General features: G+C 37.5%; 2 protein-coding genes across 4 annotated transcripts; both read right to left on the reverse strand.

Moving 5' to 3' along the window:
• Nucleotides 1–19,877: 19,877 nt before the first annotated feature.
• LOC131153055 (putative F-box protein PP2-B12) lies at nt 19,878–22,592 on the reverse strand. Of its 2 annotated transcripts, none has more exons than XM_058105081.1 (3): nt 22,206–22,592; nt 20,637–20,755; nt 19,878–20,498 (listed from the first exon to the last, which is right to left on the reverse strand). In XM_058105081.1, the coding sequence occupies exons 1-3, from the start codon at nt 22,506–22,508 to the stop codon at nt 20,006–20,008; spliced, it is 915 nt and encodes a 304-aa protein (XP_057961064.1). In that variant the 5' UTR covers nt 22,509–22,592; the 3' UTR covers nt 19,878–20,005. The 2 variants fall into 2 exon arrangements, with proteins under 2 accessions (XP_057961064.1, XP_057961063.1); XM_058105080.1 differs by having other exon boundaries at nt 19,878–20,522; nt 22,206–22,541.
• Nucleotides 22,593–38,143: 15,551 nt separating this feature from the next.
• On the reverse strand, nt 38,144–49,129 carry LOC131153267 (putative F-box protein PP2-B12). Of its 2 annotated transcripts, none has more exons than XM_058105464.1 (3): nt 48,723–49,129; nt 38,897–39,015; nt 38,144–38,781 (listed from the first exon to the last, which is right to left on the reverse strand). In XM_058105464.1, exons 1-3 carry the CDS (start codon nt 49,023–49,025, stop codon nt 38,289–38,291), a joined length of 915 nt encoding a protein of 304 aa, XP_057961447.1. In that variant the 5' UTR covers nt 49,026–49,129; the 3' UTR covers nt 38,144–38,288. The 2 variants fall into 2 exon arrangements, with proteins under 2 accessions (XP_057961447.1, XP_057961446.1); XM_058105463.1 differs by having other exon boundaries at nt 38,144–38,805.
• Nucleotides 49,130–72,089: the final 22,960 nt, after the last annotated feature.

A 72,089-nucleotide genomic window follows, 5' to 3' on the forward strand; every position in this document is an offset into this window, starting at 1 on the left:
CCTAGAAGATACAAACCTGAACTGTTGAATTAGCATCGTCACGCTGTCACATACTACCACAACATGCTTACCCCCATGACGGGTTGTTCAACCCGTAGGCTAGACCTAGCATATAGCCGACCGACTATAGCTAAGTCAAATTAAGTAGTAAGTACGATTGTGTCTACCCTATATCCAGGATTTTGTATCAGGAGGGTTACCCAGAATTCTGCATCGAATGGGGCCCCAAAATTCTACATCGGGGAGTACTACTCAGGTCTCCAATCAGCTATCCAATACCAACACTCTCTTTAAGACGTATGGTTGCACTATCTCCCAACATATAGCTACGATACCGTGCTCATAACATAACATCATATTCATAGGGCTCTAAAATCATATATGACAATTTACATCATAAAACTGAAATCATAATTCATTTCATAAAACTGTATAAAACATAAATTGTTCATAATTCTGTGGAATATCTGTCATATACTATTTACTAACATCGGCCCCCGACTGTCAATCATAACCCAGCCCCCGCCATCATATCTAATCTCGGCTCATAGCCATTACAATTTAGTATTACACAAAACATGTTCATTCATGCCAATTAAAATTGTACTCATGCCACACAATTTTTCACCTGGTAAATCATAAATAAAATAACTGCTTGAGAAAATAGACACTATACTGAAAATAGGGGTATGAGTATCTCCAAGTTATTATTTTACTGAAATATAGATACGTAGTTAAGTACAAGAAAAATGGAGATAATAAACCCTACTGCCTTTGGCTTGTATTAAAACATGCCTAAGGTTTGAAATCACAAATTCCAACCGGTGAAAACGTTCAAAAAGCCTAGTACATTAATCCAAAAATATTATATTTGAATTTAATCAGTTGATTTTGAAACCGAACCCTAGGCTTGGAAACCCTAGAAAATTCGCAACTATATACATATAAACATATCCTATATATTCAATTGGTAGAACTTATAAGGTTAGCTAACATAATATAATCCGCTTACGTGATTCCCAAAACACGACTCGAAACTCCCGAAAAATGAAACCCTAACTTTTGTAGCCGGGTCTGAAAACGAGATCACATGAGCCAGGAGGAGGGAGAGAGAATCGAGGAGCACTCGTGAGTGATCCGGGGGAACTTAGAGAGAGAGTGAGATGTGAAAGAGTGAGAGAAGAAATGAGAGTTATAAAATAAAAATATAACTTAACCCTTAAGTAACTTAAAATATCTCCTCCAAGATATTTATATATAAATATCTAAAAATATCTCCTCTAAGATATTTATTATAATATATATATATATATATATATATATTTTCTATTCAGCTTACTACATTCTCCCCTCTTTTTAAAAATTTCGTCCTCGAAATTTGCTAATTGACTCCCATCACATCCACTGGATTACTACCAATCTGCTGATTTGAATTTAGGAAGAGTTGGTGGCCACCCACATAGTAGCCCTGTCTTAAGTTTATTACCTACCCTCACTTATGGCAAAAAAATATCGTGGTTACATACAATGTCTTAGGAGATTACAATATTCATACTAAACTCTCACAAAGGCCAAGCATACACTAAACTATAAACAAACCTAATCTAAATACTATATGTAGCGCCCTGACTCGCCACATGGGTCCGAAGTGCTAAAAAACATGACATAAAACAACAATACTCTCTAATACCATAAATAAGAGGGTTCGACCCCGAAGGGTCCACAGTTGCTCTATCCATAAACTACATACAATAAAGCAGTGGAACGACCTGCTATTTATTTTCCAATACTTACACAAGTACTTACAAAAGGACTCCCAAAAATACTATGTAACGACCTGCTATTTATTTTCCAGTTCTGATTTTTTTTATACTATAAAATTTATAATGCTTTGATACCTACTAGATTAAACCAAACCATCACCTTAAGCAACAAGAAGCGGAATTCATAAAAACACAAACAAGAAAATATACAATATCAGAGTGCTAAAATGTTCCCCAAAATATACATATATGACTATTTCCCAAAATACCCTCAACTGGGCTAGGGCTATACATAAATACTCCCAAAAATACTCACTCTACTGACAGGGTAGTACTAAAGCCCCTTTATCTACGAGTCTGATATGCTCGCCTACCTGGATCATCTGAAAAATGTTAAAGTAACGGGATGAGACGACGTTCAGTAAGACGAAATATGCTATTTCTAGTGTGTGGCAAATGAGTTACAATACTATGGAAATATGTTTCTATATAATCATGTATAAGTAAATATGTAAATACAGGACAAATAATATAAACCACCACCCCTTTCCATGTTACTTAACACAACTATATTTTAGGTTTCTATACATAATACTTTTAATATATATACATATATTCCCTATTTCTGTGAAACTGTTCATACATAATAGTAACTGAAAGCTTCCCTAGATGGATAACTGTATGTCATGATTTAACCCCTAATGATAGGGTTGTGTGGCCCGTAAGCGGGATCTACCCTGGCTGGCCGGCCAGGATAAACCACTATACTCCATTAGTCTGATCAGCCCTCCTCAACCCATATCTAATGGGGAACCTATCCACACGTGGGCATATGATCGACCTACTTACCACGTATTATCTAAATAGGTGGTTGCACTCTATTTTATATATAGTAACGATACCGTGCTCTGTAAACTATATCTGTAATAGTCCATTAGGATTTGATACTATATAATACATTTCTATATACAACTATTTGTTTTACCATGATTCTGTAATAACTTTATTAACCATGAAGCTGTGATAATCTATATCTGTATCAACTGTATTTCTGAAATGAACTGTAAAATTATATGCCATGGTACTGTAAACTGTATAATCATGGTATTCTGTCATTGCTATAAAATATATCCACTGTCTATATATTCTATAAAACGTAACTCTAAAAAATACTATAAAATATGTTTCTATGCTATATCTATATTCTCAAGCCACACAGTAATTTAAAACATATTATTCATAATTAATAAATTGTATAAAGTTTTTCTGTGAATAATAACTTGGTAAAAATATAATTTCATACTGAAAATCATTCTAAAGTTGCCTAGCATAACATATTTCTCTTACCTGATTCCTGCTAAATATCCCCCTACTATAACGGGTCCTACATTCGCAGGGTTCTCCACTCAACACCCTGAAAAGCATATATCCCAGAACGAAACATCACTATTTTTATGTCTACAACATTTCCTACAACTACTGGAAAGTCAAATTTCAATAAAAAGGTTTTACCCTGAATCTGGGATGGAATCCAACTTCGTCCCACTGATGATCCACATCGGCAGACTTGGAGAGAACTTCCCATGAGCGTCATGGTGGCCTCAGATCGTCGATCTAGTGACTAACGAGGCTAAAATTGAAGAGAGAAGGAGGAAGGACTATATAGGAGAGAGAAGAGAGGGTTTCAATGAATTTTCTGCGTAAAAATCTTCGTTTAACACTATTTATACTGCGAGATTCGTCGACAAGCCACATCATCTCGTTGACGAGTCCTGTAGAAAGTTCGCCGACGAACCTGCACCCTCGTCAACGAATTTCATATTTTCAAAAATCCTCTCTTGGTATCTTCTCGTTGACGAGACGGGTCTTCATCGACGAGGGCCTGATAAATTTTATTGGGTTATTATATCCTAAAGTGCAACGTTGTCGATGAACGCGAAGTCGGCTGCCTCCTTCTATTACTATTTCCATTTCTCTCTCTCTTTATTATTAAATACCATTATTCTTAGGGTCATTACATACTATGCTCCAGAACCCACCAGAATGCTAGGTCCGGTTTCCTACAAGACCTGAAACAAGATTTCTATATTAGGATGAGACACTTCTCAGTAAGGTGGATCATATTACATCAGTGTGTGATTACATGAGTTTAATCCAACAAATAACAATAGTAAGTTTAAATGAAATGAGTTATGTAGTTAAAAAATTCTTAACCCTGTAATATAGGAGATATATCTATATATATATATATATATATATTTCCTGTAAAAGATAGTGTGGCTCATTACAAGCTAGAGTTCCCAAGGTTGGGGTAGGATACAGACCCACACACTGTAAAATCACTCGGCTCGGTACTCAAATCTGTAACTCTACCCATTTTATTTTTAAATCATGTATACGCATATCGAACTCCTCCCTGCCTAGGAACACCACATAAACACCATTTACTTCCCCTATGGTACTGGTTGTGCTGTCCGTAGACCCGATCTAACTCTAGCGGCCCACGAATTTAATCACTTCAATGTTACAAGTCCGCTTTGGTCAATCCCACCCTAGATCAAACACTAGGGCCAGTGACCAATCGACTTTTCAGATACCCACCCTTATCGATAAGGTGTGGTTGCACTGTATAACCCACTAGCAACGGTATAGTGCTTCCGTAGTAACTAGTTCCTCATGCGGTTTATACATCATATATACAATTTATAATAAAATCATAGTAACCTCTTTCCATTGCATAAAGCATTTAAGCAATTCCAGTATTTTTCACAAACCCAATCATTCATCAGTATTAACAGGCATACAAAGCCCTCGGTCTTAAACCGGTATCTAATTTTCCACATCCCTGAAAACAATTTGGGACTCCAATTTCCATATTTCATACCAAATAATCCACAAGTTCAATTCATTCACATTAACCATCTCATGTCACACTCATTTGATTAAATATGCTATAGTATAATAAATAGTTTGTAAAACTACAATTTACATAAAATAGGGTTTCAAGCATCTCAAACTTTTAATATAATAAGAATATATATAAGTTTAACAAAAAATGGAGACCATACCCCAAAACACTAATTTTCCCGAAATCATAAAATACAGTTTAACCGGTTCAGATTTCAAAAAAATAACTACTGTAAAATGAATCCCCTTACCTGGCTTACAAGAAAACCCTCCAAAAATCCCAAATTCCATGCCTTACGGCATTTGCAGTTCAAAAATCCTAAAACCACATTTTCCCCAAATAAATCAAAACAAACCCAATATAAGCAGACGTTAATCAATTCCTAGGGTTCCTTATAGACTACAACAACCAGAAAACTAGAAAATAACCTACTTAACCTAATTTGGGAGAAACTCCCGAAATTCTCAGATTAAAAATTTGCTCCGCTAGACTTGTAAAGAATCTCCCCTAGATCCTCGTTATAACTTTCGATCGTCAAATCTTTCAACGAGCGGCGAGAAATCTTAGAGAGAGAGAGTGTGGGCATGGGTTAGAGAGAAAGAGAGAGTGAGTGAGAGAAATTGTGTTTCTTAATGAAGAAGCAAACAAAATTTCTATTTATAGACCCCATTACCCGGTCAAATTTGTCGACAAAATGATGTCTTCGTCGACGAGCCACACAAGGCCGTTCGTCGACGAAGGAAGGGCCTCGTCAACGAACCCTAAGTCAGATATTTTTCGAACGTTCTGGATCTCTTCATTAACTAAGTTCTGAACTTCGGCAACAAAGTCCAGTAGGGCCTTCATCGACGACAACGTGGAGTTCATCGACGAAGCCTGCTGAAAATCACCTTTTTCTTTTCTTACTTAATTTCTTTATTTTCTTTTTTCAGGTTTCTACAATCTCCTCTCCTTATAAAATTTTATCCTCAAAATTTGTCATTTTCTTTCTATTACATCATCTAAACCATCACTACTCTGACCCTAGGAAGAGCCGACAGCCACCCATATACCAGCGTTGTCCCAAGTTTATTACCTACCCTCATTTATGGTGGAAGTACACTGTGGTTACATACATTGGCTTGGGAGGTTACAATATCCACAAAAAATTCTCCCGAAGACTAAACATACCTAAGCTATAAACAAACCTACTCTAAACACTATTCATACAACTGACGCTTACTTATTGATCCGATTACCTATCTAGTTCTGAGCATCTTTGAATAATTGTGGATACTTATGACGTATCTATGACTCTAACTCCGATTAAACTACCTCCACTACGTGATTACGCCATAATACCTTTACTAATGAAATCTTTTTCCTACATAACTCCTACTCCTTACGGTCTAAGATCTGAACTGGTATCTCCTCATATGCTGACGCGTCCTTGAGATCCAACGACTCGTAATTGATCACATGCGAACGATCTAGAACATACCTCTTAAGCATGGATACGTGGAACATGTCATGAATCCTAGGCAATGCGAGAGGTAATGCTATTATGTACACCACTAAACCAACTCTTTCTAGGATTTCGAATGGTTCGATGCACCTAGGGCTCAGCTTGCCTTTCTTACCAAACTTCATCACTCCTTTCATCAGAGCAATCTTAAAAAATACAGCATCACCTATCTCGAACTCCTGCTCCCATCGGCGAGTATCTGCATAACTCTTTTACTGACTCTGAGATGTCTTAATTCTCTCTTTGATAACCTAGACCTTCTTAGCGGCCTTATGAACAAACTCCGGTCCTAAAATCTACCTCTCACCGACCTTGTCCCAATACAACGGAGATCGACATCTCTGACCATACAGTGCCTCATGCGGTGCTATCCCGATGCTGGCTTGATAACTGTTGTTGTAAGCGAACTCAACTAGCGGCAGATATTAGATCCAACTGCCCCAAAAATTCAGTATACACGCCTTCAACATATCTTCTAAAATCTAGATAGTACTCTCTGACTAACAATCTATCTGCGAATGAAATGTTGTACTGAATGTTAGTCGAGATCATAATGCTTCATGAAGACTCTTTCAAAACTGGGAAGTAAACCATGGATCCCTATCTAAAATAATTGACATTGGTACCCCATGCAACCTGACAATCTCCTGAACATATAGCTCTGCTAGCCTATCCATGGAATAACTAACTTTCACGGGTATGAAATGGGTTGTCTTCATCAGTCTATCAACCACAACCCAAATCGCATTCTGCCCATTAAGTGCTTATGGAAATCCTATGAAAAAACTCCACGGAAATGTGCTCCTACTTCCTTTTAGGAAAGAGAAGTGGCTGCAAAAGCCCCGCTGGCCCCTGATGCCCGACCTTCACCTGCTGACATATCAGATACTAATTTATGAAATCGGTGATCTCTTTTTTCATGTTAGACCACTAGAAAGATTCCCGCAGATTCCTACACATCTTCGTACTTCCTGGATGTACTGTATAGAGCAAACGATGTGCCTCCACTAGAATGACCCGCTTGATCTCGGCGCCATTCGGTATGTAGATCCTGGTATGGAATCTCAACACCCCGTCATCTGAGATGTTGAAATCCAATGTCAACCCATCTTGTATTCCCTCTATAACCTTTACCAGTTCTACATATTTCGTCTGAGCTGTTCTGATCCTCTCTCGTAAGGTCCGTTGTACCACCAAGCTAGTAATGAAAGCTTTCCTTCCACTAATTCCATGCCTAACCTTTCTAGGTCCATACCAATCTGGTGCTGAACCCCAACTGTAGAAACTGACTCATGCTCTAACTTACGACTCAAAGCATCAGTTACCACATTAGCTTTTCCAAGGTGGTAACTAATGGTACAATCGTAATCCTTTATCAGCTCCAACCATCTCCTTTACCTCATGTTCAGCTCCTTGTGGTGAAAAAGTACTTAAGATTTTTATGATCGATAAAAATCTCGCACCTTTCACCATACAGGTAGTGCCTCTAGATCTTCAATGCATACACTACCACTGCTAATTCTATATTGTGTGTCGGGGTAGTTTTTCTTGTACTCTTTGAGTTGACGAGAAGCATAAGCAATTACCTTTCCTTGTTGTATTAGAACACACCCGAGACCCTTTTTAGATGCATCACTGTAGATTATAAATCCACCATCCCTTGACAAAATGGTTAGAACTGGAGCAGTAAACAGTCGTTGCTTCATTTCCTAGAAAATCTGCTCGCACTTATCAGTCCAATCATACTTCACGTTCTTCCTCGTGAGTCACGTCTATGGACATGATAGTCTGAAAAACCCTACTACAAACTGTCAGTAGTCTCCTGCAAGACCTAGAATACTCCTAACCTCCTAAACATTCTTCGGTTTCATCCTTTTCACTACCGCTTCTATCTTCTTCTCCCTGAGCACTTGAAGTACCAATCTCAAATGAACTGCATGCTCCTTAGAATTCCTCGAATAAACTAAGATGTTGTCAATAAAAATGACCACGAATTGGTCCAAATACTCGTGGAACACCCTATTCATCAATATCATAAATGCTTTAGGAGCATTAGTCAATCTGAAAGGCATAAGTTGAAATTCATAGTTGTCATACCTAGTTCGGAATGCAATCTTCGATATGTCTTCCGATTTCACCTTCAACTAATGATCCCCGGATCGCAGATCGATCTTTGAGAAAACTTGTGTGCCCTGTAGCTGGTAAAATAGATCGTCAATTCTAAGTAACGTGTATTTATTCCTCACAGTCACTTTGTTAATCTCTCTGTAGTCGATGCACATCCTAATTGATCCATCCTTCTTCTTTACAAATAACACCGGTGCTCCCCAGGGTGAAATACTTGGTCGGATATAACCCTTATCTAGTAGCTCCTGTAGCTGCTCCTTCAATTCCCTCAGTCCTGCTGGATTCAACTCTATTACGAACTTCACTTCACGATCAGGAGGCAATTCTGGAAAGTCCTCTAGAAAAACATCTGATAACTCCCTCACTATGTGGATATCCTCCAATTTATGTTACTCCCTCAATGCCTCTTTTATGAATGCTAAATAACCCTGGCATCCTTATCGAAGTAACCTCCTCGTTTGCATGGCCAAAAGGATCAGTGGTGCAGAACGCACACATGACCCAACAAATCTAAACTCCAACTCCTCGGGAGGTCTGAACACTACCTCCTTCCTTCGGCAATCAGTACTCGCATAACTGGCCGCTAACCAATCCATACCCAGAATAAGATCAAAGCCATGTATATAAAATATAATCAAACTAGAAGGTATCATTCTCCCCTGAATCTCTACTAGACAGTTTCAGATTACTTTGTTACACAATATCCCTGCCCCTGTTGGTGTAATCATCCCTAACTCAATGTCTAACGACTATGCTTCTACCCTGTACAACTTAATAAATTCCCGAGAAATGAAGGAATGTGTTACACCTAAATCAAATAATACAGTGGCACTATTTAACCAAATGGAAATAGTACCTGTCACCACGTCACCAGCGTTCTCAGCATCTCCAGGAGTTAAGGAATATAACCTCGCCTGAGTCATACCCCTCTGGTAGTTTCCATGTGGTGCTTGGTTACCACCTTGATGTTGCTACTTTTGAGGAGGTGGAACATTCGACAGTGTGCGAAACTCTCGCATCTTAAGTTTTAAACTATTAAGAAAATTTCATAAAATTTAATTTCCATGTGGTGCTTGGTTTCGCGCAAGCCCCGATACATCTTCGTACTACCAGGATGTACCGTATACATAGAACGATGCGCCTCCTCTAGAATCGTCCTTCTGATCTCATCATCGTTCGGAACACACAGTCTATTCCCAAACCTCAACACACCTCCCTCAGAGATGTTAAAATCTGTAGCCAATCCCTATTGTACCTTTTCCATAGCCTGTGTCAACTCTGCATCACTAGCGGCTTTTATACACTTGAATAGGGTCGGTTGGACCACCAAAACAGCAAAATAAACCTGATGATCACCAACCACCAACTCTATACCTGAGCTCTCCAAATCCCGTATGATGTGACACTGAGTTACAACCGCAGATACAGCTGTAGGTCTTGACTTCCAACTCAACGCATCAGCTACCACATTAGCCTTCCCGGGTGATAACTGATCGTGCAATTGTAGTCCTTAATCAGCTCTAGCCAACGCCTCTACCTCATGTGCAACTCCTTCTACGTGAAGAAATACCTGAGGCTCTTATGGTCAGTGAAGATCTTACACTGCACCCCATACAGATAGTGTCGCCAGATCTTCAGTGCATACACAATAGCAGCCAATTCCAGATCATGCGTAGGGTAGTTCTTCTCATAGTCCTTCAATTACCGAGAAGCATACGCCACTACCTTACCTTGCTACATAAGCACACATCCCAAGCCTTTCAGAGACGCTTGCTATAAATCAAAAATCCATCATTCCCCGAAGGAATGGTCAACACTGGAGCAGTAACCGGCCAGTGCTTCAACTCCTGAAAGCACTGCTCGCAATCACTGGTCCACTCAAACTGGACTCCCTTCCTGGTTAATCATGTCAGAGGTCCAGACAGTTTAGGGAAATCCTCTACGAACCGACAATAGTATCCCGCCAGTCCTAAAAAACTCCAAACCTCCTGCACATTCTTCGGCCTTACCTAGTCAACCACAGCTTCAATCTTGATAGGATCAACTGATATTCCGTCCCCAGTAAGCATATAGCCTAAGAACGCAATCTGACTCAACCAGAATTCACATTTCTTCAGCTTAACATACAACTTCTTCTCCCGCAAAATCTGTAACACTAACCTCAAATGTTCCACATGCTCTTCTGCACTCCTCGAGTATACCAAAAAGTCATCAATGAATACCACCACGAATCGATCCAGGTACTCATGGAAAACCCTGTTCATCATATCCATAAATACCTCCGGAGCATTTGTCAACCCAAACGGCATAACTAGAAACTCATAGTGGCAATATCTGGTTTAGAAAGCCGTCTTTGCTACATCCTCTGCTCTAACCCTCACCTGATGATATCCTGACCGTAAGTCGATCTTCGAAAAGACCCGCGTCCCCTGCAACTAGTCAAAAAGATCATCTATACGAGGTAAAGGATAGCAATTTTTCACCGTCACCTTGTTAATCTCACGGTAATCAATGCACATCCGCATCGACCCGTCCTTCTTCTTTACAAACGATACTGGAGCTCCCCAGGGCGAAACATTAGGTCGAATGAATCCCCTATCCAGTAATTCCTGTAACTGCTCCTTCAACTCTCGAAGTTCTGCCGAAGCCATCCGGTACGGAGCTTTAGAGATCGGTGCCTCGCCAGGCAGCAACTTTATCGCAAACTCCACCTCACGATCTAGAGGTAAACCAAGTAAATCCTCTTGAAACACATCTGGGAACTCGCTGACCACCCGAATGTCCTTGAGTCTTAACTCTCCCGTGGTTGTTCCTTTATACAAGCTAGGTACCCCTGACATTCGTCCAAGAGTAACCTCCTCGCCTGTAGTGCCGATAGAATCTGTGGCGCTGAATACACACATGATCCTATAAACTCGTACTCCTGCTTCTCAGGAGGTCTGAAAACTACCACCTTCCTATGACAGTCGATCATGGCATAACTGGAGAACAACCAGTCCATCCCCAGAATGATATCAAACCCCGACATGTCGTATACCAAAAGATTCGCCGATAGCAGCTTTTCCTAAATTTCCACTAGGCAGTCTACCAGCGTCTTCCTACAGAAAGATACACTCCCAGATGGTGTAATAACAGATAACACCTCATTCATGTCTCGAGTCTCAAGCCCATACTGTCCCACAAAATTCACAGACACAAAGGAATGGTTTGCACCCAAATCAAACAAAACAGAAGCTTTATTCGAAAGCAGTAATAAGGTACCTATCACCACGTTACTAGCATGCTGAGCATCCGCTGGAGTAAGAGAGTATAATCTGGCTGGAGCTGTATTCATATGAATGGTTCCCCGAGGTATCTGGTTGCTCCCTCGGTCCCCACTAACTGCAAGCACATCTCGCCTCTGTGCTCGACAATCACGAGACTTGTGGCCTGGCTGGCCACAATTGTAGCAACTACCCCCAAATGACCGGCACTCACCCTCGTGCTGCCTGTGGCATCTGGTACAACGACCACCAGTCTGGCTCCCTTGAGAATCCTGGCGCTCAGTATACTGGAGGTAACCCGAGCCCTTGCTCCTCTTCTTCCACGATCCCTGACGAGATCCTGTCTGAGAACCAGAAGGTACTATCCTTTTCCTCGATTCTTGATCCACCTCATCCTCTTGAATACCAGTCTCATTTACCGTGGCTTTATCCACCAACACTGAGAACTCGCGGATCGGAAGCATGCACACCAGTCTACGGATATCCTTCCTCAAACCATTCTCGAACCTCCGAGTCTTCTCAAACTCGCTCGAGATCATACATGGTGCAAATCGGGATAGCTCTATGTATCGAGTCGCATACCCCTGCACCGTCAAACCCCCCCCGAGTCAGCATAGAAAACTCATCTGCCTTCACATCTCATATTGAAGCCGGAAGTATCTGTCAAAGAACACCTCCTTGAATTTGCTCCACGTCATCTCTTTAAAACTGGCTCTCTGCTTCTCCAGCAGACTCATCGCAGTCCACCATCGACCCGCCTCCCCAGACAGCTGGAAGGAGGCATAAAGGACTCGCTGCCTATCCATATAGTGTAAGACCTCCAAGATCCTCTCAGTCTTTTCCACCCAATCCTCTGCCGCCGTCGGGTCAGGTCCTCTAGAGAACGTCGGAGGATGCACGCGTGTGTGAACCTCTCAATGGTGCACCCCGCAGCAGTAGGAGAGCGCTCGCATCTCCTCACACTCTACCCGATCTCCCGCAATACCTGCCTCGTCAAACCTTGAGGCACAGAATGGGACTCATCACTCGCAGTCTTCTCGGAGCCACTTCTCAGGTTATTATCCTTGAGCTCCATTCTACAACACAGTAGGAATCTATCAGTATCCCTACGACATATACAGTTAACACAATGATCTACACTAATCGTGTTAACTACTCCCTTCCAGGTCTAAGTCTGTCCTATCACACTGACACGAAAGTCATCAATGATCCGCCCTGCTTTTACTGGAATCGTCATCCCAGGAAAAACACGGAATACCGTCGACAAATCCCGGTCTAGCAACCGAACAACCCTCAACCAACTCTACCCATATCGACATCCTATACTCTGGTATGTACTCATAACTAAGCCTAACCAAGTCTACAAGATCTAGTAACTTGGTTAGCTCTGATACCAAACTGTCACGCCCTGAACCCCAAAATGGGACCCAGAGGTGAGAATATAACCTAACCTGTCCCTGTATCATACAAATCATCACAGATACAGTAAACTGGATGAGGTTTCGACCCCGTAGGGTTCCCAAGTACCCTAAACACATCCAATAAAAAACATATACGCAGCAAAAAAAGTCATTCTATATCAACATATGCAGTACCATACCAGAGTCAATACAAGAGTAGAACATGGCTTTAACAAAACGTACAAACTGTGTGCCCAGATACAACTCATAATGGCAACCCAACAAACTACAGTCCTAGCACTTATCCAAGCACTAACGTAGTACACCGTCCACTACGCTCCCTACACCAGGACACTAGTTCCGGTTACTCGAAGGACCTGTAAAAATGTACATACAATAAGGGTGAGACACCTCTCAGTAAGGACGAACACAGGTTATATCGGTGTGTGGCATTTGAGTGTTATCATGATGCAACATACATGCAGTTAAATGCAATCCAGTACTAATTCACACAGTGCATACACTCACACGCACACACATGATCAGCAACCCAGTGTTGTCACACCCTTCGGCCCGAAGCCGGTCCACGAAAATCCAGCATTGACCCGTAGCCATCCGTGAAGCATGGAGCCACTGGCACATGGCTAGTCCTCGACTCCCATGGCATCGTATCGGCGCTAACTGGTGGATCCGCACCCTTATGCCTAATCTGCCGGGATAGGCTCACGCCCTCGGATATAGAGCCGGACACTCTTGCCTACGTGGCTGGCAATACACTTGCCCTCGAATATAGAGTCGGTCACTCTCAGTACCTGGATAATTTTGGAATCGCGATCCTATTAACAATTCCGGAACTGCGTTCCTATCAGCAGTTCCGCATATCACACACACATGCATGCTCATATAACCAAAAAAACCACACTCATTTGGTAATCTAAACCATGGTTTTCCAACAAATACAGTTTAAACAAAGTCAAGGCACGGCCATCCCAATATCACAGTATAAATCACATATATATTCAGTTTTCAACAAAACCCGGGATTCAACCCGTCGCCCCCTTTTTCCCAAAATTGCAATAATGAAAAACTCATAGTTTTTCCCGTTAGATCTCCCCAAATGAGTAGCCAAAATGCACATAGGACCGTGGACCATAGTTCCACCGAGTCCGATTTCAAAAATAACCAATATAACAAAGTTTCCCCCTACCTTAACCCCAATAGCAAATCCCGAATCCAAGGCTCCTAAACAGCGAACCGAGTTCCAAAACCTACAAATCACAGTACAGGAAATACTCACAAGACTGATACCTACAAAACTACTAGATCAGAATTGAAAACCAAGCCTTACCTCGATTTTTCGCCAAGACTCGAAAACCTCCGAAACGAGATTTCGATCCGTAGAAGTTGAAGAGAATCCTTCCACAATCCTTATGGTAACTTCCATTTCCCAATTCTATCAACGATCAGCGAGGAAATCAAGAGAGAAGGAAAGAGTAGAGAGAGTTTAGATAGAGAGAGAGAGAGAGAAAGAGAGAAAGAGAGAGAGATATTTTTAAGAAACTTAATGAAGAAGAAAGAGAAAATCCTTTTATAGCCCCTTGACCCAGCCAGATTTCGTCGACAAAATGGTGCCTTCGTTGACGAAAATTCAGGGATTTCGTCGAGGAAGTCGGTGGCCTCGTCGACGAATCCTGATATTTAAAATTTCCTAGACTTCTCGGCTTCTCCTCGTCGACGAAGTTCTGAATTTCATTGACAAAAATCCTTCTACCTTCATCGACGAATTATGGCTTCGTCGACGAAGTCCGCAGAATTTCATTTCTCACGGTTCGGGTTCTTACACTTATACCATACATAAACAACCCGCCCATATAAAGAAAATCGGGTGTTCCATACTGAACAGTATAAACATACACAACGGAAAACATATATCTTCTAATAAAACTTACCAGAGTTTCTAACTATTTACCATATACATCCATACATAACTGGAACATTATCTGTTATATAAATACAATCCCCAAAAGACAGACACTGCATAAAATCTCACTAGCTCTAACAAGGACTGTCCACTATCTACCTCTGCCTAGAAACACGCTAGGCTTGATCCCTCGGAGGACCTAAAATAACATTTGTATGATAGGGTGAGACACCACTTAGTAAGACAAATTATATTATCATCAGTGTGTGGCTAGCATGAGATTTTGTGTGTACATATACTGCTAACATTTAAATGCATTTAATTGAAAATTTTAAAATATGCAGTGCTCTGTAAATCTAAAAATACATATGGCTGGCTCAATATATCCCTTTCTATAGTAAATATGCTCATATATGCCTAGAAGATACAACCTGGTCTGTAGGACTAACGTAATTACGCCATCACATGCACGTGCGACTTGTTCCCCTCATGACAGATTGTGTGGCCCGAAGGCTATACTTAACAAATAGTCAACCGAATAATGCTAAGTCAAATATAAAGTAGTACGATGGTGCCTACTCTCTCTCTCTCTCTCTCTCTGTCCGAAGGCTGCCTGAAGGCTAAGTCATTCGGAATACTTCATCGCATGGGGCCTTGGAATCACTCCTTTGGGGAGTACTTTACCCAGGCCACTAGTCGTCTTTCCCATCCACACCCTAACTGAGTAGTGTGGTTGCACCCTTACATACATTTAGCTACGGTACCGTGCTCTAACCATAAGATCATCATAACAGGGCTCTACTTTCATATATGGCAATTTACATCATATAAAAATGTAATCATCATTCATTTCATAAAAATGTAATATAACATACCCTGTACATAACTATGTGAAAACATCTGCTCGATACAGACTCAGTAAAAACCGATGTATCATAAACTCAACATTTAGCGGTCACATCTCATCTCTTGGCATATAGCCATCATATCTCTCATCTCAGCTTATAGCCGTTACATTTCAATATTACACAAAACCTGCTCATTTAATGTCAACTAAAAATATACTCATTCCACAAAATTTTCTTCTGGTAACTCATACATAACTCAACTACTTGAGAACATACATACTGCTACTAAAACGGGAAAAATGGAGATAATCAACCCTACCGCCTTTGGTTGATTTTCAAACAAATCTATGGTTTGAAATAACAACTTTCCAACAAGTGAAAGGTTCATAAAGATCCATACTATATTTTAAAAATATCATATTTAGATTTAAATGGTTGGTTTTGAAAATAAAGTCAGTTAATCGAACCCTAGGCCCAAAAACCCTAAAAAAGCTGTAACTATTTATCTAAAATCCATTTTAACATTTCAATCCATTAAGACTCGTAAACATAGCTGACATAATATACTCCCCTTACCTATTTCCTAAAAACAACCCGAGACACTCGAAAATCGAACCCTAGCTTTTCTAGAGATCAAGAATCCACTCCGCTAAACTTGTAGATATTCACTCCCTAATCCTCGTGGTAACTTCTGATCATTGAAACGGGCAACGGACGACAAAAGATCAAAGAGAGAGAGAGTGTGTGTGTGTGGGTGCAAGTTCTAGAGAGAGAGAGGGAGAGATAATTTGATTTCTTAACTATGAAGTAATTGAAAATCTATTTATAGACCCCTTGACCCGATCAAATTCGTCGACGAAATGACACCTTCGTCGATGAGCCACACAAGGCCGTTTGTCAACTAAGGAAGGGTCTTGTTGATGAATCCTAAGCCTGATATTTTTCAGACGTTCTGGGTCTCTTCGTCGATGAAGCTCTGAATTTCAGTGACAAGCCTCAGAAAGACCTTCATCGACGAGAACGTGGAGTTCATCGATGAAGCCTGCTGAAAATCCCCTTTTTCCTTCCTTATTTTCCTTGTTCGAGCCTTTACAATCTCCCCTCCTTATAAAAATTTTGTCCTTGAAATTTGCTAACGGCTTTCTATCACATCATCTAAACCATCACTGCTCTAACTCTAAGAAGAGCTGGCGGCCACCCACATAACAGCCCCGTCCAAAATTTATTACCTGCCCTCACTTATGACAGAGGAATACCGTGGTTACACAGTGTCTCGGGAGATTACAATATCCAAGCATAACTCTCCCGAAGATCAACCATACTATGAACATGAACAAACCTACACTACCAAACATACACATAAACCACTTACTTACCATTCTGCTTACCTATCTAACTCTGAGCGTCTTTGAATAACTGAGGATACTTCTGACGTATCTCTGACTCTAGCTCTCATGAAGCCTTCTCTACTGCATGATCATGCCACAGTACCTTTACTAACGAAATTCTCTTCGTACGTAACTCCTGCTCTCTATAGTCTAGGATCTGAACTGCTATCTCCTTATATGCTAACGTGTCCCCGAGCTCCAACGACTCGTAATTGATCACATGCAAATGATCTAGAACATACCTCCTAAGCATGGACACATGGAACACATAGTAAATCCTAGACAATGCAGGTGGTAATGCTATCCTGTACGCCATCGAACCGACTCTCTCCAAAATTTCGAATGGTCTGTCGTACCTAGGGCTCAGCTTACCCTTCCTACCAAACCTTATCACTCCTTTCATCGGAGCAATCCTTAAAAAAACAGCATCACCCACCTCGAACTCTAACTCCTGTCAGCATGTATCTGCATAGCTCTTCTGCTAACTCTAAGCTGCTTTAATATATTCCCTGATGAGCTTGACCTTCTCTGAAGTCTACTGGACAAACTCTGGCCTCAATATTTATCGCTCACCATCCTCATCCCAATACCAAAGAGAACGACACCTCTGACCATATAGTGCCTCATACGGTGTTATCCCGATACTGGCCTACTAACTGTTATTGTAGGCGAACTCAATTAATGGCAGATATGTATTCAAGCCATTTTTTTTTACTGTAAAATCATGTTTCTCTTATACCCCTGATAAATCTACTATAACATACCTATGCAGCAGAAAACATAGAATCTTAAAACCATAATTACAATACCATAATTCAGTATTTTCCCAAACCATGTATACATATACATCATTCCAAAAATCCTCCACCAGACTTCCTAAACCACTCAAAAATACATCTACCTGAAACACTTACCTTGTAGACAGGGCAGTACAAAATTCCTTCTATCTCCAAGCCTAATTTGCTCGTCTAATTGGATCACCTGAAATATTTAAATTACTAGGATGAGACAACTCTTAGTAAGATGAAATATGCTATTACCAGTGTGTGGCAGCTGAGTTTACATGAATAATATACTGTTAAACAACTGAAACTGAGATAACATATAAAATAATATATAGAATAATTCACACCTATGTAGCTTAGAATACAACAGTTTCTGGATTTTCTATTTAATCATACTTCTAGTAATTATAAATACATCTGCTGTTTTTCCGAAAATCTATATATATATATACCTAATTGTGAAAACATCCCTAGATGACTGTATGTCATGATTTAACTCCTCATGATAGTGTTGTGCGGCCATAGGCGGGACTTAACACTGGTTGGCCTACTAGGATAAGTCAACTGAAATCTCCCTAGTCAGATCGGCCGCCTCAACCTGGACTACCGGGTAGTCTACAGTACCTCCCAAGGCACGATCAACTACTGATAAATCCACACACTATCTGAGATATGTGATTGCACTCTGATCTGAAATAACTATGGTACCGTGCTCTGAAATCTGAACTAATCCATTAGGGTCTAATACTGTTTAGTACTAATATATATATATATATATATATATATATATATATATATTTATATCTTACTGTTTTACCATGATTCTATTTCAACTGTAATAACCATAGCATTGCAAAAGCTGATATGAATAACTGAAATATGTGAGAAAACTGAAATATCTGAATGTTATGGTTTGTAATATGTATATCATGGTATACTGTAAATGTTATAAAAACATCTTTCTGTTGTATATGTTGTAAATCATAATTCTGTAAATTCTATAAATCATCTTTCCGTATATATATATATTGTAAATCATGATACTTTAGAAGTTGACTAAATTCTGTACTGAACTAATATTTACTCATGCCACAAAATTAAATAAATAAGAAAGCCATGAACTATAATATGCTTTTTCTAATAATAAAAATAACATATAATCTGTAGTGTTTTCCCTAATAACACATAATTTCATATCCCAAAAATACATATGTTTTACTGATAAAATTTCTAAAATTACTAGCATAACATATTTCCCTTAGCTAACTGGTTAGGAGATCTGACTCCAACTTTATTCCTATACCCGCAGCATACCAAACTCCAAAACCCTGAAATAATTTATATATATATATTCCTAATTCAATCAACCCAAACTCAGAATAATAACTATACTCGCCCTTTCCCTAGTCTCACATATCCCATTATATCCATAAAATTCCAAACTACTATTTATTTATCAATATTACCTGCTGGGATCTTCAACCCATGCCTGTGGTGTTTGGAAACCCAAAACCCTGAAATTACAACACCCTAGTTTAATCAACTCAAATACCAGTATATTTCTATCTTATAATTATTTTACTCCTAATCGAGCAAAGAAGGTGGTCTTTCTGGCCGAGTAAAGACAGGTGCTTTTTTAGTCAAGCAACTCCTGATCAAGCAAATATATTATCTTCTCTCGGTCGATCGGCCTTTTGGCCGAACAAAGATGCATTAATTGTCTCTTTGGCGGAGTAGCTCAACCATATTTTTGGTGGAGCAATTCTTGGCTAAGCATAAATATTCTCTCCTCTTGGTCAAACAACCTTTTAGCAAAACAAATATGGATTCTCTCTTTGGACAAGTTCTAAAGAGGTTTGGTATGCAAGAATAGAATGAAATGAGATTTATTCTTATTTTGTAAAAAAGTTAGAATGGAATTAATTCTTATATTTTTTTTGTATATTTAAAAAAAAATTAAAAATAAAAAATTGGTTAATGAGGTTCTCACATATGCAGAGTCCTTTTATTCCATTCCATTATTTGGTTACATCCGAACTTGACAATCGATTTATAAATGCCAAGAATCATTGACAAATAGAACTAATTCTCTGATTCATCAACCCTCTTTTGGCCTGATCTCAATCCCTTGGATAATAAGGCCAGACTTCCAGCGGCCACTCTCCACCTCCTTCACGCTCATCTCCAGCTCCTCACCTACGTCGTTGTTGAAGAACTCGCCCAATTCAACCTCACACCACCCATCTGCCCTCGCTTTCGGAAATGATTCATCATTCAATTCGCCAGGGGCAGGTGCTCCCAACCTTAGCATGTCAAAAGCACCGCTTAACAGCCCACCACGACCAGCACGCCTCCGTATGAGACGATATTTCCTCTCCTTTCTATCCAAATAAACAGACCGGACGATATTTTCGCCACCAGTTATCCCAGCAGCGACTTCCACAGGTTGGTATTCAAATCCATTCGTTGATTCCGTCTGCTTGAAAACCAAGTAAGCAGCATACTTCGTGTCTGGTGATAGCAAGCAAGTACTTATATTGCCACAAATTTCAAGCCAACACACATTGACAAGCTCAGCCACCTCTGGAAACCTGTGCGCAGGTACATAGAGCCAACTGCTTAGAGAAGAAATAGAGCCAACTGCTCAGAGAAGAAAGGGCACAAATTACGGGGGAAAAATTAAATAAAAAAAATGGCAGGGAAAAAAACTTGATGTGAGAATCGCAGACCTGGATTCTGGTAACGAAATCCACCTCCAATACATGGGAGTGTCAGCCCATACAATGGACAGGCTCCTTGGTGCTAACATGTAGCATTTCTTTCCATTCCATCTCTCTAATGAAAAGCTCTATTTAACGCAGGTGATAAAGGTATAAAATCAATAAGGGTGAGAAAATAGTACTAGCAAGCAGCAAGCAGAGAGAGAGAGAGAGAGAGAGAGAGCGAGAGAGAGAGAGAGAGAGAGAAGAACATTGGAAGTCAAGCATTGTTCTCAGCCAACCCCACAAGTACCAAGCACAAGAACATTGGCAGGCAGATATGGTTCTCAGCCAACTATATATTCAGAAAGGCCGCAAGCATGCCATAATGTATGCGCAGCACAAGGAACATCATGATGACCCATACTTATTTAAAACATACATGTCTTCCAGACCCCAACTGATGTCTTCTGAAATTCAAGTGACCGCAAGAAACTGCTTAAAAAAAGGATTTTTTTTTTTTCCAATATTTTTGAACTTTTTGCATATCTACCACTGGTTCATTTTGAGATAAAAGAGAGACTCACGGTTGAGTTTGGGAGCACAGGGTTTGGATCTTGGATTTGAATTTGTGCAGAGTCACAAAATTCAGTACTTATTTGTATTGCATCATGTCCAAATTGGCAAACCCACACAACAAGAAGTCTAAAGCTTAATATTCAAGCAAGCTCTCAAACATACGGTAATGGAGTAGAATTCCATACTAGAATAACTTGGACAAAATATTCAGCACTTTGTCAAATCCAGCGAAAAAAATTAAGAGAACTGACCACCAAGTCATTATAATAAGGAAACATAATAATTTATGCTTCTTTAAAATGATTTTCGACCAAAGAAAAAGAAGTAAAACACCCATTCACAAATTTTTTTTCCAGCCGTGTCGAACCTTGCTGGGCAGTTAACGACAAACCACCATAAAGCCCTTCATATCTATTTCTTTTTCGGAGCTAAAACCCTAAAAAATTTCAGACATTCTTTGTCTCTTTCAAAAACAATGTTTTCCTATTGTCCAAATGATAGGATACTCCTTCAGTTGTGACTCACATTCAGGGAGTCGTCCACTAATTCTGTAAGAAAGGAAAAGGTTTCATAATGTATATTTTGAAGTTTTCACATGCAGGTTAAGCGAATAAAAATTGGAATGCTGCCCCAGTTCGGACATTTAATTTTCTTTAAAACGAATTTTCAAATAAAAAAAAACTTACATATTCAACGAAAGCTTGACCGGTAAAAGTTAAAAAAAAAAAAATTAAAATTCGATCCTGCAAATGTCATTTCTTCCAATTAAATAACAACGATGACGATGACGATGACAGCGTTCTCAAACCACATTCTAACTAATACAAAATTCCATCCATCCTTTTCCAAAAACAATTTTTCAATAGAATAAATGCAATTTACCCCCCAAAAGTAGCGAAATTAAAACCGCAGAAACAAGAAAAATAAATCTCGAAACTACGCAGTGGATCTATATGTGATCGCAGCAAAGGAAGATAGAACAAAAACATGAAAACAGAAGCGGTAGAAATGGGGAATCACCTTGGTACCCTCGTCGATGAGGAAGGGGAAATCGCAGAGGCGGAAGAAAAGCTCTTTCTTGGAGGAGCAGTCGGCGAAAAGAGAGGAAGAGCAGGATCGGGAAATGAGGGTGTGGCAATAGGAGGGCAGAAATCGGTGCCAGACGGCGTCGGAATCAGCGGCAGAGAGGAAGGTGGGGGAGACCAGAGAGAGCCTGCAAGCGTCGGCTGGGCTCGTCAAAGACAGGATGTCGGCTATGCAGCCTTCCGGCAACATCAACAGATCCATCCCTCCACCGCCATTTCCATTTCCTTCCTCCATCATCCCTCTCTCTCTCTCTCTCTCTCTCTGAGCTTCTGTGCTTCTGTTCGATGGATAGTTTTTAAATACACTTCATAGTTCATACGTAATAAAAGTTGAACATAGAAATGTTTATTTATTCTAATTTATTCTAATGTTTATACGTAATAAAAGTTGACTTTAGAGGTTAATTTATTCTGTGCTTCTGTTCGATGGATAATTGACTTTAAATACACTTCATAGTTCATACGTAAAATAAGTACGGACCGCATGTTCTGTGGCTCTTAAATATGAGAGAGGTTAGTGTATTTTATTCTAATTTTTTAATAAAAATATAATATTAGTACATAGAAATGTTTATTTCACACTTAAGTTTTTTAATTAAAAAATTTTAATAACTTTTAAAAAAGGAGTGATTTGGTATTATCGTAAAATATTATAAAAAATTAAAATTAGAATTAAAAATTAAAAGTTGAACTAAAAGTTTAAAAAATTAGCAACCCAATTAAAAGAAGGCTTGAGAGCCATTAGTAGGAGATCATAAGTTTAAAAACAAAAACCAATCAAAAATGAGTTATATAATTAGGAAATTTTAAATCATATTATTCAAATTATTAGCGAGTCAATAATAGGAGTTTAGGAGTTTAAAAATCGTTCAATAAGAAAATAGTCATATAAATTTAAAATTTTAAAAATTTAAGAAAATTCAATTCTAATTTTAGAGGCTATGAGATGGAACGACCTATCTTCCATAATAAATTAGTTTCAGGCTAGTCGTAATTTTAAGGATTCTTTTATTTTATTAAATTTATACTCAACATTAAAAGATTTGAGCGCTATAAATAATCTCGTAAGACCATTGACCATCCAAGTAATCGTGGATTATAAAGCATAAGAAAAAAAAATTAAATATTCAATATTAATATCTTAAATACCCTCAAGACCGCATGTGATTAGTTTTAATAGAGTGGTCTTTCCTATGGAATTTTTTTGTAACGCCCCAACCCTCTAGTTAGGCCTGGAGTGCTACTAAAACATAACATACATGTCTCTTTGATACCATACATATACAACCCGTCCAAATAAAGGGAAACAGGTGTTCCATATTGATCATCATGCACATACACAGCGGAAAAAATATATACTAATACATCCAACACTTACGAGAGTTCTAACTATTTCCCACATACATACATAACTAATTCCATATCATGTTATTACAATCCCCAAAATAACAAAACTACTATCTATGTCTCACCAGCTTTAATAATATTTATTGACTGTCTAACACCAGTCCGGCAGTATGCTAAACTCGATCCCTTGAATGACTTAAAACATGATTTGTATAATAGGGTGAGACACATCTCAGTAAAACGGATTATATTATTATCAATGTGTGACTAGCATGAGTTGTCGTGTACACATAATACTGATAACATTTAAATACATTTAATTGAGTCGAAAGTCAAGGCCTACGGTCGTATCTACGGTTGTAACTTAGTGCCACATCAGAAGAAATTTGGAGAGCTCGGGTATAGAGTTGGTGGTTGGCGATTATCAAACTTTCATTGCTGGTTTGGTGGTCTAACCGACCTTGTTTGAGCGTATAAAAGCCGCGCAGGCTAGTGATGCAGAGTTGGCAGAGGTTAGGGAAAAGGTACAGTAGGGACTGGCTATAGAGTTTAACATCTCTGAGGGAGGTGTGCTGAAGTTTGGAACCAGGTTGTGTGTTCCAAATGATGATGAGATCAGAAGGACGATTCTGGAGGAAGCGCATCGTTCTATGTTTATAGTACATCCTGGTAGTACGAAGATGTATCGGGACTTGCGCGAGACCTTCTGGTGGTCTGGTATAAAGAGACAGATTGCTCAATTCTTGGAGCAGTGTCTAACGTGTCAGCAGGTGAAAGCTGAACATCAGATGTCGGCAGGGCTGTTGCAGCCTTTGCCTATTCCATTGTGAGAATGGGAGCACATATCCATGGATTTTGTGACCGGTTTGGCATCAGTGCTTCACGAGCAGAATGCTATTTTGGTGATCATGGATAGATTGACTAAATCTGCTCATTTCATACCAACGAAAGTTAGCTAACCTTTAAGTAGGCTGGTGAACTTGTACGTGCATGAGATTGTGAGAATACACGGAGTACCAATGTCCATTGTGTCAGATCGAGATCTGAGGTTTACTTCTCGATTCTGGACGAGCTTGTAGGAGGCATTGGAGACGAAACTTACTTTCAGTACAGCGTTCCACCCCCAAACTGATGGACAGTCGGAGAGGACGATACAGATATTGGAAGATATGTTGCGATATTATGTGTTAGACTTCGGTGGTAGCTGGATACAGTTTATGCCACTTGTAGAGTTCGCTTATAATAACAACTTCCAGTCTAGTATCAGGATGGCACCGTTCAAGGCTTTGTATGGTCAGAGGTGTCGATCTCCTTTGTGTTGGGATGAGGTCGGTGAACGTCAGGTGTTAGGACCTTAACTTGTGCAGCAGGCGTCTAAGAAGGTGGGTTTGATCCGGGAGAGGATTAGATCAGCTCAGAGTCGACAGAAGAGTTATACAGATGTTCACCGCCGTGACTTAGAGTTCGAAGTGGGAGGTAAGGTATTTCTGCATATCGCTCCGATGAAAGGGGTGATGATATTTGGGAGGAAGGGCAAGCTGAGCCTGAGGTATATCGGACCATTTGAGGTACTTGAGCGAGTGGGTCCGGTAGCCTATAGAGTTGCATTACCTTCAGCACTTTCGAGGGTCCATGATGTGTTTTCACGTATCCATGTTGAGGAGGTATCTGTTGGATCCTTTACATAATATTAGTTACGATGAGTTGGGAATTGGGGATACTTTAGCGTATGAGGAGATACCTGTTCAAGTTTTGGACCGTAAAGTTCAAAAACTTCGTACCAAAGAGATATCGTTAGTGAAGGTATTGTGGCGGAACCACGAGGTTAAGGAAGCTTCTTGGGAACTGGAAACGGAAATACGCTGGAAGTATCCACAGTTATTTTGAGCACTTGTACATAATCCTACTATGGGTTGGGATAGGTGGTTAGTCGTCGGGAGTGTGTCTATTGTGAACTCCTAAGACAGTTGTATATGTAACCACAGTATTCCTCCGCCATAAGTAAGGATATGTATGTGAATATGTATGATGGGACTGCGCTGTAATAGTCGCCAGTTTCTTGTTGGGAGTTCGTATATGTGTATTCCGAATATGACTTTATGAATGAGAGATGGCAAATTTCGAGGACGAAATTTTTGTAAGGAGGGGAGATTGTAAGAACCCGAATCGTGATAACTGGGTTTAAATAAATAAGAGAGGGGCAAATTGGGAATTTGGCATATTTCGTCGACGAAGCCAAATTTCGTCGATAGAGCCTTTGTTCTTCTCGTCGACGAAATTCAGAGACTCATCGACGAGGAGAAGCTGAGGAGTTTCAGAAATCGGGAATATCAGGATTCGTTGACAAAGCCATCGATTCATCGACGAAGTCAGTGAAAGATTTGTCGACGAGAACACCATTTCGTCGACGAAGTTGCCTGGGTCAAGGGGCTATAAATATCATTTTCCTTTACTTCCTCTCTCAGAAACTCAAAACATATATCTCTCTCTCTCTAGAACTCTCTCTACACTCCTTCTCTCTAGATTTCTTCGCAGATCGTTGATGGAATCGAAAATCTGAAGCTATCACGAGGATCGTGGAAGGATTCTCTACAATTTCTACGGATCGGAATCTCGTTTCGAAAATTTTTGGGTTTCGAAAAAAAATCGAGGTAAGGCTCGATTTTCAATTCTGATCCGGTAGTTTTATAGGTAACTGTCTTGTGAGCATATTATGTATTGTTATTTGTAGGTTTGGGAACTCGATTCGCTGTTTAGGGGCCTTGGAGTTTGGCATTTGTTATTCGGGGAAAAGGTAAGGGGAACTATGTTCATATTGGTTATTTTTCAAAACAGACTCGGTGGAACTGTGGTCCACGATCCTCTGTGTGTTTTCGCTACTCATTTGGGGGGATCTAAAGGGGGAAAACTATGGGTTTTTCATTATTACAGTTTTGGGAAAAGGGGGCGACAGGCTGCATCCCTAGTTTTGTTGAAAACCGTGGGTATATGTTGATTTATACTGTGATATTGGGATGGCCATGCCTTGACTTGTCTAAACTGTATTTGTTTGAAAAATCATGATTTAGATTACGAAATGGGTATGGTTTGTTTGGTTATATAAGCATGCATGTGTGTGTGATATGTTGAAATGCTAGTAGGAACGCGGTTCCGAACTTGTTCTAGGTACTGAGAGTGTCCGACTCTATATCCGAGGGCGTGTATTTTACCGCCTGCCATGTGGGCAAGGGTGTCCAGCTCTATATTTAAGGGTGTGAGTCTATTCCGGCAGATCAGGCCAAAGGGTATAGATCCACCAGTATGTGTCAGTACGATGCCATGGGAGTCGGAGACTAGCCATGTGCCGGTGGCGCCTTGTTCGCGGGTTGGCTACGGGCCAACGCCATATGTCTCCGGCCGACTTCGGGCTGAAGGGTGTGACGACACCAAGATTGCTAATCATGTGTATGTGTATGGGTGTGTGTATGCACTGTGGAAATTAGTACTGGAATGCATTTAACTGCGTGTATGTTGTATCATGATAACACTCAAATGTCACACACAGATATAACTTGTGTTCTTCCTTATTGAGAGGTGTCTCACCCCTATTGTACGTACATTTTTACAGGTCCTTCAAGTAATCGAAACTGTACATAATATTTGATTATTCGTTGTATTCCCGACGTGTGATCGGAAGAGGGAAACTAGCCCTATGAATAGTCTTGAACTGGTTCAGACCCAATTAAGAGAACGAGGTGCACCAGTCTATAAGGTGTTGTATTAGGTATTGCTCCACCCATTAAGCGAGTCATAGTTAAATCCTCTTACTTGTGATCCTGAGGTGGGGATGCAAGCAGTATTGGCCGAACCCCGATAACATATCGTGTGTCTACTATTAATTTTCAGCACTTTATATTTCTACACATGTATGCTATATTCAATATATTATGAATGTTGCGCATGATTTAATTTTCGCATATTACTTTTATCTGCGCAATTGGTATATGCTTAGAAAGACCTTAGGTTGTGTATTATTGATATTTGGTTTAACTTAGGCAAAAGTTTTAAAGTTCCAATTCACCACCCCCCCCTTCTCTTGGGAATATACCAATTTCAATAGATTCTCAAATATTAAGTTACCAAAACATGCACAACGACTATAATTCAAAAGATGATATAAATAGCTAACCCTAAATGTGTTTTGAATAAGAGATTACACCTATTATTGAATATCAAGGGTGATTTGCGTAGTTCTTGTTGAAAGTTTTTCTATGTTTATGTTTTCAAGCTTATAGCTTTTCAAAACCAAAAAACCTAGCCTAACTCTTTGAGGTTCGTAGCAATATCATTATGATAGTGTATTAGATTTAATTGTGTATGCATCTACTCTATTCAGAGACCTTCTTTTTGTACAACTCTACTGTTATTATTTCTTTGTATTATGATGGTTTTGGTATTAAATTGTTGTACAAGTGAAAGAGTTTTTTGCTTGAAAGGTTTCTCCACCTATTAAAGGAGAGAGGTGACTCTGCCTAGTGAAGGAGTGAGGCTACTCCTAAGAAAAAAAGAGAGGTAACTCTACCAAAGTAAAAGAGAGAGGCGACTCCGCCTATTGAAGGAGGTTTGTAAAAGGCTTCTCCGCCTACTAAAAAACATAGGCTTCTCCTCATACTAAATGAGGGATAGTGAATCCTCAAAGCGGGTTGCTTGAGGTAAGAAGGTAGGCATGGTCGCCCAACCTTGTGAAAATTCGGTGTCACTCTCTTCCCTAAATCTTTTATATTTTAAGCATATTAATATTATGTTGTTTGATTACTTGTTGAACTCATTGCAAATACCTTGTTATAGTTAAGTGTATTTATATTAGCAGAAATTTGCTAAGAATACTGTTATGAATATTGTTACTACTAGATAATTTGATCACGTATTGAATTTATAGCAACGATTCTTGTGTCGTTAAGAATATTTATATTGATATTGATTTGTTGTAAATATTGTTAATATTGAGTAGTTGATCACATGTTGAAATTAGTAAACAAAATCTTTCATAGTTAAAGATATATCTTTATATATATAGATAGATTTAATTGTTGGGAATACTATTGGAGTATTTGTGAAAATCAATCTAAAAATTGATTAAGCTTCCGCATAATTTTTAAAATACCCAATTCATCCACTCTTGGGATCACACATCGACTTTCAATTTGTACACACTTTTTAATTAAAATTAAAATTAAAATAAAATGATCATATGAATTAAATTTAATTAAAAGGAAAATACTCATAAATTTTAAAAAATTGAAAATTATAAAATCTGATTATATAATATTTTTTTTACTATTTTTCAAATCTTATGTGCAATAAGATTGTTATCATAAAGTAAATTTTAAAAATATAACAATTAAGTAAAACAATTTCAACAATTTTTTTATTATAATATTTTAAAAAAATATTATTTTGAAATTTCATTATTTTAATTGTAATATTATATTCAAAAATAAAAATAAGAATTTTCAATGAAGTTTTAAATTTGTTTTAACTTTGCAAATAGTAATCAAATAGGTTGAGAGCATATTTCTATGTTCTCTTACCTTGATATATATATAGGAAAATTTTAAGTGTTTTTTTATTTTATTAAATTTATACACAACCTCAAAAGATTTGAGTGTTATAAATAATCTCATAAGACAGTTGACCATCCAATTGATCGTCGATTAAAAAGCATAAGGAAAAAAAATTAAATATTCAAAATTAATATCTTAAAACATCCTGAAGACCGCATGTGATTAGTTTTAATAGAGTGGTTTTCCCTAGGAAATTTTTTAATTTAAACTAACGCATGGGTGAGTAGAATGGGTGATTAGGTGTTACCTGCACTCAATTCAGTATTGCAAATAATAAAAATATATACATCCATCATTGTATTTTTTTTTTTTTCTTAATTTTATATCTGAAGAAGTTTTAAATTTGGAATTGTATTAGATTTGGATAAGATATAGTAATATAAATTTGTTCAAATCTATCTAAATTCAATTCTAAAACCCAAAATTCACGTTCTCTAGGGTAACATTAGAATTAAGGAACATGAATTAGAAGCATGACCTAGCTTACTCTGATTTAATTTTGTGCAATTAAATTAAAAAAATAATATATTTAAATTTTCTTTGAAATAGATATATCTTATGTAAAAATAATATAAAACAAATCAAAGCCGTGTGTTCTTGACAATATAGGGTCAATCAACTGATTTGACAATTTTTAGGTATTTTGAATGACCAGCATTGACTCTTAAGTAGTTAATATTTTAAGTGTTATTTTATTAAACCTACACTTGAGGGTTGAGGGCTACAAGTAATGTCATGAGACTGTTGACCATCCAAACAATTGTGGACTAAAAAACTCCACGTTTTCTTCTATCCCTACACGTAAAAAGTATTATAATTCATATAAGATGAAATTAATTATTTAATATTATTATCTTAAACAACTTTAAACTCTTGAGGGGGATGTCAAGACGTCACCGAGTAGTCTATGATAGAATGACTTTCCATTGGAGTTATTTTATTTAAATTAGTTTATGATACGTTGTCGGCAGTACGCGTGTTACCCGAGCTCCATATAACCGGATAAATAAAAAAATATATATCCAGCATTGCATTTATTTTTTTTCTCTTTAAAATTAGGGTCCACTTGGATCAAGCATTTTGGTGGGGAAAGGAAAAGGAAGGAAAATGTGAAGAAAATTTATTTTCTATTGCATTTTTTTTCTTTGTATTAAATACTAGTAAAAATGAAAGTTTGTTCTAATATGATTAAAAATTAAAGAAAATTAAAGGTGAATGATGTATAAAACCAAATTTTTGTTCATTGATTTGATATATATATATATATATATATATATATATATATATTTGTTTTTTCAATTTCCTTGATAACCAAATATGAGAGATGAGATTCCTTTACATTTTTCTTTTATTTCCCTTATATTTTCTAAGTTCCAAACCGGGCCTTAGGGTCCATCTTAATCAAAGATTTTACGTGGGAAAAGAAAAGGAAAGGAAAATAAGGAAGAAACTCATTTTCCTTATATTTCCCTTCTTTATCAAACACTATAAAAAATAAAAGTTTATATTAATTTGCCTAAAAATTATAACAATAAAGTATTAATGATGTGTAAAATCAAATTTTTGTTTATAAATTTGCCATATTTTTTCAATTTATTTTTTTTTTTCTCATTTTCCTTGATAACCAAACATGAAAATGAGGATTCCTTTATATTTTCCTTTTCTTTTTCTAATATTTTATGAATTCCAAACGGACCTTAGAGTTCATTTGAATCAAGAATTTTATTTGAGAAAAAAAAAGGAAGAAGGAAATTCATTTTTAATTGTATTTTCGTTCTATGTTAAATTCTATTTAAAATAAAAATTTATTTTACTATGTGTCGCGACATCACAGAGACGGATCCCGAGACCGCGAGGGATTAAAATATGATGTTGAAAAACTTTGATTTGGAGTCGCCACTAACCTATTTTTTCTTGATGCAATTAGAACACTTAATTATTATTCATTTGATTGGTCACTAGGCTAAAACTAAGTCAAGGAACTAGTAGTCTCGGTCTGCTTATACCATAATCGAAATCAAGAATTCAATTATACGAAGAGAAGGAATTTGCACCCTTACACACCCATTCTATGAATAGTACTTAATTAATTATGAATTATCCACAAATAGAATTTAATAACTTTAACTTAACTCCTTTTAAAATCAACAAATAAATGAATAAATAAATAAACAAACAAAATTAACGGGAGATTAAAAATCTCAATGTGATTTAAGATTATCTAATAAGATCTCTAAACGAGTGGATCTTTTTAGATAAACCCCTTGTCGACACCCCAATTTTAACGAGGCCCTCCTAAGAAGGCCCGGCATCAATAAAGTTTGATTTTGAGTCCAACATGATCCCGGATTTTAAAATTAAGACCTGAAGTCCCCATAATGTCCAAATTTGAGTCCTTTTGATGTTAACCCGAGTATTATAGTTTTCATGAGTCTATTTGGTTTTCAAATCATAAGTCGTTAGATTTTTAATTAGGTCTTCTTAGTTTTGCCTTTTTAAACCTTAGTGTTGTTATCCTAGTGTGAGTCATTCTAATTGCAAAATTAATCTCCAAGAGCCAGTAATTTTAAAACTCATTTCCCTTAGGCTAGGCATTATGACCTGAGTCATAAAACCCCAAATTTGAGCCAAAAATTGGTCTCTGTTAAACTAGGATTCCTTAACTGTTAATTAATTTCAGAATTAGTTTTCTTTCATTTTTCATTTAAGTCCTATTCAAAATTAGAATCCCATTTTGAAGTTCCAGTTATTTCAAAAAGGAATTTTCCCATTTTAAGCTTGAGTCGTGCTAGCCTAGAAAAAATATTGAGTCCTTTTTACTTTCATTTTAAAATGAGTTTTCCTAACTTTAGTTGATGTGCAAGAATTAATGTAGCACCCCGACCCTCTTTGTGGGCCCAGAGTGCCACTAAACATATATACATACATACATCTCTCTTATACCATACATAAACAACCCGCCCAAATAAGGGAAATCGGGTGTTCCATACTGAACTGTATAAACATACACGACGGAAAACATACATCTTCTAATAAAACTTACCAGAGTTTCTAACTATTTCCCATATACATCCATACATAACTGGAACATAATCTATTATATAAAAACAATCCCCAAAAGACAGACCTTACATAAAATCTCACCAGCTCTGACAAGGACTGTCCACTATCTACCTCTGCCTAGAAACACGCTAGGCTCGATCCCTCGGAGGACCTAAAATAACATTTGTATGCTAGGGTGAGACACCTCTCAGTAAGACAGATTATATTATCATTAGTATGTTACTAGCATGAGATTTTGTGTGTACATAAACTGCTAACATTTAAATGCATTTAATTGACATTTTAAAATCTATACTACTCTGTAAATCTGAAAATACATACTGCTGGCTCAATATAGCCCTTTCAATAGTAAATATGCTCATATATGCCTAGAAAATACAACCCGGTATGTAGGACTAGCATCATTATGTCCTCACACACACGTGCGACATGCTTCCCCTCATGATAGATTGAGTGGCCCGAAGGTTAGACTTAACAAATAGTCGACCGACTAATGCTAAGTCAAACATAAAGTAGTACGATAGTGCCTACTCTCTCCCTCTCTCTCTTTGTGCCCGAAGGCTGCCTAAAGGCCGAGTCATCCAGAATACTTCGTCAGATGGGGCCTCGAAATCACTCCTTCTAGGAATACTTTACCCAGGCCACTAGTCGCCTATCCCATCCACACTCTAACTGAGCAGTGTGGTTGCACCCTTACATACATATAGCTATGGTACCGTGCTCTAACCATGAGATCATTATAACAGTGCTCTACTTTCATATATGGCAATTTACATCATATAAAAATGTAATCGTCATTCATTTCATAAAATTGTAATATAACATACTTTGTACATAACTCTGCGAAAACATCTGCTTGATACTGACTCAGTAAAAACCGACGCATCATAAATTCAACATTTAGCGGTCACATCTCATCTCATCTCATCTCATCTCTTGGCATATATCCATCAAATTTCTCATCTCGGCTTATAGCCGTTACATTTCAATATTACACAGAACCTGCTCATTTAATGTCAATTAAAAATATACTCATGCCACAAAATTTTCTTTTGGTAACTCATACATAACTCAACTGCTTGAGAACATGCATATTGCTACTAAAACGGGAAAAATGGAGATAATCAACCCTACCATATTTGGTTGATTTTCAAACAAGTCTATGGTTTGAAATAACAACTTTCCAACCAGTGAAAAGGTTCATAAAGATCCATATGATATTTTAAAAATATCATATTTAGATTTAAACGGTTGGTTTTGAAAATAAAGTCAGTTAATCAAACCCTAGGCCCGAAAACCCTAAAAAAGTTGTAACTATTTACCTAAAATCCGTTTTAACATTTCAATCCATTAAGACTCGTAAACATAGCTGAAATAATATAATCCCCTTACCTATTTCCTTAAAATAACCTAAGACACTCGAAAATCGAACCTTGGCTTTTCCTGAGATCAAGAATCCACTCCGCTAAACTTGTAGATATTCGCTTCCTGATCCTCGTGGTAACTTCTGATCATTGAAACGGGCAACGGACGACGAAAGTTCAAAGATAGATAGAGAGAGAGAGAGAGAGAGAGAGAGAGAGAGAGAGAGAGAGAGAGAGAGAGAGAGAGAGTGTGTGTGTGTGTGTGTGTGTGTGTGTGTGTGTGTGTGGTCGCAAGTTCTAGAGAGAGAGGGAGAGATAATTTGATTTCTTAACTATGAAGCAATTGAAAATCTATTTATAGACCCCCTTGACCCAATCAAATTCGTCGACGAAATGACACCTTTGTTGATGAGCCACATAAGGTCATTCGTCGACGAAGGAAGAACCTCGTTGTTGAATCCTAAGCCTGATATTTTTCAGAAGTTTTGGGTCTCTTCGTCGATGAAGCTTTGAATTTCAGTGACAAGCCTCGGAAAGACCTTCGTCGACGAGAACATGGAGTCTACTGAAAATCTCCTTTTTCCTTCCTTATTTAATTTCCTTATTTTCCTTGTTCGAGTCTTTACAATCTTTCCTCCTTATAAAATTTTTGTCCTTGAAATTTTTTAACTGCTTTCTATCACATCATCTAAACCATCACTGCTCTGACTCTAGGAAGAGTTGGTGGCCACCCACATAGCAATCCCGTCCCAAATTTATTACCTGCCCTCACTTATGGTGGAGGAATACCGTGGTTACACATAGTATCTCGGGAGATTAAAATATCCAAACATACCTCTCCCGAAGATCAATCATACTCTGAACATGAACAAACCTACACTACCAAACATACACATAAACCACTTACTTACCCTTCTGCTTACCTATCTAACTCTAAGCGTCTCTGAATAACTGAGGATACTTCTGAAGTATCTCTGACTCTAGCTCCCATGAAGCCTCCTCTACTGCATGATTATTCCACAATACCTTTACTAACGGAATTCTCTTCGTACGTAACTTCTGCTTTCTATAGTCTAAGATCTGAACTACTATCTCCTCATATGCTAACGTGTCCCCGAGCTCCAACGACTCGTAATTGATCACATGCAAATGATCTGGAACATACCTCCTAAGCATGGACACGTGGAACACATCATGAATCCTAGACAATGCGGGTGGTAATGCTATCCTGTACGCCACTGAACCGACTCTCTCCAAAATCTCGAATGGTCTGACGTACCTAGGGCTCAACTTGCCCTTCCTACCAAACCTTATCACTCCTTTCATTGGAGCAATCCTTAAAAACACAGCATCACCCACCTCGAACTCTAACTCCCGTCGGCATGTATCTGCGTAGCTCTTTTGCTAACTCTAAGCTATTTTAATCTATTTCCTTATGAGCTTGATCTTCTCTAAAGTCTACTGGCAAACTCTGGCCCCAATATTTATCGCTCACCATCCTCATCCCAATACAATAGAGATCGACACCTCCGACCATACAGTGCCTCATACGGTGTTATCTCGATACTGGCCTGATAACTGTTGTTGTAGGCGAACTCAATTAACGACAGATATGTAACGACCTGAAAATTCAAGCCATTTTTTTTTACTATAAAATTATGTTTCTCTTATACCCGTGATAAATCTACTATAACATACCTATGTAGCGGAAAACATAGAATCTTAAAACCATAATTACAATACCAAAATTCAGTATTTTCCCAAACCATGTATACATATACATCATTCCAAAAATCCTCCACCAGACTTCCTAAACCACTCTAAATACATCTCCTTGAAACACTTACCCTGTAGACAGGGCAGTACAAAATCCCTCATATCTTCGAGCTTGATTTGCTTGTCTAACTGGATCACCTGAAATATTTAAATTACTGGGATGAGACAACTTTTAATAAGATGAAATATGCTATTTCTAGTGTGTGACAGCAGAGTTTACATGAATAATATACTGTTAAACAATTGAAACTGAGATAGCATGTAAAATAACATACAAAATAATTCACACCTGTGTAGCTTAGAATATAACTGTTTCTAGACTTTCTATTTAATCATACTTCTAGTAATTATAAATACATCTGCTGTTTTTTTTTTTTTTAAATCTATATATATATATATATATATATATATATATATATATATATATATATATACCTAATTGTGAAAACATCCCTAGATGGTTGTATGTCATGATTTAACTCCTCATGACAGGGTTGTGCGGCCGTAGGCAGGACTTAACACTAGTTGGTCTACTAGGATAAGTCAACTGAAATCTCCCTAATCAGATCGGTCGCCTCAACTTGGACTACCATGTAGTCTGCAGTACCTCCCAAGGCACGATCAACTACTGATAAATCCACACACTATCTGAGATATGTGATTGCACTCTGATCTGAAATAGCTACGGTATTTTCCCTAATAACACATAATTTCATATCCCAAAAATACATATGTTTTACTGATAAAATTTCTAAAATTACTAGCATAACATATTTCCCTTAACTAACTGGCCAGGAGATCTGACTCGAACTCTATTCCTATGCCCGCAGCATACCAAACTCCAAAACTCTGAAATAATATATATATATATTCCTAATTCAATCAACCCAAACTCAGAATAATAACTATATTCACCCTTTCCCCAGGCTCACATATCCCATTATATCCATAAAATTCCAAACTACTATTTATTTATCAATATTACCTGAGTTTTTGGGGAAACACTTGTTGCGATCTTCAACCCATGCCTGTGGTGTTTGGAAACCCAAAACCTTGAAATTACAACACCCTAGTTTAATCAACTCAAACATTAGTATATTTCTATCTTATAATTATTTTACTTCTAATCGAGCAAAGAATAGGTGGTCTTTCTAGCCGAGCAATGACAGGTGCTTTTTTAGTCAAGCAACTCCTGATCAAGCAAATATATTTCCTTCTCTCGGTCGATCGACCTTTTGGCTGAACAAAGATAGATTAATTGTCTCTTTGGCAAAGTAGCTCAACCATATTTTTTGCCGAGCAATTCGTTGCTAAGCATAAATACTCTCTCCTCATGGTCAAACAACCTTTTAGCTAAACGAATATGGATTCTCTCTTTGGTCAAGTAGCTCTTTACCAAGAAATCCCTTTCTTATGAGCAGAGCTCATCAGATAAGTGTCAGGGCTCATGAGCAAAAATCATCATATGGGTGTCAGGCCTCATAAGTAGAGTTTTTTAGTTTGGTCATTTTATGGTGAGTAGAGTTAATCTCTTTGTACCTTATGAGTTGATCTCATCATATGGGCATTGGGCCTTATGAGCAAAGCTCATTAGTTGAGTCATTTCTTGGTGAGTAGAACTCATTTCTTTGTGCTTGATGAGCGGAGCTCTTCATATGGGCGGATTTACAAATAAGTTAAATTTTTTATAATTATTGTACTTCATTGGCCAATTTTCTTAACTTAATTTATTAAATTAAGGTCATCTCCTTTATTTATCTTTTCAAAATTGAATGAAAGGGTAAAATTGTTATGTTGTTTATGGTAAAATTTTATTTTCTTTTCACTAGTCTTAAAAATTAAGTAACAATCAACTGACACAAAGCTCATGTAGTCAATAAAACCTCAAGGAGATTTTTTGATAGCTCTTAAAAATTTATGGGTGAAGTATTATATTAAAAAGAACTCATGGGTATTATTAAATTTACCTTTTTCTATTTTATGAAATATTTTTTAAATTTATTCAATAATAAGACTATATGTTAAAGATCCAATTCGGCTGGACCAATCAATTAAAACTGCGAACAAAATTTAACATAATTCTATATTATATTTTATCCAAATTTACTTATTTAAATTTAAGATCTAATTTTAAAATTTAAGAATGCAAAATCCACAAATTGCATGATATGGTCAAAACAAACTCATAACCCTTTTGCCATCCAAAATTTATTAAGCCTTTAAAACTTGGAAAATATTAACATTACATTTAAAAACATCCTAAATTTATATTTTTGTTGAATTGTACCAATCTTGCTATAAAATTTCATTAAATAGTTCTCATAGCTACACAAATCCAAAATTCTAATCTCATATTTGTATGTGTAAATTTATATGAAACATAGTACATTGTTTCAATATTCCGAACTCCGAAATATGGAATAAAGAAGAAAAGAAAAATATGAAACAAATTCATTTTTCATATTTAATCCTCAATAAAAATGAGAAGGAAAGTAAATATATAACAAATCAATGAATAAGATTTTAATTATACATTTTAAAAAATATTTAAATTAGAAAAAATTCTCATTTTCAACAATATTTGATACAGAAAAATATACCATAAGAAATAAATTTCCTTATTTTTCTTTTCTTTTTTTTCCTCAAACAAAAATAAAGAGGTTTGGTATGCAAGAATAGAATGAAATGAGATTTATTCTTATTTTTTAAAAAAGTTAGAATGGAATTAATTCTTATATTTTTTTGTATATTAAAAAAAATAAAATATAAAAAATTTGGTTAATGAATTTCTCACATATGCAGAGTCCTTTTAGTCCATTCCATTACTATCGCATTTGGTTACATCCGAACTTGACAATCGATTCATCAACCCTCTTTTGGCCTGATCTCAATCCCTTGGATAACAAGGCCAGACTTCCAGCGGCCGCCCTTCACCTCCTTCACGCTCATCTCCAGCTTCTTACCTCCATCGTTGTTGAAGAACTCGCCCAATTCAACCTCACACCACCCATCCGCCCTCTCTTTCGGAAATGATTCATCGTTCAATTCGCCAGGGGCAGGTGCTCCCAACCTTTGCATGTCAAAAGCACCGCTTAACAGCCCACCACGAGCACCACGCCTCCGTATGAGACGAAACATCCTCTCCTTTCTATCCAAATAAACAGACCGGACGATATTTTCGCCACCAGTTATCCCAGCAGAGACTTCCACAGGTTGGTATTCAAATCCATTCGTTGATTCCGTCTGCTTGAAAACCAAGTAAGCAGCATACTTCGTGTCTGGTGATAGCAAGCAAGTACTTATCTTGCCACAAATTTCAAGCCAACACACATCGACAAGCTCAGCCACCTCTGGAAACCTGTGCGCAGGTACATAGAGCCAACTGCTTAGAGAAGAAAGGGCACAGATTACAGGGGAAAAAATTAAATTAAAAAAAATGACAGGGAAAAAAACTTGATGTGAGAATCGCAGACCTGGATTCTGGTAACGAAATCCACCTCCAATACATGGGAGTGTCGGCCCATACAATGGACAGACTCCTTGGTGCTAACATGTAGCATTTCTTTCCATTCCATCTCTCTAATGAAAAGCTCTATTTAATGCAGGTGATAAAGGTATAAAATCAATAAGGGTGCGAGAATAGTACTAGCAGTCTAGCAAAAAGCAAGCAGCAAGCAGCAAGCAGAGAGAGAGAGAAAGAGGACATTGGAAGTCGAGCATTGTTCTCAGCCAACCCCACAAGTACCCAAGCACAAGAACATTGGCAGGCAGACATGGTTCTCAGCCAACTATATTCAGAAAGGCCGCAAGCATGCCATATTGTATTTGCAGCACAAGGAACGTCATAATGACCCATACTTATTTAAAACATACGTATCTTTCAGACCCCAAATGATGCCTTCTGAAATTCAAGTGACTGCAAGAAACTGTTTAAAAAAAGGATTCATTTTTCTTTTTCCAATATTTTTGAACTTTTTGCATATCTACCAAGAGAGACTCACGGTTGTTCTTGGTCTTAAAATCATTAATATTAGAACATTAATGATCTAATCAGATCAATATACATGTGGTGGTCTCTATAAGTTAGAAATTAGTTGATCACATTAATTAAATTACATATATAGATGATACATATGGAGATATATGATCATTGAACTGACTCAATTGAAAATTCCTAATGGTTAGAATTACCATCAAAATATCAATAGGATATTTCCTTAAGGAATATGATGTTAGAATTTTTTCTAACTTGAGATTTTCGTAGTAATTAACATGTTGTTTATTATACTTTGATTCTGGACACATATTGTCCTACGGTGATAATTGAAAGAATATTGGGCATGATTTAATACTTGTAGAATTAACGATTTGATCAAAATGGAATCCGTCAACTCTTGGTAATGAGTTTGATGTCTATGTTGTCGTTAATTATAATTGTAGAGACCCAGAAAATTATAACTATTAAAATAATTAGGAAAAAATAATAGATAGAATAGATAAATAAATAATAAGAGGAAAAACGGAATATTTTAAAGGGAAAGACAGCAGACCTCGTCGACGAATTTCGTCTTCATCGATGAGTGATCTTCTAGGGATCGTCGACGAAATTTAGTCCCTCATCGACGAAGATATCCCAAGAGAGTGAATTTCAGATTTTAAGTTTCGTTGACGAAATCCCTTCTGTGATTCGTCGACGAATCATGTTTTCTTGTCGACAAAGTCATGTGGCAACATCGAGTATAAATTGATTTGAGAAAGCTTCTCCGCGAAGAAATCACTTTTTCTTCATTTTTCTCTCTTTGAAACGCCTCTCTCTGCCTTCTCTCTAAGATTCCTACTTAAATTCACTCTAAATCAACAAACAGAAACCACTACGGTATTCTAGGGGAGATTCTCTACACATCTAGCGGAGCAGATTTGTAAACTAGACTTTTCAGGTATCGCTCTAAAGTTTAGGGAAGGGTTAGGATACCTATTTTTTGGGGTTTTAAATGTTTATTTGAGATTCATGAGTTGAGAAAATGTTAAAATAGTAGGTTATTTGGGGTTTATTTGATTAAACTAGGGTTTTTGATTTAGGATTTGGGTAAGCGCCACATGCATCATTTTGGGGTTCCTACTGGCGTAGTTTAAGAAATCAGGTAAGGAGAGTATATTAAATTAGGATTTTTGAGGAAATAACCGGTGAAAAATGGAAACTTTATGTATATATGTATATGATTTTCACGTGGGTTCTGAAAAGCCGCCCATTGGAATTGTAAATTTATAAGCCTAGGGCTGTGCTACTAGATATTATTTGTGAAAATGGAAAGTTAAAATGACAGATTTTCTGGTTAATTGTGTAAGAAATTAAATGAATATTTTCAATATATGAACGATGATTATGGGTTGGCTTATTTTATAGTAAACGTAAGAAATATGTCGTTAAATTGTGTGGCATAATTAAAATGAAATTTTGTGTTAAACTATGACATATGTATGAGATATTGGAAATACTGGAAATATATTGAGAATTAAAATGTGATATGATTTATTTTGCATGTGTTTGGTAATGTTAAATTACAATGTATGGTTTGAGAACTCCGGTGGACCAAAAAAGGACACAATACTATTGCGGATATGTATGGTAGAGCTAGTGCACCCACACGTCTTAGATAGCATGTGAAGACGGGATGGTCAATTGTGCTGGGAAGGGTAGTGTCCCCCTGGAGTCTAGACCAGTGAGGGAACAGCCAATCGGACCTATAGATTGTAGAATGTGGTTGATTTAACTCTGGTGGGCCAGCAAGGGTTAAATCCAGCCTTTGAGCCGCACAACCCATCATAGAACGAAAGCATGACTTTGATTATCACTGGTATAGAGAGTTCTAAACGCATAATTGTAAAATTAACCATGGATAATATAAAAACAGTGGATATGGAAATAGCAGATATGGAAGCAACGGATATAAGAATAGTAGACAAAAATGACATGAAAATAGAATATGTGAAAGTAGACATGAATACAGAAATGAGAAATATAGAATATGAATGTGAATGTAATGAATGACACAGAGATAACAGCATAAAGGGTAATGTAGTAAAGTATTATTAGTATTAAATATAGTAGTATTACATGTATTTGGGGCAGAGTATGCTTTTTGCCTGAGGGCTTGCTGAGAAAGGTGAGTACCCTGATAGGTATCAGATGTTGCTTAGGGCTACATAACGTATTAGGGCAGGAGAAAGCTACTTGAATGGGTGGATAATCTTCCCTATTCTCAGGAACTTCTGCCAGTAAACCTTTGTGTGAATTCGCGAGTACGAGATAAACTAACCACTCGAGGGCTTACTGAGTAAGGTAAGTGCCCTGATATACTTCAGTTGTGATCGTAGATTACTTAAGGTATGAGAGCAAAGGAGTGCTACTTGTATGAGCCGATAATCACCGTTATCCTTGAGAACTCTCGTTGGTAAAATACATTGCATGTATTTGAGTAGGAATAGAAAATGATTTTATAACTGTGGTTTCATTTGAAAATAATGAATATATATGTTGTACATAAACCTCATGATAGTCATACACTAATTTAATGTATTTCACCCTTACTGAGATGTGTCTCACCCGATAGTTGAACTTTATCTTTTTCAGAACCTTCGCGTGATCGAGCTTATAGAGCTCGGGATTGGTATAACATCTTTGAAAGAAAGAGAGGGTATAAACTTTGGTTATAATTTTTAGGGTTGTAATATATTTATATTTTTAGAGTTGTGAATGGTTGTGAATATCGGTTGTTGGTATATACTTTTGAGGTTGTATAGATGTAGAAACTCTAATATATTATTGAGGTGTTGTTATTATTTTCGCTGCGTAGCTAATATAGAGCCAGGTTCAAGTAAATGGAACACGTGGCACCCGAGCTCCTCTTGGTGGGTTCAGGGCGTCATAAGGTGGTATCAGAGGTATATTCCAAATAACACTCCGTACCCTAGTTTTGGGTTTGAGGCTTTACATTTTGGTTTCAGAGCATTAGTTTTGGGATTCCGCAAACTTAAGGATGATTAATACCAGAGTATAGGAATAGGTGATAATGAGGATAGGAAATGGGTAGATTAAGTGTTGAGAAGTATAGGATTTTGTCTTATAGCCTGGAGGCGGAAATACATTGACAATTTCCTGTGATTTTTCTGAAGCATTCGACGGCCTCAAAAAAGCTACGGTAAACCTTAGATGATTTCGTTTATGAGCTGAGACTGGTCCTAAATTGAGAAGTTGGATGTATATTGGAATTTAGATTAATGATTGTGTTTATATGGTTATGATAATAGAATTCATATCTCTTTTCTATCATATTTTCAGGATGGATCCTAGGGATGAAGATGTTGAGGCTGAAGGAAGGGATGATTCGGAGACCTCTAGTGAAGAGGATATTGATACCTCCACGATGCTGAGGGGTATAACCCGACAGCTTAGGACAAAAATGAGGAAAGAGACATCAAGGAGTTTAAAAGATTGAACCCTCCTACTTTTGAGGGAGGACCTAATCCAGTGATTGCAGAAAACTGGGTTCAACAAATAGAGGAGATACTGGAAGTACTTGGCTGCACAGACAAGCAGAAGGTCTACTATGCTGCATTTAAGATCATAGGGGATGCGAAATGTTGGTGGTTTTCTGTGAAACTGCTAAAAGAACGAAGGTTAGTAAAGATAGCTCTAATGTGGGATCAATTCAAGGAACTATTCTTTGATAGGTATTTCCTCTTATCTATAAGAGAGGAAAAGATTAAGGAATTTACTAATCTGACACAAAGGAATATGACTGTGAGGGAATATGTGGCTAAGTTCATTGAACTGTCGTGTTTTGCTCTATTCCTGATCCCAAACGAGGCGAGGAAGGCCAGGAAGTTTGAAAAAGGTACGAGATGAAGGGTTTATGAGCTTGTAGTGGGGTTTCAGGTCCATAATTTTTCAGATTTTGAAAATAAGGCTTCGGTGCTGGAGAAGAGCACTCAGGGCAGTACAAAGCCGACAGAGCAGAAGAAGAGGCCTGCACTTTCCAATTTTCAAGCTGAGGGTAGTCAGGGATCGTGGAAGAGAGAGAAGGATACTATGAGCCTGAGGCACGAAACGACATATCGGGGTTATTCTGGTTATCAGAGGAATCTATCCTACTCCTTATGTTAGAAATGTAATAAGAGGCATAGAGGTGAATGCCGAGCTTAGGGTCCTAACTATTATAGGTACGGTAAATCGGGGCACATTAGAAGGAATTGTCATGAACTGCTGCCTATTGCATCTACACCAAACTAGATCCAAGAAAATCAGCAAGTACCCCGAGGTGGAGGTGATCTAGCACATGTGTATACAATGATCCTGGACGAGGCAGATAAAACCAAGGGGGCAAGTATGAGTTTATGTTATAAAATAATGAAGGTTTTATTTGATTGTAGTAAATATAGAATTTCAGATGATGGTATATATTGAACTGTATGGGATATAGTGAGTTAACAATTGTAAAAATGTGAATGAATAATTAGCAAAATTTCGAGGACAAAATTTTTTGAAGGAGAGGAGAATGTAGAGACCCAAAAATTATAACTATTAAAATAATTAGGCACAAACAATAAATAGAATAGAAAAATAAATAATAAGAGGAAAAATGGAAAATTTTAAAGGGAAAGACAGCATACCTCGTCGACGAGTGATCTTCTAGACATCGTTGACGAAGTTCAGTCTCTCGTCAACAAAGATATCCCGAGAGAGTGAATTTCATATTTTAAGTTTCATCAACGAATGCATCCTCTCGTCAATGAATTCCCTTCTGTGGTTCATCGACGAATCCTGTTTTCTCATCGACAAAGCCACGTGGCAATATCGTGTATAAATTGATTTGAGGAAGCTTTTCCGCGAAGAAATGACTCTTTCTTCATTTTTCTCTCTATAAAATGCCTCTCTCTGCCTTCTCTCTAAGATTCCAACCCGGATTTAGCCCAAATCAACAAACAGAAACCGCTACAGTGTTTTAGGGGAGATTTTCTACACATCTAGCGGAACAGATTTCTAAACTGGACTTTTCAAGCATCGCTCCAAAGTTGAAGTAAGGGTTAGGATACCTAGTTTTTGGGGTTTTAAATGTTTATTCGAGGTTCATGAGTTGATAAAATGTTGAAATAGCAGGTTTTTTGGAGTTTATTTGATTAAATTAGGATTTTTAATTCAGAGTTCGGGTGAGCACCACAAGCATCATTTTGGGGTTCCTGCTGGTGTAGCTCAAGAAATCAAGTAAGGGAAATATATTAAATTAGGATTTTTGAGGAAATAACCGGTGAAAAAATGGAAACTTTATGTATATATGTATATGATTTTCACATGGGTTTTGAAAAACTGACCATTGGAATTGTAAATTTCTGAGCTTAGGGCTGTGCTACTAGATATTATTTGTGAAAATGGAAAGTTAAAATAACAAATTTTTTGGTTAATTATGTAAGAAATTAAATGTATATTTTCAGTATATGAACGGTGATCATGGATTGGCTTATTTTACAGTAAACGTATGAAATAAGTTGTTAAATTGTATGGCATAAGTAAAATTAAGTTTTGTGTTAAACTATGATATATGCATGAGATGTTGGAAATATTGGAAATGTATTGAGAATTAAAATGTGATATGATTTATTTTGCATGTGTTTGGTAATGTTAAATTACAATGTATGATTTGAGAACTCTGGTGGACTAGAAAAAGGCACAATACTATTGCGGATATGTATGGTAGCGCTAGTGCACACACACGTCTTAGATAGAGTGTGGAGAAGGGATGGTCGATTGTGCTGGGAAGGGTAGTGTCCCCCTGAAGTTTAGACCAGTGAGGGAACAACCAATCAGACCTACAGACTGTAAAATGTGGTTGATTTAACTCTAGTGGGCCGACTAGCGTTAAATCTAGCCTTCAGGGCCGCACAACCCATCTTAGAACGGAAGCATGACTATGATTATCATCGATATAGAGAGTTCTAAACGCATAATTGTAAGTTTAACCATGGATACTATAAAAACAACAGATATGGAAATAGCAAATATGAAAGCAACAGATATAAGAACAGTAGAAGAAAATAACATGAAAATAGAATATGTAAAAGCAGACATGAATACAGAAATGAGAAATATAGAATATGAATGTGAATGTAATGAATGACATGGAGAAAACAACATAAAGAGAAATGTAGTAAAATATTATCAGTATTAACTATAGTAGTATTATATGTATTTGGAGCGGGGTATACTCTTTGCTCGAGGACTTGGTGAGAAAAACGAGTGCCCTGATATGTATCAGATGTAGCTTAGGGTTGCATAACGTATTAGGGCAGAGGGAAGCTACTTGTATAGGCGGGTAATCTTCCCTATTCTCGGAACCTTCTGCCTATAAACCGTTGTGTGAATGCGTGATTACGAGATAAACTAACCATCTGAGGGCTTACTGAGTAATGTAAGTGCTCTGATATGCTTCATTTGTGACCATAGGTTGCTTAAGGTATCAGAGCAGAGAGATGCTACTTGTATGGGCAGGTAATCACCTCTATCCTTGAGAACTTTTGTTGGTAAAATATCTTACATGTGTTTGAGTAGGAACAAAGAATGATTTCATAATTGTGGTTTCATTTGAAAATAATGAATATATATGTTGTACGTAAACCTCATGATAGCCACACACTAATTTAATGTATTCCATCCTTACTGAGATGTGTCTCACCCGATAGTTGTACTTTATCTTTTTCAAGACCTTCACGTGATTGAACTTAGAGAGTTCGAGGCTGGTATAGCATTTTTGAAGGAAAGAGAGGGTATAAACTTTGGTTATAATTTTTTGGGGTTGTTATGTTTTCAGAGTTGTGAATGGTTGTGAATACTGGATGTTGGTTTATACTTTTGAAGTTTGTATAGATGTAGAAACTCTGGTATATTATTGAGGTGTTGTTATTATTTCCACTGCGTAACTAATATAGACCTAGGTTCAGGTAAATGGAACACGTGGCACTCAGACCCCTCTTGGCGAGTCTGGGGCGTCACAAGATGGTATCAGAGGTGTATTCCAAATAACACTCTAGACCCTAGTTTCGAGTTTGGGGCGTTACAATAGTGACTAAAATAAGACGTTGGCGAGGGCAATTGAATAAAAGATAAAAAGAGTTTCTTATGTCATTTATTGGTCAGTTATAATAGACATGGAACATAGTAGGTTACCTATTTGACAGTTGGATCATATCCTAAGGTAAACCCGGAGCTATAATGATGGTAGAAAATACTACATTATTCTTCTACAGGTTCTTGAATATAATTATGTACTTCATGCTATCTGGTCATTAAGGAGTGTTGCTAGATGCTAACCTTGATTAGTCAATTGATTTGACAAATCTGACCATCTCATTCTTTGTAAGCTTCTCGCGTACTGTTAATAATGTTATCCTTACTATTCAAAAACAATGTTTTCCTATTGTCCAAATGATATGATATCTAGGACTGGCAATATGGGTTCGGACTCGACGAGTCACCTGTGACCTACCTGGTTAAAACGAGTCCAGATTTATGAAAATCAACTCGTTTAAATATAAGTCCACCCGTGACCCGCCCGTTTATAAAACGGTCAACTCGGGTTTGGGTCAAGTCACCCGTCGGGTGACCCGTTTACTTGGCTACTGTTGAAGTTAAAACCCTAAATGGCTAAATCCTATTCCTAATTCTCGTCGCAGCTGCCTCCTCCAACTCCAGACTTCCCTCCTCAATCTCTCCCTCCAAGAGTGACAACCATGACAAAAGCTTACTTCATGTGCGCCGATGAGTGCTTGGATAGGAGGCTTCAGCAGGAAGAGTTGCACCACTCATCGATCACCATTGCTGAAAGAGGCAGGAAGTAAGCCCTAGATTTGGCACAAAATCAAATTGCCAGGTAGAAAAAAGGTAGGGGTTACAAGTCGGATGGTTAAAGAGAACTAAGACGGCTTTAAACAACAAAAGGAGAACAAAGCATGGTGGATGGATCGGAGGTCTGGGGAGAGCTGGTTTGGTTTCGAACCGTAGAGCGGAGATCGAGTGTGTTCTTCTTCTTCTTCTTCTTCTTCTTCTTCTAAACGACTCCGGAAGGAAGAGCTCCTCACCATCGCCACTTGCTAGTTGCAGTTCTTCTTCTTCTTCTTCTTCTTCAGGTTTCCTTCTTCAAACTGATTTTGATTTAATGTTTTAAACCCTGAGATTTAAAAATCTGATTTTGTTCCTTCAACCGAGAGAGACCTAATGAGAGATAATTTTTTTATTTTTTTATTTTTTTGCTTTTAAGTTTTAAAATAATTAATTTTTTTTAAATGGATAACCCATGACCCAACCGTTCATTAAACGAGCATGTTAGGGTTTATAGGATTATGACCCATTTAACTTCATCCCATTTACAGCAACTTGTTTCCAACCTGCCTGGACCCGATTGGTGAGCCCGTTTTGCCACCCCTAATGACATCCGTTCAGTCATCACTCACATTCAGAGGGTTATCCACTAATTCTGTAAGAAAGGAAAAGGTTTCATAATGTCCATAGGAAGATATTTTGAAATTTTCACTGGGAGGTTAAACGTAAATTACCAAATTCCTCTCTCTTTTCTTTTTCATTTCCTTCATTCTAATGTGCCCGTGCAGAATTTTACAGATTGAGTTTCACAACAATGCTTCTACAACTGTGCATAACTGTAGAGATTGTATTCACTACAATGCCGTACAACATTCACAGAGAAGGCAAATAAAATTTCAGAAATCCTTACGCTAGCAATTTTGTGCGTGTCCATGTTTCTCCTGTTGCATCGGCATTTGGGATCCTCGTTGGATGATGTCTTTCTTGACTTATAAAAAAACAATCAGCACCTTTTTGAATTCAGAATTTTAAAATTTGAAAATTGGAATGCTACCCCGGTTCTGACATTTAACTTTCTTTAAAACGAATTTTTAACTCAAAAAAATCCTACATATTCAACGAAAGCTTGACCGGAAAAGTAAAAAAATAAATCAAAATTCGATCCTGCAAATATCAGTTCTTCCAATTAAATATCAACGATGACGATGACAGCGTCCTCGAACCACCAGAAACTAAAAAAAAAGTTCCATCCTTTTCCGACAACAAATTTTCATTAGAATAAATGCAATTTACCCCCAGAAGTAGTGCAATTAAAACCTCAGAAACAAGAAAAATAAATCTCGAAGCTACGCAGTGGATCTATATGTGATCGCAGCAAAGGAAGATAGAACAAAAACATGAAAACAGAAACGGTAGAAATGGGGAATCACCTTGGTACCCTCGTCGATGAGGAAGGGGAAATCGCAGAGGCGGAAGAAAAGCTCCTTCTTGGAGGAGCAGCCGGCGAAAAGAGAGGAAGAGCAAGATCGGGAAATGAGGGTGTGGCAATAGGAGGACAGAAATCGGTGCCAGACGGCGTCGGAATCAGCGGCAGAGAGGAAGGTGGGGGAGACCAGAGAGAGCCTGCAAGCGTCGGCTGGGCTCGTCAAAGACAGGATGTTGGCTATGCAGCCTTCCGGCAACATCAACAGATCCATCCCTCCACCGCCATTTCCATTTCCTTCCTCCATCATCCCTCTCTCTCTCTCTCTCTCTCTCTCTCTCTCTCTCTCTCTCAGCTTCTGTTCGATGGATAGTTGACTTTAAATACACTTCATAGTTCATACGTAAAATAAGTACTAACCACATGTTGCTATCAAATATTTAAAGATTTGAATGCTATAAATAATCTTGTAAGACCATTGACCATCCAAGTAATCGTGGATTATAAAGTATAAGAAGAAAAATTAAATATTTAATATTAATATCTTAAATACCTTCAAGACTGCATGTGATTAATTTTAATAGAGTGATCTTTCCTATAGAATTTTTTGGTAACACCTCAACCCTCTACTCGGGCCTGAAGTGCTATTAAAACATAACATACATGTCTCTTTGATACCATACATATACAACCCGTCCAAATAAGATGAAACAGATGTTCCATATTGATCATCATACACATACACAGTGGAAAAAATATATACTAATACATCCAACACTTACCAGAGTTCTAACTATTTCCCACATACATACATAACTAATTACATATCCTGTTATTACAATCCCCAAATAACAAAATTATTATCTATGTCTCACCAGCTCTAATAATATCTATCAACTGTCTAACACCAGCCCAGCAGTATGCTAAACTCGATCCCTCGAAGGACCTAAAATATGATTTGTATAATAAGGTGAGACACATCTCAGTAAAATAGATTATATTATTATTAGTGTGTGACTAGCATGAGTTGTCGTGTACACATAATACTGATACATTTAATTGACATTTTAAAACTGTACTGAACTGTAGCAACCTAGAAAAAAAAATAATAGAATAAATAAATAAATATTAATTAATTAATTAATTAATTATTATTAAGGAAATTAATTAAAGGAATAAACAAATAAAAGGAATAGTGTGTGAAAAAATTGAAATAAGGATATATATTAAGTTTTATATATATATATATATATATATATATATATATGAAAAGTTATTATATAATAAGGTATAAAGTAAAAAAAAAAAAGAAAAAAAGAAAAAAAGACAGAAAGCAAAAGAGGGAAAGAAAAAAAAAAAGTTCATAGCGGAACATAAAAGGAAAAAAAGGGAAAAAAAGAAGAAGAAGAAAACTCTCACGCTCTTAGCGGAACATAAGGGGAAAAAAAGGGGGAAAAAAAGAGAAGAAAACTCTCACGCTCTCTACTTCTCTCTCTTTATGATTTCACGGAGGATTCTCGCCCAATTGAAAATCCAAAAATACCACTGGACTCCATTCTCTGTCGTCGACATTTCTACCAAAGTGGATTTATCGCAAGAGTAACGTAGACATATTTCTTGGGTTAAGACAAATTCTCTACTTACCTCAATTTTTCTTTAATTTTAAATCAAATTGACGATCGGATATCACCACAAGAATCTAGGGATGATTCTCTACAAGTCTAGTGGAGTAGATTTCTCGTGGGGTCGTTGTAGACATAGCCCCAAAACTATGATAAATAAGTTATTTAGAAATTAATTGTTATTTAATTATTGTAAATTAGGAAATGTTAAAATAATATTTTATTGGAGTTGATTTAATTGAATCAAAGTTTGGATGAGCGTTGTGGGTATAATTTTGGGAACCTTATAAGCGTGATTCAGGAAATCATATAAGGGGGAATAAAATTATATCATTATTTTATTAAGGTGAACTGGTTATTTACAAGCATATGAAATTTATTATTTATCTATATGATTTTTTTTTTTAACTTAAGTACTGGAAAATGATGTTTTTTTTTTAAAGTTTATATTTGGGATAATTGCATATGATATTAAATTCGTGTGACATGAGAACAATTTTTCCTAATAAATTGAATGTGAATTACTGTGGTATTTGAGTTTGCATGTGGGGATGTTTGGAATGATTATGACATGATGAATAAATTGCTATGTTTGACTCATGTGTGGAAATGTATCGATCAGTTGGATTACTGTGTGGGAATGTGGATATGTTGGATACCTGTGTGATAATGCATTGATGCATCTATGTGAACTAACTGGTGTGGTTATTCGTATGCATCTCAATATAACGTTGGCATGAGGAGGTTGTATATTGCCTAGATATAAATCATGATATGACATTAACAGGTCAAGGAGTTTGTCATATTGTCATTTATATGAGGTAGGACATTGGCAAGTCGAGGAGCTTGTTCTACTGATATACGACGGGTAGGTCATGGGGATTAGATATTGGTGAATAGTGATTCTGTGTGGGTCGCGTGTCACGAAAGTTGGAGTAGTGCCTGTGTTGGCCACGTTATATCCTGTGTAGACAATAGCGCCTGTGTGGGCCATGTTATGTATCCCTTGTGGATAGTGGCACCTGTGTGGGCCATGTTATGTACCCTATGTGGGTAGTGGTGCTTGTGTGGGCCACGTATAGATAAGAAGTACGTAGGTGCTTGTGTGGGTCACGTACTGATATGTACGCAGTTGCTCTGTATGGGCTACGTATTGAGGACATTGGAAGACGAGGTATAAGTTGCATAATTCCTATGTGGATGTGTTGTACATATGAATTTAATTAAAACATAATAATAATGATATAGCATATTGTGAATGCATGTGTGTGCATGCAACGAGATAAACATACCACCGGGGGCTTGCTAAGAAAGGCGAGTGCTCTGCTAGGTAGTTTCTTAGTATCAGTGCAAAGAGATGTCACTTGTATAGGCGGGTCAACATCCCGATCCTCGAAAACTTTCGCCTTTAAAATAATAAAGATGTGCATATTGATGGCAAGGTAATTCTCCACCTGAGGGCTTATTAAGTAAAATGAATTGGTAGGTAGTTTTTAGTACCAAAGTAGAGGGAAGCTACTCGTATGGGCAGGTAATCTTCCCTATTCTCGGGAACTTTCGCTTGCATAAAAATTATGTGCTTGTGTATATTGGGTGTGTGTATGATATCAGACGTCCGTGATTTTATTAATGAAATGTTTTCTCAATTGTTATTGATGTTATATGAGAAGCATTTTATTTTGATATATAAATATTAAAACTTATTTGTCACACACTTTTGTAATTTATTCCACCCTTACTGAGAAGAGTATTACCCTAGTGGATTAACAACTTTTCAAGTTCTTCTAGAGATCGGGATTGAAGGCCTAGGCTGGGACTGTTTTTGGTGGTTTATTTTTGGGGTATTGTGAGATACTGGTATGTGACGACCTACTTAATTTCCATTTTTTTTATAATAATAAAATCAATCAGCATAAATCTCAACAGATCATAATCCACTTGGACCCGTGGGTACCAGGGATACATCGAAACATATAAAAGAAGCCTAAGCAGCAGGAAATACACAATCATATACATCTCATTATATCATACATTACAATATACCAGAGTTACTACAATCACTGTATCCTTATATACACAACACTCAACCCAAAAAGAATATGTCTTAGGGCCATTTCCACACAAAATACCTCTGATCCTATCAAAATACTCACCCTTTTGGAAGGGCAGATCTACAGTACCAGATCAACGGGGCTTTACCCGCTCTCCTATCAGAGGCTCCTGAAAAGTTTATAAAATTTTGGGGTGAGACACCTCTCAGTAAGGGAAATAAACTAATACCAGTGTGTGGCAACATGAGTATTTCGTGTTCTACATATACCATACATAATATATTCAGTAACTGTTTGTCAAATATGGGAAAACATACATATATCAAATCATGGTAGAACATACTGCATTTTCATAAACAAATCTCATCTCATATAATAATAATAACATAAAACATTCCTGGTAGGTTAGCTGGCTGTTGTCATGTATTACCCCCACATAACTGGGTTGTGTAGCCCAAAGGCGAGACCTGACAATGGTTGGCCGACCATTGTCAAGTCAAAAGTACAGTCTGTAAGTCCGATGGGTCTGCCAGACCTAGTCCGTATACTAGGGGCGCTCACATACTTCTTAAAAACCACATCGACCATCCAATTTCACACCACTCCATACAGCGGCGCTAACTTAGATATCATGATCATGAAGACCATGGACACATAACAATGGTACCGTGCAAGTGTTAGCCTAAACCAAGCCAACCAGGTTCTGATACCATATAACGTATATTGAAACTATGATACATGGATATTTCATATCATTAATTTTTATATCAATCATAACATTTTGCATATATACGTATATCATGAAAATCATGGGCCCGTACACCGGTATTACACATATTATCATAACTCGGCCCGTATGCCGGTAAATCATAGCACAGCCCGTACGCTGGCAAATCACATCATAGCATGACCCGTACGCTGGCAAACATATCATAGCACAGCCCGTACGCTGGCAATCACATCATAGCACGGCTCGTATGCTGGCAAACATATCATAGCACAGCCCGTATGCTGGCAAATCACATCATAGAACGACCCGTATGCCGGCAAACATTTATAAAAATCTCGGCCCGTATGCCGGTTTTCCCATTATAAAAATTCGTATCATAATCACATTCCAGAAAACAGTATTTCATAACATTTTATACTCATGGCACTCTGAACAGACTTTCCACATATTTAATATATCATCATTTAACCGTATTTTCCCAAATATAAATCACATAAAAATATATTCATTTCCCTGAAACCAAATTCTATAATAATATACATACAGTTTTCATAAATTACTAGCTTAGTTTATCCCCTTACCTAGCTACTGAGAAAACCCCCAAAATATTCTAGTCTAACACCTGTAGGATTTCCCGACCAATACCCTGAAAATGAAAACTCCCGGTATTAAACTTTAGTATTTCCACGTGCATATCCTTTCCTATAACTATCGCAAGACCGAATTTGACTTAAAAAGTCTTACCTCAACTCGGGGATGATTTCTAACTTGCTTTCACCAACGATCCACTTTGGCAAATTTGGAGAAAACTTCCCCAAGAGCGTGGTGGTGACTTCAAATTGTCGATCCGGCGTAAATTTAGCCCGAAATCGAAGAGAGAGAGAAAGAGAGAGAGAGAGAGAGAGAGAGAGAGAGAGAGAGAGAGAGAGAGAGAGAGAGAGAGAGTTAGCTTCATTATTAAGTTAAAAATATGAATTTTGATATTTATAGAGCAGGGAATTCGTTGACGAGCCACGTCATTCGTTGACGAATCCTTTAATAATTTCGTCGATGAAATTCAGTCCCCATCGACGAAATTCAGTTGGCTCAAACCTCTCTCGATATTTCCTCGTCAACGAATCCCCTGTATTCATTGACGAATTCTCTTATATCCTTGTCGATGAATCCCCTGTATTCATCGACAAATTCTCTTATACCCTCGTTGACGAATCCCCTATATTCATCAACAAATTCTCTGATGATTCCCTCGGTTATTCCTTTCAAAGTGCAATGTCGTCGACGAACGTGAGGCGTTCGTCGACGAAGTCGACCTCCTCCTTCTGTTACTGTTTTCCATTTCCCTTCCTCTTTATTATTTAAATCCCATTATTATTCAGGTCGTTACATTCTCTCCTCCTAATAAAATTTTGTCCTCGAAATTTACTATTCCTATAATTCATCATCCTTTATAAGGCAAAATAGTTTACTTATTTTATTACTTACCCTCACTAATGGTGGAGGAATACCGTGGTTACATTTCGAGTCCTGAGATATTACATATACAAAGGAAAGCATCTCCCAAAACTAAAATGCTACTATAATTAAACTATTATAGGTACCTGCAAAAGAAATACAACTTAACTACTTAAGTTTTTTGAAATAGTTGTGAGTACTTCTGCTTTATCTGTTCCTCAGACTCCCAAGAAGCCTCTTCCACTGAATTATTCCTCCACAAAACTTTTACCTAAGGAATTTTCTTATTACATAACTTTTGTACTTTCCTATCTAAAATCTATACTGGTACCTCCTCATATACCAGTGAATCACTAAGCTCCAATTCATCATAACGGAGGATATGAGAAGGATCTGGGACGTATTTCCTTAATATCGCAACATGGAATACATCGTGGATCTTGGAAAACACAGGTGGTAAAGCTAGCCTGTAGGCTACCGGCCCCACTTTATCTAAAATCTCAAATGGACCAATAAACCTAGGACTAAGTTTACCGTTCTTCCCAAATCGCACAACCCCTTTCAATGGAGCTATCTTCAAAAACACATTATTACCCACATCAAATTCCAGATTCCTGCGGCGATTATCAGCATAACTCTTCTATCAGCTTTGAGCTGCACTAATCCTGTCCCTGATAAGCCGAACCTTATCACGCGCTTGCTGCACAAGCTCTGGCCCCACTACTCGCCATTCACCCACTTCATCCCAAAATAAAGGAGAACGGCATATCCTACCATATAAGGCCTCAACCGGTGTCATACCAATACTGGACTGGTTACTGTTATTATAGAACTCTACCAGTGGCATAAATTGAGTCCAACTACCCCCAAAGTCTAATACGCACGCACGGAGCATATCCTCCAATGTTTGTATCGTCATCTCAATCTGCCCATTTGACTGAGGATGGAGTGTCGTGCTGACTGATAGCTAAGACCCTAAAGCTTCCTGTAAACTCTTCCAAAAACGTGACGTAAAACCCGAGTCTCAATCTGACAAAATCAATACAGGCACCCCATGAGAACGAACTATTTCCTGAATGTAGATCTCCGCTAAGCGGTTGAGGGAGTAGCTGATCTTGATAGGTATAAAGTGGATAGTCTTAGTCAAACGGTCAACAATCACCCAGATGGCATTCTAGGCAATGTAATGTCGTCGGCAGTCTTGACATGAAGTTCATAGATATATGATCCTACTTCCACTCTGGGATAAATAGTGGCTGCAACTGCCCTGCCGGCCTATGGTGCTCAGCTTTTACCTACTGGCATGTCAAACACTAGGCTACATACTCGGTGATCTCTCTCTTCATTCCACTCCACCAATATGACTCTCGCAGATCTCTGTACATCTTCGTACTACCGGGATGAACTGTATACAAAGATCTGTGAGCTCCCTTTAAAATAGTCTTCCCGATATCTATATCGGTAGGAATGCATAATCTGGAACGGAACCGCAAAGCTCCGTCATTCGCAACACTGAATTCCTCCCCCTGGCCATTCTGCACTCTATCCATCTCCTTTGCTAATTCTGGGTCTTTCTTTTGAGCGGCTTTAATTCTTTCTTGCATAGTAGGCTGTACTACTAGGCTGGAAATACACACTAGAAGATTACTCTCTATCATCTCTATGCCGAGTCTCTCTAGATCCATCATGATCGGATACTGGATCTCCATAGCTTCCAACACTGGTTCCCTCGATTTCCTGCTCAACGCATCAACTACCACGTTTGCTTTCCCCAGGTGATAACTGATGGTACAATCAAAATCCTTAATCAGCTCCAACCACCTTCTCTGCCTCATGTTCAGTTCCTTCTGCGTGAAGAAATACTTTAAGCTCTTGTGGTAGGAAAAAATCTCGTACTGCTCGCCGTACAGGTAATGCCTCCAAATTTTCAATGCGTGTACCACTACAGCCAATTCAAGATCATGTGTAGGGTAGTTCTTTTCATACTCTTTCAACTACCTGGACGCATATGCCACTATCTTGCCATGTTGCATTAATACACAAACAAGTCCCTTCAAGGATGCATCGCTGTAAATAAATACCCTTCGCCCCCTGATGGGATAACCAATACTAGTGTTGTGACTAATCTTTGATTCAGTTCTTGAAAACTCCGCTCACAACTATCGTCCCACTCAAATCTGACATTCTTCCTCGTTAGTCATGTCAAAGGTGTAATAACCCGAGAAAAAAATTAAAAAATAAAAATAAGAATAATTAATTAAAATTATTAATTAATTAAGTGGTTAAACACTATTAAATTAATGTATTAAATAAACAAATAAAAATAAATAGTATAAAAAAATAATTATTAATTAATTAATTAATTAATTAAATGTTATTAAATTAAATAAATAAATAAATAAATAATAAAAAAATTTGAATAAAGATATATATACATATATGTAATATATATGTAAGCTTAATATATATATATATATATGTTAAGTTAAGTAAGTAAGTAAGGTTAAAAAAAACAAAGAAGATGAAAGCATCTCAGAACGTCTCTCTCTCTCAATCTCTCTCTGCAACTCTCTCAGTCTCCGTCGCCTCTCCGTCTCTGCCTCTCTCTCTCTCTCTCCTCATTTCTTGATGAATATTCAATCGATTGGGAAACGAAAGGTGTCGTTGGGTTCTTAACTCTACCACCGACATTTCTACTGGAGCGGATTTGTCATGGGAACGGCTTAGATACTGCTCCTGGGGAAAGGTAAATTTTTCCCATTTTCTCAATTTTGCTTTAAATCTATTGTTAAATCAACGATCAAGCACCACCACCGGGTCCTAGTCGTCGATATCGTCATTTTGGCGTACGTAATTTTTTAATTGAAGTTTTCTAGGCCCTACTCTAAAGCGAGAGTGGGATTTGGGAAATTTAGAAATTTGACTAAATTTAAGGGTATTATTATTTATTTAGGAATTATGGCCCTAGGAAATGTTTAAATAATATTTTATTCAAGAATAATTTAATGGAATTAGGATTTTTGATTCAGGGTCTGGGTGAGCGCTGCAGGTATTTTTCGGAGTCCCTGTTGGCGTAGTTTAAGAAATCAGGTAAGGGGAAATTATATATTAAATCATATTTTATGAAATTAAAGGTAATAATTTATGTTATATTATATGTATATTTTGGTGTGATTTATTAAAATGTCAACCATGTAAAACTATGATTTATGAGTTTAGGACCACTTATTTAGTTATGTATTTGTCGAAATGAACTGAACAAAGTAGAAGGAATTTTCTAAATAATTATGCAAGAAATAGAAATTATATTTTTAGTAATTAAATGTTAAATGTGGGTTGACCTATTTTACAGGAATATGTATGAATTTTACTGTTAAATTGTGTGGCATGAGATTCTGTGCAAATATATATTAAATGTATGAGATGCAGGCTAAGTAAGTAAAGCAATGAGAATAAAATATGATATGGATAATGTTGCCTGTGTATGTTAAATGCAACCATGTAAAGGTACAATAGCTGAAAACCAGGTTAGCGGATTCTAGTGCATTTCTATGTGGACTAACAAATGACGGCTAAAGAACAGCTGTAGTACAAAGGAATGAAATGACAATGTTATGAAATGAAATGACAAGAAATGACAATGCAATGAAATGAAATGTGAAATGTGAATGATACAAATGGGAAAGAGTCACTTAAAGTGAAACGTAAGGAAATGTTAAGTTATGAACATGAAAGAATGTGAATGATTGAATAATGATGGAAAGAATGATGTATTATGATATTAGAAGTATGTATGTACGTAGAACATTGGGCGAGGCGTACCCTTCGCCTGAGGACTTGCTGAGTAAGGTGAGTGCACTAGTAGCTAAAGATGTGGCAGTAGCCGCATAACGTACTAGGGCAGAGGGAACCTACTTGTATGGGCGGGTAGATTTTCCTATCCTTAGGGCCTTTTCTGATAAACTTTTGTATGAACTGTGTGAGTACAAGATCAATTTATCACTTGATGGCTTACTGAGTAAGGTGAGTGCCCTAGTATGCTTTAGCTGCGACCTTTGGGTTGCCTAAATATCAGAGCGGAGGGGTGCTACTTGTATGGGCGAGTAATCACCCCTATCCTCAAGAAATCTCATGGATTAAACATTTGCATGTGTTTGATTAGGTTCAGGGAATGATTTCAGAAATTATGTTAATGATTTTCAAATGTTAAATAATATGTCATATATAAACTCATGTTGGCCACACGCTGTTTTAATATATTGTTTCTTCCCTTACTGAGATGTGTCTCACCTGAATATGAAATTATCTTTTTCAGGAGTTCCTCGAGATCGAGCTTAGGGAACTCGAGATTTTATAGCATTTTTGGTAAATAGAAAGAGAAAATGGTATATTTTAATGTTAATTTTGATATATATATTTTATGTTTTATGACTTATGTTTTAAAGTTTATAAGATATGGATGGTTGTGAAACATACTGGTATTTGTGGATAATGTTTTGGAGACATGTATATATATATATTTGAATACAGGTGGATGATTAATTTATTATTGTTGGTAATTAGAATTAGTAAACTCTGGTATTATGTTATATTGAGATTATGGTTATGTTTTCCACTGCGTATATTATAAATTATGGATTATGAGGGATTTTATCAGGTATAATGCGCTGGACCCAAGTTTAAAAAGAGTCGAGGCATTACATTGTGGTATCAGAGCACTGTCCAGCCGGAAATGTGATTAATTTTACATCGCGTGGATATGGAAATGTTAGAGTATTAGGTTAGGAATGATTTATACTAGAGTATTGTATTTAGTTGCGATAAGGATAGAGATTGGTAGATTAAGATACCGATAGGAATTTTGAGTCGTGTTTCCTAAGTTTGGGGGCAGAAATCCCTTGATGGTCTTCTGTGTTTTTCTGAAGAAGTTGCTAGCTTCACAAAATCATGGTAAATCCATCGATGGTGATGTTTCCGAGCAGAGAAATTCAAACTTGGGATTTGAACTTGATGGTGAGGTTAGTTGATTTTAGAGGTTATGGTATCGAGGGAAATCAATAGATACCACTAGGTAGAAGTGGGCGAGCACGTGGTTTTGGATGAGGCAGATAAAGCAAAGAGGGCAGGTATGAATTTATGTTGAAGATGATGATGATTTTATTTAATTATTGATGATGCAAAAATTTATTTGGGAGACATATTTATTGAATGGTATGAGGTATAGTAAATCGTAGAATTATGGAAATAAAAGATTAGGTAACGAATTTTGAAGACGAAATTTCTTAAAGGAGGGAAGAATGTGATACCCGAGAAAAAAAATTAAAAAATAAAAATAAAAATAATTAATTAATTAATTGGTTAAACACTATTAAATTAATGTATTAAATAAACAAATAAAAATAAATAGTATAAAAAAATAATTATTAATTAATTAATGAATTAATTAAATGTTATTAAATTAAATAAATAAATAAATAGTAAAAAAATGGAATAAAGATATATATATATATATATATGTAATATATATGTAAGTTTAATATATATATATATATATGTGTGTGTGTGTGTGTGTGTGTGTGTGTGTGTGTGTTAAGTTAAGTAAGTAAGTAAGGTTAAAAAAAAAAAAAGAAGATGAAAGCATCTGAGAACGTCTCTCTCTCTCAATCCCTCTCTGCAACTCTCTCAGTTTCCGTTGCCTCTCCGTCTCCGCCTCTCTCTCTCCCCTCATTTCTCGATGAATATTCGACCAATCAGGAAACGGAAGATGCCGTTGGGTTCCTAACTCCGCCACCGACATTTCTACTGGAGCGGATTTGTCGTGAGAACGACTTAGGTACTGCTCCTGGGGAAAGGTAAATTTTTCCTATTTTCTCAATTTTGCTTTAAATCTGCTGTTAAATCGACGATCAGGCACCACCACTGGGTCCTAGTCGTCAATATCGTCATTTTGGCGTAGGTAATTTTTTAATTGGGGTTTTCTAGGCCCTACTCCAAAGCGAGAGTGGGATTTGGGAAATTTGACAATTTGGCTAAATTTAAGGGTATTATTATTTATTTAGGAATTATGGCCTTAGGAAATATTTAAATAATATTTTATTCAAGAATAATTTAATGAAATTAGGATTTTTGATTCAGGGTCTGGGTGAGTGCCACAGGTATCTTTCGGAGTCCCTATTGGCGTAGTTCAAGAAATCAAGTAAGGGGAAATTATATATTAAATCACATTTTATTAAATTAAAGGTAATAATTTATGTTATATTATATGTATGTTTTGGTGTGAATTATTAAAATGCCAACCATGTAGAAATTATATTTTCAGTAATTAAATGTTAAATGTGGGTTGACCTATTTTACAGGAATATGTATGAATTTTACTGTTAAATTGTGTGGCATGAGATTCTGTGTAAATATATGTTAAATGTATGAGATGCAGACTAAGTAAGTAAAGAAATGAGAATAAAATATGATATGGACAATGTTACCTGTGTATGTTAAATGCAGCCATGTAAAGGTACAACAGCTGAAAACTGGGTTAGCAGATTCTAGCGCATTTCTATGTGGACTAACTGTACTAGATTCTAGCGCATTTCTATGTGGACTAACAAATGACAGCTGAAGAGCGGCTGTAGTACAAAGGAATGAAATGACAATGTTATGAAATGAAATGACAAAGAATGACAATGCAATGAAATGAAATGTGAAATGTGAAATGTGAATGATACAAATGGGAAAGAATCACTTAAAGTGAAATACAAGGAAATGTTAAGTTATGAACATGAAAGAATGTGAATGATTGAATAATGATGGAAATAATGATGTATTATAATATTAGAAGTATGTATGTACGTAAAACATTGGGCGAGGCGTACCTTCACCTGAGGGCTTGCTGAGTAAGTCGAGTGCACTAGTAGCTAAAGATGTGGCAGTAGCCGCATAACGTACTAGAGCAGAGGGAACCTACTTGTATGGGTGGGTAAATTTCCCTATCCTTAGGGCCTTTTCTGATAAACTTTTGTATGAACTGTGTGAGTACGAGATCAATTTATCACTTGAGGGCTTACTGAGTAAGGTGAATGCTCTGGTATGCTTTAACTGCGACCTTTGGGTTGCCTAAATATCAGAGCAGAGGGGTGCTACTTGTATGGGCGGGTAATCACCCCTATCCTCAGGTAATCTTGTGGGTTAAACATTTGCATGTGTTTGATTAGGTTCAAGGAATGATTTCAAAAATTATGTTAACAATTTTCAAATATTAAATAATATGTCATATATAAACTCATGTTGGCCATACGCTGTTTTAATATATTGTTTCTTCCCTTACTGAGATGTGTCTCACCCGAATATAAAATTATCTTTTTCAGGAGTTCCTCGAGATCAAGCTTAGAGAGCTCAAGATTTTATAGCATTTTTGGTAAATAAAAAGAGAAAATGGTATATTTTAATGCTAATTTTGATATGTATATTTTATATTTTATGATTTATGTTTTAAGTTTTATAAGATATGGATGGTTATGAAACATATTGGTATTAGTGGATTATGTTTTGGAGACATGCATATATATATATATATATATATATATATATATATATATTTGAATACAGGTGGATGATTAATTTATTATGGTTGGTAGTTAGAATTAGTAAACTCTGGTATTATGTTATATGGAGATTATGGTTATATTTTTTGCTGCGTATATTCTGGATTATGGATTATCAGGGATTTTATCAGGTATAATATGATGGACCCGAGTTTGAAAAGGGTCAGGACGTTACACAAGGTCTTGACGAAGCTAAGAATCCCTCAATGAAATGATGATAATAGCCAGCTAGCCCCAAGAAACTCCTGATCTTTTGGATATTTCTCGGTCTTGCCCAATTCACTACCACCTCAATCTTGCTAGGATCCATAGAAATACCGTTTCCAGATACAAAATGCCCTAAGAACATGACTTTCTCAAACCAGAATTCACATTTACTGAACTTGGCGTACAACTTCTTTTCCCGAAGTGTCTGTAAAACCTGCCTCAAGTGCGTCTCATGCTCCTCATTGCTCCTCAAATAGACTAGTACATCATCAATAAAAACGACAACAAATTGGTCTAGGTATTGGTGGAAGACTCTGTTCATCAAGTCCATAATTACTGCAAAAGCATTTGTCAAACCAAACGGCATTACAAGAAACTCGTAATGCCCATACCTGGTCCTGAAGGCTGTCTTCGAGACGTCTTCTGCTTTCACTTTTACTTGATGGTAGTCAGATCTGAGGTCAATCTTCGAATACACATGTGTACCCTAGAGCTAGTCAAACAAATCATCAATATGGGGTAGAGGATACTTTTTCTTGATTGTCACTTTATTAATCTCCCTATAGTCTATACACATCCTCATAGTCCCGTTTTTCTTCTTCACAAATAAAACTGGAGCTCCCCACGGAGATACACTGGGTTGTATGAAGCCTTTATCAAGTAGATCTTGCAATTGATTTTTCAATTCTGCCAACTCTGCGGGCACCATCCGGTATGGTACTTTAGAAATCGGCGTTGTACCTGGAAATAGATAGAAAGGGAAATCTACCTCACGATTGGGTGGCAAGCCTGATAACTCATCTGGGAAAACATTTGTAAACTCCTTTATTACAAGCGTGCTAGCAAGTTTCAATTCATTTTCTGATATCTCCTTTACAACAGCCACAAACCCCTAACAACCACTCAGCAATAGTCTTCTGGTATGAATAGCTGAAACTAGCTAAGGCAGGGATTGCACTCACGACCCTACGAACTTGAATTCTATTTCCCCCGAAGATCTAAATATCACTTCTCATGCTCAGCAATCTATGCTAGAAAAATTGGTCGCTAGCCAATCTATGCCAAATATAACATCAAACTCGTACATGTCTAGCACTATCAAATCAGTGGACAAAGTCTTTCCTTAAATATGAATTGGACAACCTCGGAGCACCCTATTACACCTCACTGCTAACCCAGTTGGTGTAGATACCAGCAATTCAACATCTAATAATTGTGTTTCAGCCCCACATAATTTAACACACCCCGAAGACACGAACGAGTGTGTAGCTCTTGAATCAAACAATGCAATAACTTTAAAAGAAAGCATAGTAACTATACCTGTCACCACGTCACTCGTCGTATCAGCCTCACTCCGCGTCAGAGTAAACACCCTGGCTGGAGCCGTATTCCTCTGCTGGCCCCCACGTGGCGCCTGGTAACCTCCCCGATATGGTCTGGGATCTAGAACTACATCCGGTGGGGTAGGGCAGTCTCGCACCATGTGCCTCGATCTATCGCAGTGATAGCATACCACACCACCTACTGCATCTAATGGGGTAGAGCAGTCTCGCACCATGTGCCTCGATCTACTGTAACGATAGCATACCACACCACCAGCTTGACACTCTCCCCAATGCCTCCTACCACAAATCTGACAGACTGGAGGACCCTGCCTTGTCTGCATCTCGCATCCTCCTGTCTCATACCTCCGTCCTCTGCCATGATTTCCTCTTCTCCATTGACCTGGTTTATAGCGTTGCTGGTAGCCTGTAGATGGAGATCTCTTCCTCTATCCCTGTTCCTCTGCATCGAGATGCTCACCAATCTCCGCCAAAGCCACCCTGTTAACCAACTCAGCAAAGTCTTGGATCTGCAACACCACCACCTGCTTAAATATATTTCGCCTCAAGCCTCTCTCAAACTGTCTCGCCTTTTTCACTTCATCAGGAACAATGTATGGGGCAAAACGAGAGAGGTTGATGAAACGTGCTGCATGCTGTTGGATGGATAGCTATCCTTGCTTCAGACTCAAGAAATCTTCTACTTTAGCCTCCCTAATAGTAGCTAGAAAATATCTATCGAAAAACAATTCTTTAAACCGATCTCATGTTATAGCTATCGAATTCACCCCCTACTGCTCCAATAGTCTCACCGCAGTCCACCACCTCTCGGCCTCTCCCATCAATCTATAGGTGGTGAAAAGGACTCTCTATTCATCAGTACACTGTAACATGGCCAAGACCTTCTCAGTCTCCTGCATCCAGTTCTCGGCGGCTACCGGATCAACTCCACCTGAGAATGTCGGAGGATTCATCTTCGTAAACTTCTCGATAGTGCACCCATGATCTGCAGATGGACCACTTTGCTCCCTCGAGCTCCTAGCGATCTCAACCATAACTTGTTGAGCCACACTACGTAATACCGCGTCAGATTCGGTCCCAGTTGCACCTGATGGTCCTGCTCCATCACTGCCACTCGCATGGGCACTATTCCCTTCTAGATCCATCTTGAAAAATAGCAGTTGCAACTCTGTAATCCTATCCTCATAATTTACCCATCTATCCTCACCACTCATCTTAACATTTTTAACTCATTTCTAATTCTCAGTCCTACATTCTAGGAACATAACCCGACAATAGCTTATTATGGTTTTTCTGAAATCGCCACCCCAGGAAAAATATAGAAATTACCACGAAAGTTCTGCCTATAGACTGCAGATCAACCTTAAATTATTTCCTAAACTCTGGTATTGTTTCCACTACATTCTAAAGTCTACAGAACCTAGCAACCTAGGCTCTGATACCAAACTGTGACGACCTGCTTAATTTCCATTTTTTTATAATAATAAAATCAATCAGCACAAATCTCGGCAGATCATAATCCACTTGGACCCGTGGGTACCAGGGATACATCGAAACATATAGCAGAAACCTAAGCAGTAGGAAATACACAATCATATACATCTCATTATATCATACATCACAATATACCAGAGTTACTACAATCACTGTATCCTTATATACACAACACTTAACCCAGAAAGAATATGTCTTAGGGCCATTTCCACACAAAATACCTCTGACCCTATCAAAATACTCACCCATTTGGAAGGGTAGATCTACCGTACTAGATCAGCGGGGCTTTACCCGCTCTCCTATCAGAGGTTCCTCAAACGGTGCCATGCCAATACTGGACTGGTAACTGTTATTATACACGAACTCTACCAGTGGCATGAATTGAGTCCAACTACCCCCAAAGTCTAATACACACGCATGGAGCATATCCTCCAATGTCTGTATCGTCCTCTCAGTCTGCCCATCTGACTGAGGATAAAATGTCGTGCTGAATGATAGCTGAGACCCTAAAGCTTCCTGTAGACTCTCCCAAAAACGTGACGTAAAACGCGAGTCTCGATCTGACACAATCGATACAGGCACCCCATGAGAACGAACTATTTCCTGAATGTAGATCTCCGCTAAGCGATTGAGGGAGTAGCTGATCTTGATAGGAATAAAGTGGGCGGTCTTAGTCAAATTGTCAACAGTCACCCATATGGCATTCTGGAAATGTAATGTCGTCGGCAGTATTGACACGAAGTTCATAGATATATGATCCCACTTCCACTCTGGGATAAATAGCGACTGCAAATGCCTTGCCTGCCTCTAGTGCTCAGCCTTTACCTACTAACATGTCAAACACTGGGCTACATACTTGGCGATCTCTCTTTTCATTCCACTCCACTAGTACGACTCTCGCAAATCTCTGTACATCTTCGTACTACCGGGATGAATTGTATACAAAGATCTGTGAGCTCCCTCTAAAATAGTCTTCCTGATCTCTATATCGGTAGGAACACATAATCTGGGACAGAACCGCAAAGCTCCATTAGTCGCTATACTGAATTCCTCCCCCTGGCCATTATGCACTCTATCCATCACCTCTCCTCCTTCTGTTACTGTTTTCCACTTCCTTTCCTCTTTATTATTTAAATCCCATTGTTATTCGGGTCGTTACACTGGTATATATACAAATATATTTGTACTGAGTTATATTTTAAATACTGGTTGTGGATATGGATATCTGGATGTTGTAGTATTCGTTTTTGAGTTGTTATATAGAACTTTGGTATTTATTTGAGGTTATTTATTTATATTCTGTTGCCTGTATATTAATTATGGTATCAGATACAAGTGATTGGAACACGTGGCACCTAGGCCCCACTTGGCAGGTTCGGGGCATCACATGAACTGTATATTTGAAAATATATAATTTCTGAGTAATATACTGCTGGCTCAATATAGCCCATTCTATAGTAAATATGTCCATATATGCCTAAAAGATACAACCTAAACTGCTGAATTAACATTGTCATGCTGTCACATACTACCACGACATGCTTCCCCCCATGATGGGTTGTTTAGCCCGTGGGCTAGACCTAGCATACAGCCGACCAAATATAGTTAAGTCAAATTAAGTAGTAAGTACGATTGTGCCTACCCTATACCCAAGATTCTACATCAGGAGGGTCACTCGGAATTCTGCGTCGAATGGGGCCCCGAAATTCTGCATCGAGGAGTACTACTCAGGTCTCCAATCAACTATCCAATACCAACACTCTCTTTAAGACGTGTGGTTGCACTATCTCCCAACATATAGCTACGGTACCGTGCTCATAACATAACATCATATTCACAGGGCTCTAAAATCATATATGACAATTTACATCATAAAACTGAAATCATAATTCATTTTCATAAAACTGTATAAAACATAAGCATGGGTTTCCATAATTCTGTGGATATCGTGTCACGTGTACTGTTTACTAACATCAGCCCCCAACCGTCAAGCAAAACCCAGCCCCCGCCTCATATCTATCTCGCTCATAGCTCGTTACAGTACAATTTATAGACACAACTTTTCATTCATGCAATTAAAATGGTACTACATGCCACAACAATTTTTTCGACCTGGTAAATCATAATAGAATAACTGCTTTTAAGAAATAACACTACCTAATATAGGGTTGAGTATTTCCAAGTTGTATGCTTTGGACTGAATATAGATATGTGTTAGTACCGGGCAAATAGAGATAATCTAACCCTACTGCCTTTGCTCATATTAAAACACTCCTAAGGTTTGAAATCACAATTTCCAATCGTGAAACGTTCACAAGCCTAGTACAATGTAATATCCAAAAGTATTATATTCGAATTTCATCGGTTTGATTTTGAAACCGAACCCTGAGCTTGGAAAGCCTTAGAAAAATTCATAACTATTAACATCTAAACTCTGCCTATCTACTCAATTGGAGAACGCATAAGGTTAGCTGATATAATATAATCTGCTTACCTATTTTCCAAAAAACGACTCGACTCCCAAAACAACATGAACCCTAACTTTTGGACGGTCCTGGAAAACGAGATCACGATAGCCAGGAAGAGCGAGAGATAATCGATGAGTCACTCGTTGTGATTCTAGGTCACTTAGAGAATAGATTTATCACTAATGAGAGATTGAGAGAAGAAATGAGAATTATAAAATAAAACATAACTTAGCCTTAGTACTTAAAATTTCTCCTCCAAGATCATTTTATATATAACTATCTATAAATATCTAAAAAAATTCTCCTCTAAGATATTTATATTATCTTATTTCACAGGAGTGGGGTGGGGGAGGATTATATATATATTAGAATATTTCTATCAGCTCTACATTCTCCCCTCTGGTTTACAATTTCGTCCTTGAAATTTGCTAATTGACTCCCATCACATCCATGGGATTACTACTAATCCACTGATTTGACTTTAGGAAGAGTTGGTGGCCACCCACATAGTAGCCCCGTCTTAAGTTTATTACCTACCCTCACTTATGGCGAAAAAATATCGTGGTTACATACAATGTCTTAGGAGATTACAATATCCATACTAAACTCTCATGAAGGCCAAACATACACTAAACTATAAACAGACCTACTCTAAACACTATATGTAGCGCCCTGACCCGCCACGTGGGCCCGGAGTGCTAAAAAACATGACATAAAACAACAATACTCTCTAATACCATAAATAAGAGGGTCTGACCCCGAAGGGTCCATAGTTGCTCTATCCAAAAACTACATACAATAAAGCAGTGGAAAAGTTTCATTGTCAAAACACCATACTAGAGTTCTAGGTCAATATTATTACATAAATGCTTCCAATGTTTCTATTACAACCCCAAAAGATAACCTAACCCTAGTCCAATGCTTACACAAGTACTTACAAAAGGACTCCCAAAAATACTATGTAACAACCTACTATTTATTTTCCAGTTCTGATTTTTTTTTTTATACTGTAAAATTTATAATGCTTTGATACCTACTAGATTAAACCAAACCATCAACCTAAGCAGCGAGAAGCGGAATTCATATAAACACTAACAAGAAAATATACAATACCAAAGTGCTAAAATGTTCCCCAAAATATACATATATGGTTGTTTCCCAAAATACCCTCAACTGGGCTAGGGTTATTTATAAATACTTTCAAAAATACTCGCTCTACTGACAGGGTAGTACTAAAGCCCCTCTATCTATGAGCCCGATTTGCTCGCCTACTTGGTTCACCTGAAAAATGTTAAAGTAATGGGTTGAGACAACATTCAGTAAGACGAAATTGTTAGTGTGTGGCAAATGAGTTACAATACTATGCAAATCTGTTTCTATATAATCATGTATAACCGAATATGCAAATACAGTACAAATAATATAAACCACCGCCCCTTTCCATGTTACTTAACACAATTGTATTTTAGGTTTCTATACATAATACTTTTAATATATATATATATATATATATATATACGTATATTCTCTGTTTCTGTGAAACTAAACATACATAATAGTAACTGAAAGCTTCCCTAGATGGATAACTGTATGTCATGATTTAACCCCTCTTGACAGGGTTATGTGGCCCGTAGCCGGGATCTACCCTAGCTGGCTGACCAGGATAAACCACTATACTCCATCAGTCTAATCAGCCCTCCTCAACCCATATCTAATGGGGAGCCTATCCACACGTGGGCATGTGATCGACCTACTTACCACGTATTATCTAAATAGGTGATTGCACTCTATTTTATATATAGCAATGGTACCGTGCTCTGTAAACTGTATCTGTAATAGTCCATCAGGGTCTGATACTATATAATACATTTCTATATACAACTATCTGTTTTACCATAATTTTGTAATAACTGTATTAACCATGAAGCTGTGATAAACTGTATCTGTATCAACTGTATTTCTAAAATGAACTGTAAAAGTGTATGTCATAGTATTGTAAACTGTATAATCATGGTATTCAGTCATTGCTATAAAATATATCCACTGTCTGTATATTCTGTAAAACATAACTCTAAAAAATACTATAAAATATGTTTTTGTACTAGATCTATATTCTCAAGTCACGCAGTAATTTAAAACATATTATTCATAATTTATAAACTGTATAAAAGGCTGAGTTTCTGCGGTGAATAATAACCTGTGGAGAGAGAGAGGGGGGGGGTAAGGGGGGAGGGAGGGATTTTATCTTTCTGAGGGTAATAAGGGGAGGTAATCAATAATTTCATACCGGAAAATCATTCTAATTCTAAAATTGCCTAGCATAGCATACTTCCTTACCTAATTCCTGCTAAAAATCCCCCTACTATAACGGGTCCTACACCCGCAGGGTTCTCCACTCAACACCCTGAAAAGCATATATCCCAGAATGAAACATCACTATTTTTATGTTTAGAACATTTCCTACAACTACTGGAAAGTCAAATTTCAATAAAAAGGTTTTACCCTAAATTTGGGATGGAATCCAACTTCGTCCCACTGATGATCCACATTGACAGACTTGGAGTGAACTTCCCAAGAGCATCGTGGTGGCCTCAGATCATCGATCCGGTGACTAACGAGGCCGAAATCGAAGAGAGAAGGAGGAAGGACTGTATAGGAGAGAGAAGAGAGGGTTTCAATGAATTTTCTGTGTAAAAATCTTCTTTTAACACTATTTATACTATGAGATTCGTCGACAAGTCACATCATCTCATTGAGGAGTCCTATAGAAAGTTCGTCGACGAACCTGCACCCTCATCAACAAATTTCAGGCTTCCAAAAATCCTCTCTCGGTATCTTCTTACCGACGAGACGGGTCTTTGTTGACCAGGCCCTATTGTACCCTCGTCGGCGAATCCCCTGTGTTCGTCGACAAGGACCTGATAAATTTTCTTGGGTTATTACATGCCAAAGTGTAACATCGTCGATGAACGCGAAGTTGACTGCCTCCTTCTGTTACTGTTTCCATTTCTCTCTCTCTTTATTATTAAATACCATTATTCTTCAGGTCATTAAATACTACGCTCCAGAACCCACTAGAATGCTAGGTTTGGTTTCCTATAGTACCTAAAACAAGATTTGTATATTAGAGTGAGACACTTCTCAGTAAGGTGGATCATATTACATCAGTGTGTGATTACATGAGTGTTGACCTTATAGGTCACGCTCGATTTTGATAATGACAAATACTCACGTATTTAATGAATATCTAGTTCATGTGCAGGTCTATATTAGCAGATACATTGATGACATGTGAAAGCTTAAAGCTTGAAGACCAATTCAAGTTTTTCAGTTGCAATATATATTTTCAGTAGGGAAGTTGGTCTGTAATAGTAATTAGGATATTTGATTTGTAATAAGCACACACAACACATGCATGGTTTATTATGTAAGCTCAAACCAAAATGAGACCATAGAATGACCTTAGGGCTTTCCCACACCGGACTTTTTCGGTGTATTCATAATTGGACATAAGTAACCCTAGGATACACACATTTGCTCCTATATTTGTTAGGCATTTGATTAGGACTTGTGTGATTCATAACAGGACCAAAATGCACACATTGTGCACTTTCGGTCGACCGGCCAAGGTAGTTCATTCTGCCCTAATCGACCGAAACAGGCCTGGGTCAACTGTTGACCAAGGTCCTGGTCGACCAAACCAATGCAGTTCAAAATCCCCTGGTCGACCAAAAACCCCAAAGGTCAATAATTTGACCATCTGGTCGACCGAGCCATTTTTGTACTCCAACTACCTGGTCGACCAAGGGTCCTTGAGAAAAATCCCAGCGGTCTGGTCGACCGAACCAACCAGTTCAAAATGGCCCGGTCGATCGAACCTCAGTAAAATAGGAAAATTGCCTTTGGAAAGGCACTTTCGGTTGACCGACCATTTGGTTGAAAGTCCTCCTGGTTGACCGAACCATATGAGATCTGGTCGACCGGACCTCTCAAGGGTCTCCCCATTTTTTACCACAGTTAATATTTTTAAACAGGGTTAAAATGTTTAAAATGTCATTAAACTTTTCTAACAATCCCTAATAGGTCCCCAACGGTCAAAAATCATTGTATGTCTATATATACCCTTTCATTTGGGAAAATTAAAGGTTGATTAGCAAAAACAAAAATCCAAATTTCTCTCTCAAGCAAAATACTTCCTACTGCTCATACTATTTCCAAATCCACTCAAACTTACCTTCTTTACTTCTTTGTATCATTTGTAAGTGTATTGAGTATGTTCATTTAGAGGTTTGCTCTCTCATTTTGTGAGTGCTTGAATCGATTTTTTACGAGAGCTTAACCTATGCATTCTTAGGTGGCTTTTCTAATAAGCCTACTCTAAGAAGGCTTGTGGTGAACTTCCGAGTGTT

The sequence above is a fragment of the Malania oleifera genome, chromosome 4 (assembly GCF_029873635.1).
Source record: "Malania oleifera isolate guangnan ecotype guangnan chromosome 4, ASM2987363v1, whole genome shotgun sequence".
NCBI lineage: Eukaryota > Viridiplantae > Streptophyta > Magnoliopsida > Santalales > Ximeniaceae > Malania > Malania oleifera.

Excerpts from the sequence above, each read along its gene's own strand:
- LOC131153055 (XM_058105080.1), bottom strand. The coding sequence starts at position 22,508 with ATGATGGAGGAAGGAAATGGAAATGGCGGTGGAGGGATGGATCTGTTG. Across the intron at positions 20,756-22,205 it reads TCATCGACGAGGGTACCAAG|AGCTTTTCATTAGAGAGATG; the intron begins GTGATTCCCCAT and ends TGCGTTAAATAG. Across the intron at positions 20,523-20,636 it reads ATTTCGTTACCAGAATCCAG|TTGGCTCTATGTACCTGCGC; the intron begins GTCTGCGATTCT and ends TTCTCTAAGCAG.
- LOC131153267 (XM_058105463.1), bottom strand. The coding sequence starts at position 49,025 with ATGATGGAGGAAGGAAATGGAAATGGCGGTGGAGGGATGGATCTGTTG. Across the intron at positions 39,016-48,722 it reads TCATCGACGAGGGTACCAAG|AGCTTTTCATTAGAGAGATG; the intron begins GTGATTCCCCAT and ends TGCATTAAATAG. Across the intron at positions 38,806-38,896 it reads ATTTCGTTACCAGAATCCAG|TTGGCTCTATGTACCTGCGC; the intron begins GTCTGCGATTCT and ends TTCTCTAAGCAG.